A 71910-nucleotide genomic window follows, 5' to 3' on the forward strand; every position below is an offset into this window, starting at 1 on the left:
CTAAAGCAGTTTCTCAGATTTCCTCACACTACTGGAAGGCATTTACAAGTGACCCAGCTATTTTTCTTCATCTGGGCCCTATTTCCTGGAACTGTAATAGACAGCATCTGGTATTTCCACTGTATTCCTGCTGGTACCAGTCATACTGAGTTTGTTGCTAAAACCACTAGGAGTCTCCTTCCTTGAAGGCACATGTGGTCTGGGGATTCAAGTACCAAATGCAACACACTTTGCAGCCTTTGCCCAGCACTATGTTAAACTCAGGAGGATGTCTCACACCTAATTGTCCTCAACTAGGTCATGAATCCAGAAAACATCTACTTCTACTGCATTGATGACACTAAAGCCTTTGACTGTGTAGATCACAACAAACTGTGAAAAACTCTTCAAGAGAAAGGAATACCAGGCCACCTTACCTGCCTCCTGAGAAATCTGTATGCAGGTCAAGAAGGAACAGTTAGCACCGGACATGGAACAAAAGACTGGTTCCAAACTGGGGAAAGAGTACATCAAGACAGTATACTGCCAACCTGCTTATTTAACTTATATCCAGTGTACATCATGTGAAATGCTGGGCGGGATGAAGCACAAGCTGGAATCAAGATTGCCGGGAGACATATCAATAACCTCAGACATGCAGATGACACCACTCTTATGGCAAAAGCAAAGAGGAACTAAAGGAACACTTTCTCTAATGATTAAAGTGAAAGAGGAGAGTGAAAAAGCTGGTTTAAAACCTAAAACATTCAGAAAATGAAGATCATGGCATCTGGTCCCATCACTTCATGGAAAATAGATGGGGAAACAATGAAAAGAGAGACAGACTTTATTTTCTTGGGCTCCAAAATCACAGATGGTGGCTTCAGCCATGAAATTAAAAGACACTTGTTCCTTGGAAGAAAAGTTATGACAAACCTAGACAGCATATTAAAAAGCAGAGACATTACTTTACCGCCAAAGGTCCATCTAGTCAAAGCCATAGTTTTTCCAGTAGTCAGGTATGTATGTGAGTGTTGGACTATAAAGAAAGCTGAGCACCGAAGAATTGATGCTTTTGAACTGTGGTGTTGGAGAAGACCCTTGAGAGTCCTTTGGACTATAAGGAGATCCAACCAATCCATCCTAAAGAAAACTAGTCCTGATATTCATTGGAAGGACTGATGCTGAAGCTAAAACTCCAATACTTTGGCCACCTGATGTGAAGAACTGACTTATTAGTAAAGACCCTGATGCTGGAATGATTGAAGGCAGGAATAGAAGGGGATGACAGAGGATGAGATGATTGGATGTCATCACTGACTTGATGGACATGAGTTTGAACAAGCTCTGGGAGTTGGTGATGGGCAGGAAAGCTGGAATGCTGCAGTGCATGGGGTCACAAAGAGTTGGACATGACTAAGGGACTGAATTCAAATGACGTCATGACAGAAAGTGAGTCGGACACGACTGAAGCGACTTAGCAGCAGCATGACAGAAAAGAACATGCTGGCTGTCATATACAGAGCCATGTATCTGAACTCAAACTCTCCCTGATGCTCATAGCTCACAGTAACCAGGCAGTTTACCATAATACTCTTGGTGGATCTTTACTGACATGGCAATTGATCCAGATATTTCAGAGAATCCTTGCAAGGAATGATGAATGATCATTTTCATGCTCCATTTTATTCTACTGCATTGGCTGTTGAGTTCCATTTCAGTATGACTTCTAGCATTTAACAGGTAATAATTAAAGCCTTTTGACAGGTTGAAAATCTAGAGTTTGGATATAAATCCCTGATTTCCTTTTTTTTCTTTTTCTTTTTTTTTTAAATTTTATTTTATTTTTAAACTTTACATAATTGTATTAGTTTTGCCAAATATCAAAATGAATCTGCCACAGGTATACATGTGTTCCCCACCCTGAACCCTCATCCCTCCTCCCTCCCCATACCATCCCTCTGGGTCGTCCCAGTGCACTAGCCCCAAGCATCCAGTATTGTGCATCGAACCTGGACTGGCGACTTGTTTCATACATGATATTTTACATGTTTCAATGCCATTCTCCCAAATCTTCCCACCCTCTCCCTCTCCCACAGAGACCATAAGACTGTTCTATACATCAGTGTCTCTTTTGCTGTCTCGTACACAGGGTTATTGTTACCATCTTTCTAAATTCCATATATATGCGTTAGTATACTGTATTGGTGTTTTTCTTTCTGGCTTACTTCACTCTGTATAATAGGCTGCAGTTTCATCCACCTCATTAGAACTGATTCAAATGTATTCTTTTTAATGGCTGAGTAATACTCCATTGTGTATATGTACCACAGCTTTCTTATCCATTCATCTGCTGATAGACATCTAGGTTGCTTCCATGTCCTGGCTAGTATAAACTGTGCTGCGATGAACATTGGGGTACATGTGTCTCTTTCCCTTCTGGTTTCCTCAGTGTGTATGCCCAGCAGTGGGATTGCTGGATCATAAGGCAGTTCTATTTCCAGTTTTTTAAGGAATCTCCACACTGTTCTCCATAGTGGCTGTACTAGTTTGCATTCTCACCAACAGTGTAAGAGGGTTCCCTTTTCTCTACACCCTCTCCAGCATTTATTACTTGCAGAGGAAGGTAAACTTCCTGATTTCCTTTTATTGCTAGCTAACCTGCTCATTTTTTTTTTTTTTTTTTTTTGGCTCAGCATGACTATATTCTTACAAGCATGTAGACGTTAAAGCCATTTCTGTTCTGAATGGTTCAGTCAGTTCAGTTCAGTTCAGTCACTCAATCATGTCCGACTCTTTGCCATCCTGTGAATTGCAGCATGCCAGGCTGTCCTGTCCATCAAAACTCCTGGAGTTTACTCAACTCATGTACATCAAGTCGGTGATGCCATCCAACTATCTCATCCTCTGTCGTCTCCTTCTGCTCCTGCCCCTAATCCCTCCCAGCATCAGAGTCTTTTCCAATGAGTCAACTCTTCACATGAGGTGGCCAAAGTACTAGAGTTTCAGCTTTAGCATCATTCCTTCCAAAGAACATGCGGGACTGATCTCCTTCAGAATGGACTAGTTGGATCTCCTTGAAGTCCAGATCAGATCAGATCAGATCAGTCGCTCAGTCGTGTCCAACTCTTTGCGACCCCATGAATCGCAGCATGCCAGGCCTCCCTGTCCATCACCAACTCCCGGAGTTCACTGAGACTCAAGACCATCAAGTCAGCGATGCCATCCAGCCATCTCATCCTCTGTCGTCCCCTTCTCCTCCTGCCCCCAATCCTTCCCAGCATCAGAGTCTTTTCCAATGAGTCAACTCTTCGCATGAGGTGGCCAAAGTACTGGAGTTTCAGCTTTAGCATCATTCCTTCCAAAGAAATCCCAGGGCTGATCGCCTTCAGAATGGACTGCTTGGATCTCCTTGCAGTCCAAGGGACTCTCAAGAGTCTTCTCCAACACCACAGTTCAAAAGCATCAATTCTTCGGTGCTCGGCCTTCTTCACAGTCCAACTCTCACACCCATACATGACCACAGGAAAAACCATAGCCTTGACTAGATGAAACTTTGTTGGCAAAGTAATGTCTCTGCTTTTGAATATTCTATCTAGGTTGGTCATAACTTTCTTTCCAAGGAGTAAGCATCTTTTAATTTCATGGCTGCAGTCACCATCTGCAGTGATTTTGGAGCCCAGAAAAATAAAGTCTGACACTGTTTCCCCATCTATTTCCCATGAAGTGGTGGGACCGGATGCCATGATCTTCGTTTTCTGAATGTTGAGCTTTAAGCCAACTTTTTCACTCTCCACTTTCACTTTCATCAAGAGGCTTTTGAGTTCTTCTTCACTTTCTGCCATAAGGGTGGTGTCATCTCCATATCTGAGGTTATTGATATTTCTCCCAGCAATCTTGATTCCAGTTTTTGTTTCTTCCAGTCCAGCATTTCTCATGATGTACTCTGCATATAAGTTAAATAAACAGGGTGACAATATACAGCCTTGATGAACTCCTTTTCCTATTTGGAACCAGTCTGTTGTTCCATATCCAGTTCTAACTGTTGCTTCCTGACCTGCATACAAATTTCTCAAGAGGCAGATCAGGTGGTCTGGTATTCCCATCTCTTTCAGAATTTTCCACAGTTTATTGTGATCCACACAGTCAAAGGCTTTGGCATAGTCAATAAAGCAGACATAGATGTTTTTCTGGAACTCTCTTGCTTTTTTGATGATCCAGTGGATGTTGGCAATTTGATCTCTGGTTCCTCTGCCTTTTCTAAAACCAGCTTGAACATCAGGAAGTTCACAGTTCACATATTGCTGAAGCCTGGCTTGGAGAATTTTGAGCATTACTTTACTAGCGTGTGAGACGAGTGCAATTGTGCAGTAGTTTGAGCATTCTTTAGAATTGGCTTTCCTTGGGATTGGAATGAAAACTGAGCTTTTCCAGTCCTGTGGCCACTGCTGAGTTTTCCAAATTTGCTGGCATATTAAGTGCAGCACTTTCACAGCATCATCTTTCAGGATCTGAAATAGCTCAGCTGGAATTCCATCACCTCGACTAGCTTTGTTCGTAGTGATGCTTTCTAAGGCCCACTTGCAAGGGACTCTCAAGAGTCTTCTCCAAGACCACAGTTCAAAAGCATCAATTCTTCGGCACTCAGCTTTCTTCACAGTCCAACTCTCACATCCATACATGACCACTGGAAAAACCAAAGCCTTGACTAGATGGACATTTGTTGGCAAAGTAATGTCTCTGCTTTTTAATACACTATCTAGTTTGGTCATAACTTTACTTCCACGGAGTAAGTGTCTTTTGATTTCATGGCTGCAATCACCATCTGCAGTGATTTTGGAGCCCCCCAAAAATAAAGTCTGGCACTGTTTCCACTGTTTCCCCATATATTTCACATAAAGTGATGGGACCAGATGCCATGATCTTAGTTTTGTAAATGTTGAGCTTTAAGCCAACTTTTTCACTCTCCTCTTTCACTTTCATCAAGAGGCTTTTGAGTTCCTCTTCACTTTCTGCCATAAGGGTGGTGTCATCCGCATATCTGAGGTTATTGCTATTTCTCCCAGCAATCTTGATTCCAGCTTGTGCTTCTTCCAGCCCAGCGTTTCTCATGATGTACTCTGAATAGAAGTTAAATAAGCAGGGTGACAATATACAGCCTTGACCTATTCCTTTTCCTATTTGGAACCAGTCTGTTGTTCCATATCCAGTTCTAACTGTTGCTTCCTGACCTGCATATAGGTTCTCAAGAGGCAGATCAGGTGGTCTGGTATTCCCATCTCTTTCAGAATTTTCCAGTTTATTATGATCCACACAGTCAAAGGCTTTGGCATAGTCAATAAAGCAGAAATAGATATTTTTCTGGAACTCTCTTGCTTTTTCGATGATCCAGCGGATGTTGGCAATTTGATCTCTGGTTCCTCTGCCTTTTCTATAACCATCTTGAACATCTGGAAGTTCCCAGTTCATGTATTGTTGAAGCCTGGCTTGGAGAATTTGGAGCATTACTTTACTAGCATGTGAGATGAGTGCAATTGTGCGGTAGTTTGAGCATTCTTTGGCATTGCCTTTCTTTGGGATTGGAATGAAAACTGACCTTTTCCAGTCCTGTGGCCACTGCTGAGTTTTCCAAATTTGCTGGCATATTGAGTGCAGCACTCACAGCATCATCTTTCAGGATTTGAAATAGCTCCACTGGAATTCCATCACCTCCACTAGCTTTGTTCGTAGTGATGCTTTCTAAGGCCCACTTGATTTCACATTCCAGTATGTCTGGCTCTAGGTGAATGATCACACCATCATGATTATCTTGGTTGTCAAGATCTTTTCTGAGTGGTTGCTGCTAAGTCACTTCAGTCATGTCCGACTCTGTGTGACTCCATAGACGGCAGCCCACCAGGCTCCCTCCTCCCTGGGATTCTCCAGGCAAGAATGATGGAGTGGGTTGCCATTTCCTTCTGAATGGTTGAAAGTGAAGTGAAGTCACTCAGTCGTGTCTGACTCTTCACGACCCCATGGACTGCAGCCCACCAGGCTCCTCCATCCATGGGATTTTCCGGGAAAGAGTACTGGAGTGGGTTGCCATTGCCTTCTCCAGGGTAGACAGCTAGTCACCAGCAAAGTGGGCTTCAAACCCAGGCCTCAGATCTATCTGCCTTTGGAAACACTAGAGTGATTTTTAGAATTTATACTAACCCCATGTGCTCGTTTTACGGGTCACTCCCCACATACATATGCTGAGGGCCCCCCAGGATGAGAAATGCAGGCCAGCATTAGACCCTTTGGTGGCTTATAAGCATTTGTTTATAAGGAAGCAAAAAAGTTTGCTACTTACAATTCCAAAACAATATAATAATCTTCAGCATCAAAAAAGTCTTTAATCTTGATGATACAAAGATGATTTAGTTTCTCATATCTTGAAGTACTAAACCCCAAACTAATGTTATCAGGTGATAGACCTTTTGGGATATGCTTAGGGTGTGGGGATGGAGACCTCACAAAAGGAAATAATGCCCTTATAAAAGAGGTGGATATAAACTAGTCCCTCTCCTGCCCTGTGATGATACAAGGAGAACTCTGCAGTGTGAGACCTGAAGCAGGCTCTCACCACAACTGGACCATGCTGACTTCCAGTTCTCGGATATCCAGACTCGAGAACTAACTTGCAGCAATACATTTCTGGTGTTTGCAAACTACCCAGTCTGTGCTATTTTGTTGAAGAAGCTTGAACAATAAGATATAATATGTCCTGTTTTATCCTAAGAATACCTCCAGGAGTCTGTAAAATACCTGAAAGGAGAAATCAATTTCCTCAACCCCATTTCCTAGACATTTCGTCTGGGCTGAAACATTACTTGAGCTCAATCATATTCATGTAACATCAATTCACAAGGATGGTAATGATAGGAGAAATAATAATACCAACATCTGTTAATAGATATTATGTGATAACACGATAATTTAAATATTCTTCACAGTTCTACAAGGGAGGATATGATGAGCTAATGTGTGAGAAAATTTTTAAAGATCATTTGCAGAAATATTTTCTTCAAGTTTGCATTTTCAATATTTGGAAGGTGTGGTGAGTGGAAGACCCACTGTCCACTTTTAGTTCAGTGATTCTCAAGTACTTGCAAGGAGCTGCCTGATCACTCTTTTGTTGTCTCCCTCAGGTAATAAGGAAACACTTTGTCTACACTTGTAGATGTTTTCCTCATTGGCCTATGCCTTTGGGACTCAACCTGAATGCTTCCTTCAAATAGTCTATGATGCTCTGAACTCTGACTGACGTCTCTGTCATCTTCCCCAAGCTGAAACTATGATATCAGAGTTTGTCAGAGTGTGTGCAAGCAAGAACATTGGATTTCCCCTTGCACACCCACCCAGAGCTCCATTAAGACAAATAGTGCAAAAATGAAAAAATGGTCTTGTGCACTGAACTTATCTTCTCCTCTCTTAATCATCCAATTATTTCCCAAGTTCCTTGCCATGAGACTCCCATGAGGATAAATCCAGGCCGTGTAATGTGAGAAGTGCTATTACCCCATCTAGTCCTGATCCTTGGAAGCATCCCATGTGATCCACCAGACTTTTCTCTTTGCCTTCAAGGAGAATAGACTCAAGTGTGACAGACAAATTTGGAGTCACAGGTTGATGATGGAAAAAAATCTCAAAACAATGGCACCAATATTCTCAACTCACTCTTTGGAGGAGAGCAAACTAGAAGATTTACCTGATCAAGGCCTGCATTGTGCTCTTTGAAGACAGAAAGAAAAGTGTCCACTAGATTCAAATTCCTGAGACTTTGCTGTTTACATGTTAAAGAAGCTAAGCATTAGGTTAACTGACAAATACCTTTAACAACACACTCTCTTAAAAACTTTTCCATAAAAAAATAAATTTCATAGGTTGAAAATAGCAAATACACTCAAAACACATAAAAAATCTTTTAAATTATGTTATAAAATTATTTATTTAAGAAAAGAGATTGTGATTGGATGACTGGATACTGTTAGGGATGCCCTGTGGGTGAATCAGAGCGCGGTCCCCACCCAAGGACTGGGGTGCTATGCGCCCTTGGAGATGCTCTGGGACTTTCAGGGTATCGTTCAAGGAATTGGCCTTGAAGTAGGGGAGTAAGTATTGAACAGCTAAAAAGTAGGAATATTCAAAAACTTACAGCACTGTATTTTTATGCATTTCAATTTATATTTAATTACATTTGTCTCATTAAATATTTTAAATTTTTTATTTTTGAAATATTTTTAAAAATATTAAATATATATTAAAATATGTAAGTATTGAAATATTCATTTTATGAAAATATTTAAATGTTAGATAATATATTAAAATATGAGTATTAAAATGATTTAATATTTATTAGTATTTTATTAAATTCTTTTTAAGCTATGGTTTATTTATACTGAAACAAGAATTCATTTATTTATTAATTATTTTTTTAATTAATTTATTTTTTTATTATACAATATTGTATTGGTTTTGCCATACATCAACATGAATCTGCCACGGGTGTACATGTGTTCCCAATCCTGAACCCCCCTCCCACCTCCCTCCCCATACCATCCCTCTGGGTCCTCCCAGTGCACCAGCCCCAAGCTTCCTGTATCCTGCATTGAACCTGGACTGGCGATTCGTTTCTTATATGATATTATGCATGTTTCAATGCCATTCTCCCAAATCATCCCCCCTCCCTCTCCCACAGAGACCAAAAGTCTGTTCTATACATCTGTGTCTCTTTTGTTGTCTCGCATATGGGGTTATCGTTACCATCTTTCTAAATTCCATATATATGCCTTAGTATACAGTATTGGTGTTTTTCTTTCTGGCTTACTTCACTCTGTATAATTGGCTCCAGTTTCATCCACCTCATTAGAAATGATTCAAATGTATTCTTTTTAATGGCTGAGTAATACGCCATTGTGTATATGTACCACAGCTTTCTTATCCATTCATCTGCTGATGGACATCTAGGTTGCTTCCATGTACTGGCTATTATCAACAGTGCTGTGATGAACATTGGGGTACACGTGTCTCTTTCAATTCTGGTTTCCTCAGTGTGTATGCCCAGCAGTGGGATTGCTGGGTTGTATGGCAGTTATATTTCCAGTTTTTTAAGGAATCTCCACACTGTTCTCCATAGTGGCTGTACTAGTTTGCATTCCCATCAACAGTGTAAGAGGGTTCCCTTTTCTTCACATCCTCTCCAGCATTTATTGCTTGTAGACTTTTGGATCACAGCCATTCTGACTGGCATGAAATGGTACCCATTTTGGTTTTGCATTTCTCTGATAATGAGTGATGTTGAGCATCTTTTCATGTGTTTGTTAGCCAGCCATCTGTATGTCTTCTTTGGAGAAAAGTCTATTTAGTTCTTTGGCCCATTTTTTGATTGGGTCGTTTATTTTTCTGGAATTGAGCTGCAGGAGTTGCTTGTATATTTTTGAGATTAGTTGTTTGTCAGCTGCTTCATTTGCTATTATTTTCTCCCATTCTGAAGGCTGTCTTTTCACCTTGCTTATAGTTTATTTTGTTGTGCAGAAGCTTTTAATTTTAATTAGATCCCATTTGTTTATTTTTGCTTTTATTTCCAATATTCTGGGAGGTGGGTCATAGAGGATCCTGCTGTGATTCATGTCGGAGAGTGCTTTGCCTATGCTCTCCTCTAAGAGGTTTATAGTTTCTGGTCTGATGTTTAGATCTTTAATCCATTTTGAGGTTTTTTTTGTGTATGGTGTTAGAAAGTGTTCTAGTTTCATTCTTTTACAAGTGGTTGACCAGTTTTCCCAGCACCACTTGTTAAAGAGATTATCTTTTCTCCATTGTATATTCTTGCCTCCTTTGTCAAAGATAAGGTGTCCATAGGTGCGTGGGTTTATCTCTGGGCTTTCTATTTTGTTCCATTTAGCTATATTTCTGTCTTTGTACCAGTACCATACTGTCTTGATGACTGTGGCTTTGTAGTAGAGCCTGAAGTCAGGCAGGTTGATTCCTCCAGTTCCATTCTTCTTTCTCAAGATTGCTTTGGCTATTCAAGATTTTTTGTATTTCCATACAAATTGTGAAATTATTTGTTCTAGCTCTGTGAAAAATACCATTGGTAGCTTGATAGGGATTGCATTGAATCTATAGATTGCTTTGGGTAGTATACTCATTTTCACTATATTGATTCTTCTGATCCATGAACATGGTATATTTCTCCATCTATTAGTGTCCTCTTTGATTTCTTTCACCAGTGTTTTATGGTTTTCTATATATAGGTCTTTAGTTTCTTTAGGTAGATATATTCCTAAGTATTTTATTCTTTTCGTTGCAATGGTGAATGGAATTGTTTCCTTAATTTCTTTTTCTATTTTCTCATTATTAGTGTAAGGAATGCAAGGGATTTCTGTGTGTTGATTTTATATCTTGCAACTTTACTGTATTCATTGATTAGCTCTAGTAATTTTCTGGTGGAGTCTTTAGGGTCTTCTATGTAGAGGATCATGTCATCTGCAAACAGTGAGAGTTTTACTCCTTCTTTTTCAATTGGGATTCCTTTTATTTCTTTTTCTGCTCTGATTGCTGTGGCCAAAACTTCCAAAACTATGTTGAATAGTAGTGGTGAGAGTGGGTACCCTTGTCTTGTTCATGACTTTAAGGGAGATGCTTTCAATTTTTCACCATTGAGGATAGTGTTTGCTGTGGGTTTGTCATATATAGCTTTTATTATGTTGAGGTATGTTCCTTCTATTCCTGCTTTCTGGAGAGTTTTTTTTATCATAAATGGATGTTGAATTTTGTCAAAGGCTTTCTCTGCATCTATTGAGATAATCATATGGCTTTTATTTTTCAATTTGTTAATGTGACATATTACATTGATTGATTTGCAGATATTGAAGAATCCTTGCATCCCTGGGATAAAGCCCACTTGGTCATGGTGTATGATCTTTTTAATGTGTTGTTGGATTCTGATTGCTAGAATTTTGTTAAGGATTTTTGCATCTATGTTCATCAGTGATATTGGCCTGTAGTTTTCTTTTTTTGTGGCATCTTTGTCAGGTTTTGGTATTAGGGTGATGGTGGCCTCATAGAATGAGTTTGGAAGTTTACCTTCCTCTGCAATTTTCTGGAAGAGTTTGAGTAGGATAGGTGTCAGCTCTTGTCTAAAGTTTTGGTCGAATTCAGCTGTGAAGCCATCTGGACCTGGGCTTTTGTTTGCTGGAAGATTTCTGATTACGGTTTCAATTTGCATGCTTGTGATGCATCTGTTACGATTTTCTATTTCTTCCTGGTTCAGTTTTGGAAAGTTGTACTTTTCTAAGAATTTGTCCATTTCTTCCTCGTTGTCCATTTTATTGGCATATAGTTGCTGATAGTAGTCTCTTCTGATCCTTTGTATTTGTGTGTTGTCTGTTGTGATCTCTCCATTTCCATTTCTAATTTTATTGATTTGATTTTTCTCCCTTTGTTTCTTGATAAGTCTGGCTAATGGTTTGTCAATTTTATTTATCCTTTCAAAGAACCAGCTTTTGGTTTTGTTGATTTTTGCTATGGTCTCTTTTGTTTCTTTTGCATTTATTTCTGCCCTAATTTTTAAGATTTCTTTCCTTCTACTAACCCTGGGGTTCTTCATTTCTTACTTTTCTAGTTGCTTTAGGTGTAGAGTTAGGTTATTTATTTGACTTTTTTCTTGTTTCTTGAGGTATGCCTGTATTGCTATGAACTTTCCCCTTAGCACTGCTTTTACAGTGTCCCACAGGTTTTGGGTTGTTGTGTTTTCATTTTCATTGTTTCTATGCCTGTTTTGATTTCTTTTTTTATTTCTTCTGTGATTTGTTGGTTATTCAGCAGCATGTTGTTCAGCCTCCATATGTTGGCATTTTTAACAGTTTTTCTCCTGTAATTGAGATCTAATCTTACTGCGTTGTGGTCAGAAAAGATACTTGGAATGATTTCAGTTTTTTTGAATTTACCAAGGCTAGATTTATGGCCCAGGATGTGATCTATCCTGGAGAAGGTTCCATGTGCGCTTGAGAAAAAGGTGAACTTCATTGTTTTGGGGTGAAATGTCCTATAGATATCAATTAGGTCTAACTGGTCTATTGTATCATTTAAAGTTTGTGTTTCTTTTTTAATTTTCTGTTTAGTTGATCTATCCATAGGTGTGAGTGGGGTATTAAAGTCTCCCACTATTATTGTGTCATTGTTAATTTCCCCTTTCATACTTGTTAGCATTTGTCTTACATATTGTGGTGCTCCAATGTTGGGTGCATATATATTTATAATTGTTATATCTTCTTCTTGGATTGATCCTTTGATCATTATGTTGTGTCCTTCTTTGTCTCTTTTTACAGCCTTTGTTTTAAAGTCAATTTTATCTGATATGAGTATTGCTACTCCTGCTTTCTTTCGGTCCCTATTTGCATGGAAAATCTTTTTCCAGCCCTTCACTTTCAGTCTGTATGTGTCCCCTGTTTTGAGGTGGGTCTCTTGTAGACAACGTATATAGGGGTCTTGTTGTTGTATCCATTCAGCCAGTCTTTGTCTTTTGGTTGGGTCATTCAACCCATTTACATTTAAGGTAATTACTGATAAGTATGATCCCATTGCCATTTACTTTATTGTTTTGGGTTCAAGTTTATACACTGTTTTTGTGTCTCCTGTCTAGAAAATATCCTTTAGTATTTGTTGGAGAGCTGGTTTGATGGTGCTGAATTCTCTCAGCTTTTGCTTGTCTGTAAAGCTTTTGATTTCTCCTTCATATTTGAATGAGATCCTTGCTGGGTACAGTAATCTGGGCTGTAGGTTATTTTCTTTCATCACTTTAAGTATGTCTTGCCATTCCCTCCTGGCTTGAAGAGTTTCTATTGAAAGATCAGCTGTTATCCTTATTGGAATCCCCTTGTGTGTTATTTCTTGTTTTTCCCTTGCTGCTTTTAATATTTGTTCTTTGTGTTTGATCTTTGTTAATTTGATTAATATGTGTCTTGGGGTGTTTCGCCTTGGGTTTATCCTGTTTGGGACTCTCTGGGTTTCTTGGGCTTGGGTGATTATTTCCTTCCCCATTTTAGGGAAGTTTTCAACTATTATCTCCTTAAGTATTTTCTCATTGTCTTTCTTTTTGTCTTCTTCTTCTGGGACTCCTATGATTCAAATGCTGTGGCGTTTAATTTTGTCCTGGAGGTCTCTGAGCTTGTCCTCATTTCTTATAATTTGTTTTTCTCTTTTCCTTTCTGATTCATTTATTTCTACCATTCTATCTTCTATTTCACTAATCCTATCTTCTGCCTCCATTATTCTACTATTTGTTGCCTCCAGAGTGTTTTTGATCTCATTTATTGCATTATTCATTATATATTGACTCTTTTTTATTTCTTCTAGGTCCTTGTTAAACCTTTCTTGCATTTTCTCAGTCCTTGCCTCCAGGCTATTTATCTGTGATTCCATTTTTATTTCAAGATTTTGGATCATTTTCACTATCATTATTCGGAATTCTTTATCAGATAGACTCCCTATCTCTTCCTCTTTTGTTTGGTTTGGTGGGCATTTATCCTGTTCCTTTACCTGCTGGGTATTCCTCTGTCTCTTCATCTTGTTTATATTGCTGAGTTTGGGGTGGCCTTTCTGTATTCTGGCAGTTTGTAGAGTTCTCTTTATTATGGAGTTTCCTCACTGTGGGTGGGGTTGTATCGGTGACTTGTCAAGGTTTCTTGGTTAGGGAAGCTTGTGTCGGTGTTCTGGTGGGTGGAACTGGATTTCTTCTCTCTGGAGTGCAATGAAGTGTCTAGTAATGAGTTATGAGATGTCAATGGTTTTGGAGTAACTTTGGGCAGCCTGTATATTGAAGCTCAGGGCTGTGTTCCTGTGTTGCTAGAGAATTCGTGTGGTATGTCTTGCTCTGGAACTTATTGGCCCTTGGGTGGTGCTTGGTTTCAGTGTAGGTATGGAGGCGTTTGATGAGCTCCTATCGCTTAATGTTCCCTGGAGTCAGGTGTTCTATGATGTTCTCAGGATTTGGACTTAAGCCTCCTGTTTCTGGTTTTCAGTCTTATTTTTACAGTAGTCTCAATAATTTTTCTATACAGTACCATTGATAAAACATCTAGGTTAAAGATGAAAAGTTTCTCCACAGTGAGGGATACCCAGAGAGATTCACAGAGTTACATGGAGAAGAGAAGAGCGAGGAGGGAGTTAGAGGTGACCCGAATGAGATGAAGTGGAATCAAAAGAGGAGAGGGCAAGCTAGCCAGTAATCACTTCCTTATGTGCACTCCACAGTCTGGACCACTCAGAGATGTTTATGGAGTTATACAGAGAATAGAAGATGGAGGAAGGAGACAGAGGTGGCCAGGAGGATAAAAGAGGGGAATGAAAAGGAGAGAGACAGATCCAGCCAGTAATCAGTTCCCTAAGTGTCCTCCACCATCTGGAACACACAGAGATTCAGAGAGTTGGGTAGAGGAGAGAAGGGGGAGGGAGGAGACAGAGGCGACCTAGTGGAGAAAAAGGAGAGTCCAAAGCGGGAGAGAGCAGTCAAGCCAGTAATCTTGCTCCCAAGTAAAAATGAGTACTGAAGATTAGGTTCTTAAAGGTACAAAATTGATAACAAATACCAACAAGCAAAGATTAAAATTCTAGAGTAGAGATTGGATTTTCAAAAATACAATATTAAAGAAAAGAAGAAGAAGAAGAAAAACAAAGTCACAAAAGTTATTAAAATATACATATATATGAAGTTTGCTTTAAAAATAGTCTTTTTTTGAAAAGTAATAGTAGGTTATAAAAATGAAAATTAAAGGAGTAATAGAGGACTTACAAATTTTTTAAAAAGTTAAAAAAAGAAAGAAAAAAATAGAAAATAAAAAAGAAAAGAATGATCGTAAAAATATATCTAGGACTTTCTCTGGTGGTGTTGTGGGCAGTGTGGGGTCAGTTCATTTTCGGATAGTTCTTTGGTCCTGCTTATATTTCTCAAGACCTATAGGCCCCTTTCTATGTAGTTGGTACTAACTACAGGGTTTTAATCTATTGCACCTGTCACTTCCAAGGCGGTTCCCTCGGTTTTAGCTTCTGTTTGCTGGTCTTTTCAGTGTCTGATTTCCACCGTGACACAAGGGGGCGGTCGGTGGTGGACACTTTTTTAGGCTCACTTGTCCAGTCGCGTTGTGGGGAAGGAGGGACGCTGCAAACAAATAACACTGGCGTGTGCTCACAGTGTCTCAGCCACACTGGGCCTGCCCCCGCTCACGGCACTTGCACCCTCCCTGCCCACACAGCTCAGGCTCTAGGTTGCTCCACCGGGAACCGTCTGAGGCTGGCCCTGGGCTGCATGCACCTCCCAGGTCTAAGCCACTCAAGTTCAGGCACTCGGGTAGTCCTCAGAGGTGCAGACTCTGTTGGGCCTGCGTTTTGTGCCCTTCCTAGCTCCGAGCATGGTATTTGGCGAGTGCGGTCGCTGCGACTTATCGCCTCTCCCGTCCCTGCCGCTCAGTTTTCTGGGTGTACAACTGGTGCACCTTCTCAGGCAGATGACTGTCCAGAACCCCAAGAAGTCTTAGTTAGCAAAGAAGCCTGCTTGCAGTTTGGTAGATAACGTCTCTCTGGGGCTACCATTGCCCACTTCTGGCTATGGCTGCCTGTCACTGGAGGGGGATGGTCTGCAGCCGGCTAGTTCTGTTCTGCCCTTTGTTCTGTGCGCAGGCCTGGCGGTATCTTAGGGCTTTTTGCGTGGTAGCTATCCCACAGTCTGGTTTGCTAGCCCAAATTAGTTCACTCTGATTACCCTCGGGGGCATTCAGGCCCGATCCCTACTCTAAGCAATGCAGCCCACGTCTTCCTGCCCAGCCCCCGCTTGCTAGTGGCGGGTGCAGGTGTCTGCGCTGATTCTCCACTGGGGGAGTTACCGTTGGGCTACTAATCTGTGGGGTTTAATTATTTACTTACTTTTCTTCCCTATTATGTTGCCCTCTGTGCTTCCAAGGCTCGCCACAGACTCGGCAGTGAGAGTGTTTCCTGGTGTTTGGAAACTTCTCTCTTTTTAAGACTCCCGTCCCTGGACAGAGCTCTGTCCCTACCTCTTTTGTCTCTTTTTTTGTCTTTTATATTTTTCCTACCTCCTTTCCAAGATAATGGGCTGCTTTTCTGGGTGCCTGATGTCCTCTGCCAGCATTCAGAAGTTGTTTTGTGGATTTTACTCAGCGTTTAAATGTTCTTTTGATTAATTTGTGGGGGAGAAAGTGGTCTCCAGTCCTATTCCTCTGCCATCTTAGGACCACCCTCCTGAAACAAGAATTTAATATGATTTTACTTTACTGGCTTTAATGGAAGCCCACTCATTAATATATTCAAGCTCACTTCTATATTTGTTTGACAATTTCTTGTGACTGTGACAGTTAAATAATTTTTATTTATCCTGAGTTTCTGAAACACCACTGCCAGCACCCCACCTTGAGTGTAGTGTAGAAAAAAGAATTAGTGCAGATGTCCCTGGCCCAATGATTAAGACTGCACTTTCAATGCAGGAGGTGCAAATTTGATGCCTGGTCTGGGAATTAAGGTCCGCATATGCAGTGCTGTGCAGTCAAAAAGAAAAGAAGAAGATGGAAGAGAGAGAGGGGGAGAGGAACCAAAGGAAGAAGAGGCAGTGTCCTGTACAAAGCATTGAGGGCATTTACCACGTCTGATCTTTTCATTTTCTTTGGGAAGAATTTTATAGGTGAAATGAAAATTGCCCAGATTTCATTGGCAATGTGAAGCTTTTCTTTGTAAAACACATATGGTCTTGCAAATGAAAGGGCATTTCCTGTCTTTCTTGAAAATTTTGATGTTTTGTTCAGTGCGTGTATTTTGGTATTTTCATTTTTTAATATTGAGTCACAGTGTTATTTATCTTGATGGCTTAGACTTGGTGCCTTTTAACATTTCATACTCAAGAGAAGTCCTCGTGTCAAATAGAATGGGAAACAGTGTCTGACTTTATTTTTCTGGGCTTCAAAATCACTGCTGATGGTGATTGCAGCCATGAAATTAAAAGACACTTGCTCCTTGGAAGGAAATTTTTGACCAACCTAGACAGCATATTAAAAAGCAGAGACATTACTTTACCAACAAATGACTGTCTAGTCAAGGCTATGGTTTTTCCAGTAGTCATGTATGGGTGTGAGATTTGGACTATAAAAAAAGCTGAGCACAGAAAAATTGATGCCCTTGAACTGTGGTGTTGGAGAAGACTCTTGAGAGTCACTTGGACTACAAGGAGATCCAACCAGTCCATCCTAAAGGAGATCAGTCCTGGGTGTTCATTGGAAGGACTGATGTTGAAGCTGAAACTCCAAAACTGTGGCCTCCTGATGCGGAGAGCTGACTCATTGGAAAAGACCCTCATGCTGGCAAAAATTGAGGGCAGGAGGAGAAGGGGATGACCAGGATGAGATGGTTGGATGGCATCACCGACACAATGGACATGGGTTTGTGTGGACTCTGGGAGTTGGTGATGGACAGGGAGGCCTGCCGTGCTGGGGTTCATGGGGTCACAAAGAGTCGGACATGACAGAGCGACTGAACTGAATTGGTTATATTGATATGAAAGACTGTTATCATTAATTAAGTTTCACATTCTCAGCCTAATTTGCAAATTTTGTATTATTTGAAGTAAAGAATGTCCTCTGTGGCTACTAGAAGTCATCTTCATCTTTTAGAAGAGGAACTGAAAGTCTGGAATGGCTACACTCAGGAGCCCCGGATTGTGTGAGAATAGTGCTTCCTGCTGCTCCCAGGTCCTCCTCTTCATCAGCTCTGAGTACTGGCCCTCAGCTGCTCTGAGCACTTGCTGCCTCCTTCCTCCTCATCCTGACTCGATGTCCTCTTCCCTGCTCCCAGGAGGGCAGTCACCATTCGTGCCTGACTGTTCTGGAATGCACATCATCAAGCACATTGTCACATGCGTGTGCGGTCAGCACACTTTGGTGACAGAATAAAGAAACTCTGAATTAACCCATGTTCAGTATTATGCCACTGTTATCTGTAGACCATCAGAAAATGAGAACTATGGTCCAGAAAATCATTGTGGAAGAATTCAAACCTTATCTATCAGACCTTAAAGAGGAAATGCAGAGAGTTGTGGCTAGATTTATTTTGGTGCAATTTAAACTGTCAAAATAGACTATGTAGTCACACACCTCTGAGTTCTATTTTACTAAAGAAGAGAGTTAGATTGAGCTTCAGGTTTTTATTTCAAGCTGAGTTGACTCATATAGATGAATATCTCCTTTTGGATTGAGACTTTACCATGAGTATATTTCATTTCCAGTGTAATAACACAAAAGAAGTATCGAAGCTGTGACATTGTCTGATGCCCAGGATAGAAGGGAAAAGTTTCTTCCATGAAAACAAAATTGAGAAAAGTGCAGAAAATGACAATTCTGGCTTAGCTTCTGGTTCAAGATGGCAGAGTAGTAGGACATGCACTCATCTCCTGCAAGAGCACTGAATTCTCAAGGAGCTGTTGAAAACCATACAGAGGTGTTTGCACGCGCGATTGCTGTGACTTATCGCCTCCCCGTGCCTTCAGATTGGGAGAAAATAATAGCAAATGAAGCAACTGACAAACAAATAATCTCAAAAATATACAGGCAACTCCTACAGCTCAACTCCAGAAAAATAAATGACCCAATCAAAAAATGGGCCAAAGAACTAAATAGACATTTCTCCAAAGAAGACATACAGATGGCTAACAAACACATGAAAAGATGCTCAACATCACTCATTATCAGAGAAATGCAAATCAAAACCACTATGAGGTACCATTTCACGCCAGTCAGAATGGCTGCGATCCAAAAGTCTACAAGCAATAAATGCTGGAGAGGGTGTGGAGAAAAGGGAACCCTCTTACACTGTTGGTGGGAATGCAAACTAGTACAGCCACTATGGAGAACAGTGTGGAGATTCCTTAAAAAACTGGAAATAGACCTGCCTTATGAGCCAGCAATCCCACTGCTGGGCATACACACTGAGGAAACCAGAAGGGAAAGAGACACATGTACCCCAATGTTCATCACAGCACTGTTTATACTAGCCAGGACATGAAAGCAACCTAGATGTCCATCAGCAGATGAATGGATAAGAAAGCTGTGGTACATATACACAATGGAGTATTACTCAGCCATTAAAAAGAATACATTTGAATCAGTTCTAATGAGGTGGATGAAACTGCTGCCTATTATACAGAGTGAAGTAAGCCAGAAAGAAAAACACCAATACAGTATACTAACGCATATATATGGAATTTAGAAAGATGGTAACAATAACCCTGTGTACGAGACAGCAAAAGAGACACTGATGTATAGATCAGCCTTATGGACTCTGTGGGAGAGGGAGAGGGTGGGGAGATTTGGGAGAATGGCATTGAAACATGTAAAATATCATGTATGAAACGAGTTGCCAGTCCAGGTTCGATGCACGATACTGGATGCTTGAGGCTGGTGCACTGGGACGACCCAGAGGGAGGGTATGGGGAGGGAGAAGGGAGAAGGGTTCAGGATGGGGAACACAGGTATACCTGTGGCAGATTCATTTCGATATTTGGCAAAACTAGTACAGTTATGTAAAGTTTAAAAATAAAATAAAATTAAAAAAAAACAACCATCCAGAGGAGGACTCTGGAGCCCACCCAGAAAAGATACCCCATGTCCAAAGACAAAAAAGGAATTATAATGAGATGGTAGGAGGTACTCAAGCACAATAAAAATAAACTCCATACCTGCCCATTGGGAAACCAACAAACTGGAAAACAATACAACCAAAAACGTTCTCTCACTGTTGTGAAGGATCTAAGACTCACGTCAGGCTTCCAGGTCTGTGAATCCAGCAAAGGGCCTGGGAATCCCCGGGATATCTGACTCTAAAGGCCAGAGATATTTGATTACAAGTCTTCCACAGGACTGTGTGGCAAAGAGACTCCATTCTCAAAGGGGACAAACAAAATCTTGTGAGCACAAAGACCCAGGGGAACTGAGCAGCAGTGACCCCATAGGAGACTGAACCAGACCTACCTGCTAAAGGTGGAGTCTCCCGTGGAGGTGGGTCAGCAGGGGCTTGCCGTGGGGGCAAGGGCACTAGCTGCAGCAATCCTGGAAGGTGCCCCTTGGCATGAGTCCCCTGGGGGTTTCAGAAAATCACACTTCATTCATTAATAATGTTTCTCACTTCTTTAGTATGAGAAAGGTAACAATTGGTTTTGGAACTCTTTGTTGGGTTTTGGTCTTTCAGTAGCAATGCAGAGGCTCCTGGAGGTGATCTTGCCAGCAAGTATGGACAAGGGACTTTACTGAAAAGAGAACTAGGATCCAACCTGGGACAGCGTAGGACTGGAGGGCAGAAGTCCATTTCACAGGGCCTGCTCTTTCCTTCCTGCCTCTACTTGTGTTTGACTTTCTGCATTGATATGAGATCTGTATTGTTTCCCTATTATTCGTCTTTTTTACATCAAAGCATTTTCTACAAATTCATCTTTCTCAAAGAGTTTTATACGAACTCATAGGAGTGCTTTTTAGAGATATGACACCCAGAAATTGGAATTCTTTTCAGTATATGGCAAAGGAAAGTTCTCACACTCAAAGCACTATGAAACCAGCACTGAAGTGGAAGAGAAAATACCTTTAATACACCATGCAGCTAGAAACCAGCACAGAACAGAGCTCCTGTGTTGGAGGCAGTGAAGTTACTGTGTAAGGGAGTGAATTGCTCAGTAAGGCAGTACTGAGGAGAAGGTGGGAGGCAGAGAAATAGGAGTCAGGAGCAGCCAGTCAACAACGTATGGCATCAACTTTCCAGCAGGAGATGACTGCTTCCCTCAGATATGTCTATCAACCATTCTTTAATGAGTGGGTATAAATTACTTATGCCTAGACATCAAGACTAACCATTTTCTATAATTCATAATTTCCTTTCTACCTTTTTTTCTTTTTGGCACCCTCCACAGCTCATAGGATCTTAGTTCCTCAACCAAGCCTCCCTGGAGGGAAAACTCAGAGTCCTAGAAACTGCGCCACCAGAAAGCTTGAAGAATTCCACCTTTTGGCAGACATTTGCTAGAAAGTGATAGAACTGTTCCACAGTATAAAATGAACAATTACTGTTTTGTGATAGGTAAATATAGACAAAATAAGGATTTAGATTTTCAAAGTAAAAAATCCTCAAGAAGTTTACCTTGATAAGTATTTAATAAATAAAACAAATTACAATTTTAATCAAAGAGAAAAGGGAATATATTTTCTAAATTTTAATACAATGTAAGCATACATATCTTTTATATGAAAATATAAAATATTGAGATAAAATAATACATTAAATAAATAAAATATAAATAAATAACATCAAAGCAGTCATTGCTTATAGACTGATACCCTTGCAGCTGGGTACTTATATATCTACTTGCTTACTAATGCTGTATTTCTATGCATTGGCCTAACTAATTCAACAACTTTCGTGGCTAAAGCAGAAATCAGAGTCTTCCGAAATGACTACACTTGAGTGTGCAAGGATGATGTGGCATCTTAGTCTGTGAGAGTCATGTCAAGGTGAGTTCTGGTCTCCATCCGTCATTCTTAACCTTTCTTGCAAGTTGGTTAATGAAGACAAAGATCTCATGATTTCCAGTCTGACTATTTCCCAGGCGCAGTCATTGTTTTCCTTCTCTTTCAGGTAGACATGGATGCCCTGGAAGTACCTCTTCACAGCCAGTGTGGGGCCCATCCTTCCCAGAACAGAGTCTTCCTCTCCCATCACCTGCCCCAGGCAGGCGTCCAGGTCGTCCAGCTGCTGATGGAGTCCAGTGCGGAGCTGCTCCAGGAGGGTGGTGTCCCAGGCAGCAGAGGAGTGCTCTGTGTGGAAGAGGTTGAAGGTCTGCTGGAGCATCTCGTGGAGCACAGAGATGGCCTGGGCCTCCTGGAGCTGGCCGCCCTCCACCATCTCCTGGGGGAAAGCAAAGTCTTTTCTGTCTTGCAGACAGAAGCGAGGGGAGAGTCTCCTCATTTGGCCCAGGAGCCTGAGGTTCTTCCTGCCAACCAGCACGTGATTCTGAGACAGGTCACAGCCCAGGGATCCTCCCGGGCCGTAGCTGACCAGCACCAGGGCCATCAGTAGAGAGAGCACGAAGGCCATGGGGAAGATGAGGCTGCTGCTGGCCTGGCTGAAGCGGCGTCTGGTGGAACCTTGAGCTAGGTTCTCTGATGCCATGCTTTCTAAGCAAGGCCATTAAATAGGGAACACAGTAATTTTCATTTTCTAATCATTTCTATACACTTTTACTTCCTATTTTGGTTTTCTGTTATGTATTCTGAATATGGTCAAAGAAATTGTCATCAATTTAAACTATTAATTTTACCTTTTCCCAGTAACTTCAGACATGCTTATCCAAATGGATATTTATCATCAAATGAGAAGGTCTTTGTCTTATGTTAGAATTTAAGTACATTTGTAATTACACACATATTACTCCCTGTCTCTCATGCATAAATGTTCCTCTCCTCTTTTCCAGGAACACATTTGTAGCCCTCATGTTAGGCTCCATTTTCCCCTCTCACTTTACCTAGGAAGCCAGGCTCCCTCAGCCCTATGGTTTCTGTATTTATTTAGGGATTTACCAGATCACTGTGGCAGTTGAGCTCTTTGAAACAAGATGGTTTTTCTTTAGAGTTTGATTTAGAGAAGAGGCTGATTATTATCAGTCCATGAGCTTACCCCACGTTTTTCTTCCTTCTAGAACATGTTCCTGCAGGTCCATGTGGCTGTGTTTTAGGGAACCACAAGGTCATGGCCATTACAGACATCACCCTTTCTTTCCACCATTTTCTTGCTGGAGGTCTGTCATCCTCCACTGACTGGGCCAATACCCCCACCAGAATCCTGGTTCTTCTCAGGGAACATGGGTGAGGAGACTCTAAATCCAGGATAATTGTATTTTCCAGCAGCACCTCACTCAGAAGAAAGAGATCACATGGAGCCACCCCCTCTTCTCTGAGTGACAGAGTGCCTTCCTCACCTGCTGGACTCCCTCCCTGAGGACAGGCTCACCATATCCTGTGGCCTCAAAATCTCCTTTCTGTGGAGGGCTTGTTTATTTGTTGGGAAAATAAATTCTCTTCCTGAACCCCATCCTCTCCCCTGGAGTGTTTCTCTGAAGGACCCTAGTTCTCCATGGTGACCTCCGCTTGTCCTGACCCTTTTCCCCAGGTGTCCAAAACATCAGCAGTGCTCAGATGCTGAGAGCAAAAGTGTGTTTGTGTAAGTTGGTGAAGGAATTTCCAACTGCAGTCATTTTGCTTTTAGTAGATAAATAATATCTACTTTACCAAGTATAGTTTTTATTATTCAACTCTTTTACTTAAACTTGTTCAACTCTTGTTCTGCTCAGAGTTTCTGAGCTGGAGGAAGGAGATTCAGTGCTGGTGTTTTCTCTTGTTGGAAGCTTATATCACAGAATCTAGTGAGTTACAGTTATTTGTTCAGGCAGTTGATTCCACCTGGCATCTCTGTTCCTCTGTCTCTGTCTCCTCTGAGAAAGCAGGTCAGTGAGACCCAGCATGCTAGATCAGGAGAAATAGCCTTCTTTCCTTGAGTGTAATTTTTCATTTAAACTTTTTATATTCACTTAGTGACTTATTGGACAAGATTGGTGTCACTGCTCCTTGTCTGGCTGTAATTCATGATGAGGTGAGAACAAGAAAGGGAAGAAAAGAAAGCCTGAGGAGCTGCATCACTTTCAAGAGGTTAGATTTTTTTTTCTCTTTGAAATTTCGCTAGAAAGTAAAATTCCACAGTTGTTTTGTGGGCAAGTAGAAAACAAGGGTAAGTCTCAATGTCATGCATATGAAAGAAAGGAAGTGGCTTTCCCTGACACAGTGATGTATTCTGGGTTAGCAAACTTCAGTGCAGCATAGCTGGGGCCTAGGCTGTGGCAGAGGGGAAGGATCAGATAGATCAATATGAACAACAGAAAGGCTGGGACATGGCTGTTTCAGACAGAAGCTCAACGAAGGCCAGGTCCTGAGACCGTGGACTGCCCTCAGCTTTGTAAGACCAGCCACCTGATTTTTCTTTCCTTTAATCCATCTGTGGTGTGTGTAAGGGGAGAAGGAAGAAGTCACACACACCAGCTCATCGGAGACAGGTAATCAGAACTCCAGTTGCTAGAACACTAACCCTCTCTCACAGGGTCAAGGAGACCAGCCTTGCTGTGCATCTGTGAAAAATGCACCTGGGCAATGAGAAGTTGCTTTGAAAAAACTAGAATGAAAGGGAATGAAATGATTCCAGTGATTCTGATCTTCATCTGGGTAATAATAATTATGATATTAAAAGTGATAACTGAATTTTATTGATTGTAACCCTAATTTCCCTAATATCCCACCTTGTGATATGATCACATTGATGGGTTGGGTTTCTTTGGTTTTTTAAATAATTTTAAATGCATTTATTTTATGCATTTATTTGGCTGTGCCAGGTCTTGGTTGTGGCATGCTGGCTTTTCCATATTCCTTGCCTCAGATAGGATCTTTACTTGTGGCATGGGAAATCTTGGTTGTGGCCTGTAGGATCTAGTTCCCTGACCAGGAACAAAACATCAAAATTCTAGGAGAGTGGACAATTTTCCAAGAATCTCTTCCTCAGCAAAGAACTTCAAGTGCTGTAGGATTTCTCTCCATTATTTACAAGGCCCTGCTCAAAAGGGAGGAAAGTTGGGCTCCTGGGCTCTTCACAGTCCTGTGGGCATTCCCTCTCCTAGAATGAACACTTAGGGATTCAACAAGCAGACCCTTGCCTGTGTTAAGGAACTTGCACTCAAAGCTTCTCTTGGTTGGACTGAGGGTGGAGTAAAGAGGTTACTACTGGTTATATTGATATGAAAGACTGCTATCATTCACTAAGTTCCACATTCTCAGCCTAATTTGCAAACTTTGAATTGTCTTGATGTTTTAGAAGATGAAATGAACATCTGGTGTTGGCTACACTCAGGAGCCCCTGATTGTGTGAGAGTAGCTTCCTGCTGCTCCCAGTCCCTTCTCTTCATCAGCTCTGAGTACCAGCCCTCAGCTGCTCTGAGCACGTGCTGCCTCCTTCCTCCTCGTCCTTCCTCCAAAGTCTTCTCCCCTGCTCCCAGGAGAGCAGCCATCATCCCCTCCTGACATTCCTGGAATCCAAATCACCAAGCACATTGTCACATATGTGTATGTGGTCAGCACACTTTAATGAGAGAATGAAGAGAATGCTACAAATTAACCCATGTTAGTTAATATGCCACTATTATCTCTAGACCACCAGAAAACAGGAGCTATAGTCCTGTAAATAACTGAAGAATTCAAACCTTATGTATTAGACCATTAAAAAGGAAATGCAGAGAGATGTGGCAATTTAAAAATTGGTGCAGTTTAAAAACTGTCACAAGAGACTATGGAGTCACACCTCTAAATTCTCTTTTAGACTAAAGAAGAGAGATTGAAGAATGCTGTTGGTAGCTTGATAGGGATTGCATTGAATCTATAGATTGCTTTGGGTAGTATACTCATTTTCACTCTATTGATTCTTCCAATCCATGAACATGGTATATTTCTCCATCTGTTAGTGTCCTCTTTGATTTCTTTCACCAGTGTTTTATAGTTTTCTATATATAGGTCTTTATTTTTTTTTTTAATTTTATTTTTAAACTTAACATAACTGTATTAGATTTGCCAAATATCAAAATGAATCTGCCACAGGTACACATGTGTTCCCCATAGGTCTTTAGATTCTTTAGGTAGATATATTCCTAAGTATTTTATTCTTTCCGTTGCAATGGTGAATGGAATTGTTTCCTTAATTTCTCTTTCTGTTTTCTCATTATTAGTGTATAGGAATGCAAGGGATTTCTGTGTGTTGATTTTATATCCTGCAACTTTACTATAGTCATTGATTAGTTCTAGTAATTTTCTGGTGGAGTCTTTAGGGTTTTCTATGTAGAGGATCATGTCATCTGCAAACAGTGAGAGCTTTACTTCTTCTTTTCCAATTTGGATTCCTTTTATTTCTTTTTCTGTTCTGATTGCTGTGGCCAAAACTTCCAAAACTATGTTGAATAGTAATGGTGAAAGTGGGCACCCTTGTCTTGTTCCTGACTTTAGAGGAAATGCTTTCAATTTTTCACCATTGAGGATAATGTTTGCTGTGAGTTTGTCATATATAGCTTTTATTACGTTGAGGTATGTTCCTTCTATTCCTGCTTTCTGGAGAGTTTTGATCATAAATGGATGTTGAATTTTGTCAAAGGCTTTCTCTGCATCTACTGAGATAATCATATGGTTTTTATTTTTCAATTTGTTAATGTGGTGTATTACATTGATTGATTTGCGGATATTGAAGAATCCTTGCATCCCTGGGATAAAGCCCACTTGGTCATGGTGTATGATCTTTTTAATGTGTTGTTGGATTCTGATTGCTAGAATTTTGTTAAGGATTTTTGCATCTATGTTCATCAGTGATATTGGCCTGTAGTTTTCTTTTTTTGTGGGATCTTTGTCAGGTTTTGGTATTAGGGTGATGGTGGCCTCATAGAATGAGTTTGGAAGTTTACCATCCTCTGCAATTTTCTGGAAGAGTTTGAGCAGGATAGGTGTTAGCTCTTCTCTAAATTTTTGGTCGAATTCAGCTGTGAAGCTGTCTGGACCTGGGCTTTTGTTTGCTGGAAGATTTTTTATTACAGTTTCAATTTCCGTGTTTGTGATGGGTCTATTAAGATTTTCTATTTCTTCCTGGTCGAGTTTTGGAAAGTTGTACTTTTCTAAGAATTTGTCCATTTCTTCCTCGTTGTCCATTTTATTGGCATATAATTGTTGATAGTAGTCTCTTATGATCCTTTGTATTTCTGTGTTGTCTGTTGTAATCTCTCCATTTTCATTTCTAATTTTATTGATTTGATTTTTCTCCCTTTGTTTCTTGATGAGTCTGGCTAATGGTTTGTCAATTTTATTTATCCTTTCAAAGAACCAGCTTTTGGTTTTGTTGATTTTTGCTATGGTCTCTTTTGTTTCTTTTGCATAATTTCACAATTTGTATGGAAAAACAAAAAACCTCGAATAGCCAAAGCGATCTTGAGAAAGAAGAATGGAACTGGAGGAATCAACCTACCTGACTTCAGGCTCTACTACAAAGCCACAGTCATCAAGACAGTATGGTACTGGCACAAAGACAGAAATATAGATCAATGGAACAAAATAGAAAGCCCAGAGATAAATCCACGCACATATGGACACCTTATCTTTGACAAAGGAGGCAAGAATATACAATGGATTAAAGACAATCTCTTTAACAAGTGGTGCTGGGAACTCTGGTCAACCACTTGTAAAAGAATGAAAGTAGAACACTTTCTAACACCATACACAAAAATAAACTCAAAATGGATTAAAGATCTAAACGTAAGACCAGAAACTATAAAACTCCTAGAAGAGAACATAGGCAAAACACTCTCTGACATACATCACAGCAGGATCCTCTATGATCCACCTCCCAGAATATTGGAAATAAAAGCAAAAATAAACAAATGGGACCTAATTAAAATTAAAAGCTTCTGCACATCAAAGGAAACTATTAGCAAGGTGAAAAGACAGCCTTCAGAATGGGATAATAGATAATAGCAATAATAGCAAATGAAGCAACTGACAAACAACTAATCTCGAGAATATACAAGCGACTCCTACAGCTCAACTCCAGAAAAATAAATGACCCAATCAAAAAATGGGCCAAAGAACTAAATAGACATTTCTCCAAAGAAGACATACAGATGGCTAACAAACACATGAAAAGATGCTCAACATCACTCATTATCAGAGAAATGCAAATCAAAACCACTATGAGGTATCATTTCACACCAGTAAGAATGGCTGCGATCCAAAAGTCTACAAGTAATAAATGCTGGAGAGGGTGTGGAGAAAAGGGAACCCTCTTACACTGTTGGTGGGAATGCAAACTAGTACAGCCACTATGGAGAACAGTGTGGAGATTCCTTAAAAAACTGGAAATAGACCTGCCTTATGATCCAGCAATCCCACTGCTGGGCATACACACTGAGGAAACCAGAAGGGAAAGAGACACGAGTACCCCAATGTTCATCGCAGCACTGTTTATAATAGCCAGGACATGGAAGCAACCTAGATGCCCATCAGCAGATGAATGGATAAGAAAGCTGTGGTACATATACACAATGGAGTATTATTCAGCCATTAAAAAGAATACATTTGAATCAGTTCTAATGAGGTGGATGAAACTGGAGCCTATTATACAGAGTGAAGTAAGCCAGAAAGAAAAACACCAATACAGTATACTAATGCATATATATGGAATTTAGAAAGATGGTAACAATAACCCTGTGTACGAGACAGCAAAAGAGACACTGATGTATAGAACAGTCTTATGGACTCTGTGGGAGAGGGAGAGGGTGGGAAGATTTGGGAGAATGGCATTGAAACATGTAAAATATCATGTATGAAATGAGTTGCCAGTCCAGGTTCGATGCACAATACTGGATGCTTGGGGCTGGTGCACTGGGACGACCCAGAGGGATGGAATGGGGAGGGAGGAGGGATGAGGGTTCAGGATGGGGAACACATGTATACATGTGGTGGATTCATTTTGATATTTGGCAAAACTAATACAGTTATGTAAAGTTTAAAAATAAAATTAAATTAAAATTAAAAAAAAAAAAAAAAAAGGAAGAGAGATTGAGCCTCAGGTTTTTCTTTCAAGCTGAGTTGACTCATATAGATGAATATCTCCTTTTGGATTGGGACTTTTCCTTGAGCATATTTCATTTCAGTGTAATAACACAAAGGAAGCATCGAAGCTGTGACATTCTCTGATGCTCAGAATAGAAGGGAAAAGTTTTTCAGTGGAGACAAAATTGAGAAAAGTGCAGAAAGTGACAATTCTGACCTATTTAAAGATCTTATTTGTGGGAAGGGGCTGGGAACAGTTTGATAAAGGCTGGTACAGCCCAACATCTGCAGCATCACCAAGCTCACCAGATGCCAACCCCTTTGCTGATGACACAGAGCGTGATGTTTTCCAGCCCTGGAGAATGGTGATCATCACCATTGACACCCTCTGAGAGACCAGGAATCCCCCCAAATCAGCACTTCAGTGAAATTGAGTGCCACGGCTCCAGCTCAACAAGATGCTCAAATCTGCCTTTCCTGCACCCCAGTGACTGAGAGGCCACCACAGAACTCCCTGTAACAGAGCAACTGGCCTTGCTCACCCAGCAGACCTGTCCAGGTCCAGAGCCTTGAACTCCAGTGCCACATCTACTGGGAGAACTGGGGAGTCCCTGTAGGCAGGAGCCTCCAGGTGAGCTAGGTGCTTCTGGGGCCCAGGAAGCATGTGGGGTCCCAGGAGCAGTGAGGAACCTTTGTTTTGGGGCCAGACTGCCCAGGGGAGCTTTGCAGTGGTTTCACTGAGAACTTAATTTGTGCACCTGCCCCTGCTTCCATCCTCCTCTTCCTGGGAAGAGATTTTAGCCAGAGCGGTTTACACTGGTGCCCGTTTATGCTGCAACTGATGGCTGGAAATCTGAGCATGTTGTGGTATGTTTTCAGATTCCGGGTTGTTTCTGGGGAGAAAGACTAATTTGGGGAAAGGGGAAAGGCATCTACATTCTGGACAGTAATCTAGATATTGGGACCATCCAGTGGGAAGACTTGAGGACAAGACTGACTTACAGGAGCCCCTGGGGAAAGGGAAAATGATTTTACTTAATATAAATGGTTAATTTCTCCTGCAACGTTCTAGTAGTTGGAAATATTTTAAAATGTACAAAGAAGTCTAAAACTCACACCAAGTCTAAATATTCCTTATGCCAAAACAAAACTTTAAGTTCCTGGCTTCATTGGAAGCAAAATCATCTGTAAAGTTTTAAAAATTACTTCTTTGTTCATCTCAGTTCAATTGAGGGAAAGCCATATTTGAGAAACAATGACCCAGTAGCTACCTTAAATAATTAGTATCAATTTTCAAAGTCTTTTTTTCTTCTCATTTCCTTTATCTAAGGATCTTACTTTAAGCTTTCAAAATTATACATAGTTTTGCATTGGAGAGTTTTATTAACTTTTTTAAAAGGTCATTTCGTATAGATAAGTTACTTTAAAATTCATAATCAAGATGTTTTTTATTTCAGCATTATGTAGATTTTCACATAATATACCATTTCCTACCTAATAAGCATCTTATATGCCAAATGCACTGATTACATGTTGATTTGATGGCCACTAAATATCTCGGTGTGCTTGGTACAGTCATGTGATTATTTTATTTGCTAGTAAAATTTCAAAATGTGTAGATATGCTTTGTACAATCATAGAACAGATTAACATTCTAATTTGCAGAGGTAGAATTTTTGCATTAAAAATTGAGTTGAGACAGTCACAGATACGGCCTAATCATCTTTAGGGTAGACATGAAATAACGGCGAAAGCTTAATACACACCTGTCACAGTAACAACTCTCACAGCTGTTTACTGTGTCCCTGATGCTTTATATAATCTACTCATTTAAGATAATTTTGTAAGTTGTTATATTAATATCATATAGAGTACAGAACATAAGATGGTATATTGAATGGAATACAGTAGTCTCATTATCCCTATTTTGATTTTAATTGGAGAATAATTGCTTTACAATGTTGTGCTGGTTTCTGCTGTACAACAACGTAAACCAGCTATAAGTACACATATATCCACTCTCATATCCTTATTTTTAAGCTGAGAAAACTGTAGCATAGGACAGAAAAATCAACTGGACGAAATGATTCAGGAACTTGAGGGAAAACTAAAGAGATGCCCAGATAACAAAGATACTGGTCACCTGAGAAGACAAGAGTAACCCACAAAAAATAAAAACAAAAAAATGTAGCAAGATTGTCATTTTCAAACAGTTTAACTGGTAAAACTCTTTTAAGCTTATCATTATTATTATTATCATTGTTACATTTACACTTTTATTGACAACTCTGAGGACCAGTAGTATCCTACCATTGTGCAGGATGCTGGGTGGGAATAAGAAATGGAGACTTGCTCCTGCTCTGGGGAGTCAATTCCTCCCCATTTAAAGGACTCTCAGTTAGAAGGTTCTGATGGAGGATGTGTGTGGGGGAGGGGTGTTTAAAATGAAAAGAAGGACTTTGATCTTGAAAAGTACAGATTATAGAAAATTCTTAAAATAATAAAAGTTGAAATATGCTGAATGAAATGTATAAATTGGTGGGATCTTTGTTGATCAATTTTTATAAATGATCCCACGTGTTACTGTGGGAAACTGGATATACCTCAATAACAATGTTTTCTGTGCAGCAGATTGACATATTGATTTTTAAAATCTTTCTTAGAAAATCATACTATTTGAAGACAGACAACATACCTATTTCCAGCAATTAACCCCCTGTTCAAATCTCAGCCACACGTACGTCCATGGTGGTGAATAAAAGATATGGTGGGTGTGCATGAGATAGTTCAGCATATTTCAACTGGTGAAATATCAAAGTTTTGGCTTAGCTTCTGGTTCAAGATGGCAGAGTAAAAGGACATGCACTTATCTCCTCACGAAAGAGCAACGAAATCGCAACTAGCTGTTGAACAGCCATCCAGAGGAGGACTCTGGAGCCCACCAAAAAGGGATGTCACATGTCCAAACACAAAGAAGAAACTACAACGAGATGCAGGAGGCTCTCAAACACAATAAAAATAAATCCCATCCCTGCCAGATGGGAAACCAACAAACTGGAAAACAATAATACCAGAAAAGTTCTCCCACTGGTGTGAAGGTTCTGAGCCTCATGTCATGCTTGCAAGCCTGCAAAGGGACTGGGAATCCCCAGACAATCTGACTCTGAAGGCCAGTGGGATTTGATTACAGGACTTCCACAGGACTGTGGGAGAGACTCTTCTTGCAGGAGACAAACAAAATCTTGCATGCACCAAGACCCAGGGGAAGGGAGCAGTGACCCCACAGGAGACTGAACCAGACCTGCCTCCTAAGGTTGGAGTCTCCTATGGAAGTGTGGGTCAGCAGTGGCTTCCCGTGGGGACAAGGGTACTAGCAGCAGCAATACTGGAAGGTGGCCCATGGTGTGAGTCTCCTTGGAGGTTGCCGAAAATCAAGCACTTCATTCATTAATCATGTTTCTCACTTCTTTAGTATGAGAAGAGGTAAAACTGGCTTCTGAACCATTTGTTGGGTTTTGTTCTTTCAGTAGCAAAACAGAGGCTCCAGGAGGTGACATTGCCAGCAAGTATGGACAAGGGATTTTATGGAAAGGGGAACTAGGATCCAACCTGGGACAGCCCAGAACTGGAGATCAGAACCACACACTTCACAGCCCCCGCTCTTTCCTTCCTGCCTCTGCTTGTGTTTGATTATCTGTACTGATATGCGATCTCTATTCTTTCCCTAGTATCATATTTATGCTAGATCAAGCATTTTCTACCAATTCATCTTACTCAAAGAGTTTTTTATGAGCTCATAGGAATGCTTTTAGAAGTATGAAACCCAGAAATTGGAATGCTCTTCACCATACAGCAAAGGAACGTTCTCACACTGACAGCACTATGGAACTAGCACCCAAGTGGAAAAGGAAATACCTTTGTCAGGGGCCAGCACCTTTCCATGCTGCCCTCCAGTCGCTGTCTCAGAGCAGCTGTCCTGTCTCCTCCCTGAGGGCAGACACTCCGTGATTCTCACTGTCCTGATGATTTCTGCCAGGAGCTCTTGATACCTCTTGTGTGATATAGATTCATTGAATCCAAACAGTAATTGTATGAAAACCACTCTTATTGTCCCCATATTAAAAATGAGGAAACTGACCTGTTGTGTTTGTGAACTTCTTCAGGGTCATACTGTTGGTAAATAGCAGAATTGGGAATCAGAGGTTTTGCAATTTCTAGAACTCTCCTTTCACTTAGACTCTCTTCCTGTGGCTTCTACTCTGACTACACCATGCAGCTAGAAGAAATCAGCACAGAACAGAGCTCCTGTGTTGGAGGCAGTGAAGGTATTGTGGAAGGGACTGAATTGCTCAGTAAGGCAGTGCTGAGGAGAAGGTGGGAGGCAGAGTAATAGGAGTCAGGAGCAGCCAGACAACACCATATGGTATCATCTTTCCTGCAGGAGGTGACTGCTTCCCTCAGATATGTATATCAACCATTCTTTAATGAGTGGGTATAAATTAGTTATGCCTATGACATCAAGACTAACCATTTTCTACAATTTCATAATTTCCTTTCTACCTTTTTTCTTTTTGGCACCCTCCACAGCTTATAGGTTCTTAGTTCCTCAACTAAGGCTCCCTGGAGGAAAAACTCAGAGTCCTAACAACTGCACCCACAGACGTTTCTCAGAATTCCACCTTTTGAAAGACACTTGTTAGAAAGTGATAGAACTGTTTCAAAGTAAAGTGAACAAATACTATTTTGTCATAGGTATTTGTAGACAAAATAAGGATTTAGGTTTTCAAAATAAAAACTCAAGAAATTTATCTTGATAACTATTTAATAAATAAACCACATAACAATTTTAATTGAATAGGGAAATATATTTTCTAAATTTTAATACAATGTAAACATACACATCTCAATATGAAAATATAAATATGATGAGATAAAATATTCCATTAACTAAATAAATAAAGAATAAATAAATAACATCAGGGCAGTCATTGCTTATGGACTGATACCCCTGCACTTGATTACTTTTATATCTACTTGCTTATTACTATGGACATGTATCGGCTGAGTTAATTCAACAAATCTGGGGGCTAAAGCAGAATTCAGAGTCTTCTGAAATGACCCCAGGTGAGTATACAAGGATGATGTGGCATCTTAGTCAGTGAGGGTCATATCAAGGTGAGTTCAGGTCTCCATCCATCATTCTTAACCTTTCTTGCAAGTTGGTTGATGAAAAGAAGGATCTCATGATTTCCACTCTGATGATTTCCCAGGCACAGTCGCTGTATTCCTTCTCTTTCAGGTAGACATGGATGCCCTGGAAGTACCTCTTCACGGCCAGTGTGGGTCCTGTCCTTCCCAGGGCAGAGTCTTCCTCTCCTCTCACTGGGCCCAGGCAGGCATCCAGGTCGTCCAACTGCTGATGGAGTCCAGTGTGGAGCTGCTCCAGGAGGGTGGTGTCCCAGGCAGCAGAGGAGTGCTCTGTGTGGAAGAGGTTGAAGGTCTGCTGGAGCATCTCGTGGAGCACAGAGATGGCCTGGGCCTCCTGGAGCTGGCCACCCTCCACCATCTCCTGGGGGAAAGCAAAGTCTTTTCTGTCCTGCACACAGAAGTGAGGGGAGAGCCTGCTCATTTGGCCCAGAAGCCTGAGGTTCTTTCTTCCAACCAGCATGTGGTTCTGAGACAGGTCACAGCCCAGGGATCCTCCCGGGCCGTAGCTGACCAGCACCAGGGCCATCAGTAGAGAGAGCACGAAGGCCATGGGGAAGATGAGGCTGCTGCTGGCCTGGCTGAGACAGCGTCTGGTGGAACCTTGAGGTAGGTTCTCTGATGCCATGCTTTCTAAGCAAGGCCATTAAATAGGGAACATGATAGTTTTCATTTTCTAGTCATTTCTCTACACTTTTACTTCCTTTTTTGGTTTTCTGTTACGTATTCTCAACACAGTCAAAGAAATTTTCTTCCTTCTAGACTATTAATTGTGCCTTTTCCTAGTGATTTCAGATGTGCCCATCCAAATGGATATTTTTCAATCAAATGACAAAGGTCTTTGTCTTAAGTCAGACTTGATGCACATGTGTAATCACACATGTTATCGCCCTTTATCTCTCATGCATAAGTGTTGCTCTCCTCTCATCCATGAACACATTTTTGGCTTGCTCTTAGGCTCCATTTTTCCCTCTTTGATTCCATAGGAAGCCAGGCTCTGTCTGCTCTATGGTTTCCATATTTATAAAGGATTTACCAGATCACCCTGGGAGTTAAGCTCTTGGAAACAAATGATGAGTTTTCTTTAGTGTTTGATTCATAGAAGAGGCTGATTATTATCAGTCCTTGAACTCCTCCCACATTTCTCTTCCTTTTAGAAACATTCCTGTAGATCCCTGCCCATCAGGGAACCATGAGGGCAGGACCATTACAGAACTCAGCCTTTCTTTCCACCATTTTCTTACTGGAGACCTGTCATCCTCCACAGACTGGGCCAATACCCCCACCAGAATCATGTTTTTTCTCAGAGAACATCGGTGAGGAGACTCTACATCCAGGATAATTGTATTTTCCCAGCAGCACTTCACTCACAAGGGAGAGATCAGATGGAGCCACCCCCTGTCCTCTGGAGTGACTGAGTCCCCTTGTTCACCTGCTGGACTCCCTCCCTGAGGACAGGCTCACCACATCCTGTGGACTCGAAAATCTCCTTTCTGTGGAGGGCTTATTGATTTGTTGGGAAAATAAATTGTCTCCCCGAAACCCCAACCTCTCCCCTGGAGTTTTTGTGTGAAGGACCCTAGTTCTCAGTGGTGACCTCTTCTTCTCCTGACCCGTTTCCCCAGGTGTCTAAAGTGTCAGCAGTGCTCAGATGCTGAGAGCAAAAGTGTGTTTGTGCAAGTTGTTGTTGGAGTTTCCAACTGCAATTATTTTACTTTCAGTAGATAAATAATATTTACTTTGCCAAGTATAGGTTTTATTATTCAACTCTTTTACTTAAACTCTTCAACACTTGTTCTGCTCAGAGTTTCTGAGCTGGAGGAAGGAGATTCAGTGATGGTATTGTCTCTTACTGGAAGCTTATGTCACAGAATCTAAGGAGTTTCAGTCATTGATTCAGGCAGTTGATTCTACTGGGCATCTCTGTTCCTCTGTTTCTGTCTCCTCTGAGATTGCAGGGCAGTGAGACCTGGGTACTAGACCAGGAGAAATAGCCTTCTTTCCTTTACTTGAGTGTAATTTTTCATTTAAACTTTTATATATACTTAGTGACTTTTTTGGAGAAGGCAATGGCACCCCACTCCAGTACTCTTGCCTGGAAAATCCCATGGACGGAGGAGCCTGGTAGGCTGCAGTCCATGGGGTCGCTAAGAGTCGGACACCACTGAGCGACTTCACTTTCACTTTTCACTTTCATGCATTGGAGAAGGAAATGGCAACCCACTCCAGTGTTCTTGCCTGGAGAATCCCAGGGACAGGGGAGCCTGGTAGGCTGTCATCTCTGGGGTCGCACAGAGTCAGACATGACTGAAGCGACTTAGCAGCAGCAGTGACTTATTTATTGGACAATGTTGGTATTCCTGCCTCTCCTCTGGTTCTATTTCATGATGAGGTGAGAACAAGAAAGGGAAGTAAAGAGAGCCAGAGAGGCTGCATCTCTTTCAGTTTCAAGATGTTAGATTTGTTTTTTGTTTCTCTTTGCAACTTTCCTAGAAAGTAAAATTCCACAGTTGTTTTGTGGGCAAGAAGAAAACAAGGGTAAGTCTCAATGTCCTGAGTATGAAAGAAGGGAAGTGGTTTTCCCCTGACGTAATGATGTATTATTCTGAGTTAGCAAACTGCAGTGCAGCACAGCTGGGGAGTGGCTGTGGCAGAGGGGAAGGATGAGGCCAGTATGAACAACACAAAGACTGGGACAGGGCTGCTTCTTACAGAAGCTCAATGAAGGCCAAGTCCTGGGTCCGTTGACTGCCTTCAGCTTTGTAAGACCAGCTAGCTGATTTTCCTTTCCTTTAATCCACATGTGATCAGTATAAGCAGAGACGGAAGAGAGACGGGCAATGAGAACCCCAGTTGCTAGAACACAAACCCTTTCTGGCAGGGTTTAGGAGACCAGCGTTGCCTAGCATCTGTGTAGTTGATAAATCCACTTGGGTAATGAGAAGATGCTTTGAAAAAACTAGAATGACAGGAATGAAATGATTCCAAAAGATCCTGATCTTAATCTGGGTAATAGTAAAATTATGATATTAAAAGTAATAGCTGAATTTTATTGATTGCTAACCCTAATGATCTCCCTAATATTCCAGTTTATGATATGATCACATTGATGGGTTGGGTTTCTACAGGTTTTTTAAGAATTTTAAAAATATTTAAATTTTTTTTATTTAAATACTTAAATATTTAAATACTCTGTGGAATATGTCTGGTGAAAGTGTTAGTCACTCAGTTGAGTCCGACTCTCTGACCGCATGAACTGTAGCCTGTCAGGCTCCTCTGCCCATGGAATTCTCCAAGCAAGAATACTGGAGTAGGTTACCATTTCCTTCTCCAGGGGATCTTCCCGACTCACAGTTTGAACCTTGGTCTCCTGCACCCATCAATGTGATCATATCATAAACTGGAATATTAGGGACATCATTAGGGTTAGCAATCAATAAAATTCAGCTATTACTTTTAATATCATAATTTTACTGTTACCCAGATTAAGATCAGGATCTTTTGGAATCATTTCATTCCCTGTCATAAATAAATAAAAAATATTTATTTATTTTATGTGCTTATTTAACCTTAGCTGAAGCATACTGGATCTTGGATCTTCCTTGCTTCATGCAGGATCTTTACTTGGGCCATGGGAAATCTTGCTTGCCACATGCAGGATCTAGTTCCCTGACCAGAGATCCAACTCAGGCTCCCTGCTATGGGAGCATGGAGTCCTGGCCACTGGACCATCAGGGAGTCTCGAGGGGTAGGGTTTCAATATATGAATTTGGGGAACACACACACATTCAGTCTGTAACATGGTAATAAGAAGATAACAAGGTATTGTGTTTATGGCAAGGATTCATTAGGATCTATTTCATTCTTGGTATTTATTTGAGGAAAAAGAACACATTCCCTGATGCTACCCTCACTTTTTATGGCACATCCATCCTGAATTGTTTACTTATTAAATGTTATAAATGTTATAGTGTGAACCTAATTACCAAGGACCTACCAGGCTTCCCTGGTGGCTCAGATGGTAAAGAATCCACCTGCAATGCAGGAGACCAAGGTTCAAACCATGAGTCGGGAAGATCCCCTGGAGAAGGAAATGGTAACCTACTCCAGTATTCTTGCTTGGAGAATTCCATGGGCAGAGGAGCCTGACAGGCTACAGTTCATGGGGTCACAAAGAGTCGGACTCGACTGAGCGACTAACACTTTCACCAGACAAATTCCACAGACTATCAGTGTTCATCAAATGACAGTGACAACAGCGACAAATTCCTTAGCCTCTGAAGGGACTCACGTAATCCTTCCAACATAGTGAAACTGAGTTAATGTTCTCCTTTCCAAGAGCCCCCTGCTAAGACTTTATTTGAATGAAATAATCTAATAATGAATTTGTAAATCCAGATTTCAAAACCTGTCAGATTCCAAACTCCCTGTCCACAGCATAAACACCTGAGCACACTGCATGTACTGAACTCCCGCTTATTTCCCTCTTTTACTTCTAACACAAGATGTCCCTTTGTTGTTTCATACCTCGATGTTACAAATCTCTTATTTCCATTAACGTCTGCCTCCAAATTCTCGAGAAGCTGAGCAATTTACAAAGTATCCTGATTATTTTGTATAAGAAGCAAAATGAAATTATCAAGTGGTAGTTATTACTGAGAGTCTAACTGTGCTTGACAAAATTAATAATTCTAATAATTACAAAATAATCGTATTTAACTGTCCAAGATGATTCATAGATTATAAAGTGATGTTTACCATAAAATTGAGATACATGATGGACAAGATCCTTGAGAGTTATGACCCCTGCTCAGATTGGTTTAGAAACATTTCAGTGAATCCTCTGTAGAAAACCCCAAGCTGATGGTAATTGTGGATATAGGTAAAGCATACTTAATGCTACCAAATTACATGAATATGGGAAATGACTGGAAGAATAGAAGAAGACTTATGCTAACGGGTGAATTGTGAGGGATGGAGCAGAATATCCCCATGGCCATCAGCAGGGAAACAAGAGTCCAGAAATTCAGCCCTTCCCCTGGGCCTCAGTGAAACAGCTCAGGTCCTGCACTAAGCTAAGCAGCCCTCCAAGCTCCTTTCGCTGCATCCTGGAAGAAGCACAAGCTGGAATCAAGATTGTGGGGAGAAATATCAATAACCTCAGATATGCAGATGACACCATCCTTATGGCAGAAAGTGAAGATGAACTAGAAAGCCTCTTGATGAAAGTGAAAGAGCAGAGTGGAAAAGTTGGCTTAAAGCTCAACATTCAGAAAACTAAGATCACAGCATCTGGTCCCATCACTTCATGGCAAATAGATGAAACAGTGTCAGACTTTATTTTTGGGGGCTCCAAAATCACTGCAGATGGTGACTGCAGCCATGAAGTTAAAAGATGCTTGATCCTTGGAAGAAAAGCTATGACCAACCTACATATCATATTGAAAAGCAGAGACATCACTTGGCCAACAAAGGTCCATCTAGTCAAGGCTATGGTTTTTCCAGTGGTCATATATGGATGTGAGAGTTGGACTGTCAAGAAAGCTGAGCGCCGAAGAATTGATGCTTTTGAACTGTGGTGCTGGAGAAGACTCCTGAGAGTCCCTTGGACTGCAAGGAGATCCAACCAGTCCATTCTAAAGGAGATCAGCCCTGGGTGTTCTTCGGAAGGAATGATGCTAAAGCTGAAACTCCAGTACTTTGGCCACCTCATGCGTAGAGTTAACTCATTGAAAAAGACTTTGATGCTGGGAGGGATTGGGAGCAGGAGGAAAAGGGGACGACAGAGGATGACATGGCTGGATGGCATCACCGACTCGATGGACGTGAGTTTAAGTGAACTCCGGGAGTTGGTGATGGACAGGGAGGCCTAGTGTGCTGTGATTCATGGGGTCCCAAAGAGTAGGACACGACTGAGCCACTGAACTGAACTGAACGGCCGGGAGGGGGCGCCCGATCTCTCAGTAACTGACAAACCGGCGCCGCAAACCCAGCTGGACCCTCCTCCAGGTACAGAGCGGCCAACTCGGGCTGCGGATCCACGAGGAGAACTCGGGGGTCGCCCTCTGCAGGAGCCGCAACCCGGGCGAGGCGCCGCTGGGGCCCACGGAGCGCGTGGGGCCGCGCGAGCGGAAAGGAAACTTCATTTTCGGGCCGGACTGCCCAGGGGAGCTTTGCCGCCGCTTCTCTCAGAGCCTTTGATTTCTGCACCAGCCCTTGTATCCACCCTCCCCTTCCTGGGAGATTTTACCCAGAGCTTTTTTCCCCGGTGCCCATTTACGCTGCGATTGATGGCTGGAAATCCAATGGCAACCCACTCCAGTACTCTTGCCTGGAAAATCCCATGGACGGAGGGGCCTGGTAGGCTGCAGTCCATGGGGTTGATAAGAGTCAGACACAGCTGAGCGACTTCACTTTCACTTTCCACTTTCATGCATTGGAGAAGGAAATGGCAACCCACTCCAGTGTTCTTGCCTGGAGAATCCCATGGATGGAGAAGCCTGGTAGGCTGCAGTCCATGGGGTGGCACAGAGTCGGACACGACTGAAGCGACTTAGCAGCAGCAGCAACAGCACACACTTGTAGCAGTCTCTCCTCAAAGGCACTGATTTCTGAGAAGGACCGACCCTAGGAGGTGACACTGCCGGCACTTAGGGACTGAAGTCTCCACGGAAAACACCTGGGAGCAAACCCAGGACGGCCCAGGGCTGGAGAGCAGAGCCTCACCCTGCATGGCCCTTGCTCTTTTCTTCCTGCCTCTGCTTTGCTGCTGAAAGACTGAAACCCAACAGTTTGTTGAGAAGGTAAGTTTAGAAATGTCTTCTATAAGTAGTAGAGTTGTACTCATACTAAAGTAGCAAGAAACATTATTAATGAGTAATGTGTGTGATTTTCTGCATTCATATGAGATCTCTATGATTTCCCTATTATTCATTTTTATAGTAGATCAAAGCATTTTCTACTAATTCTTCTGTCTCAAAGAATTTCTGTGACTTCCTAAGAATACTTCTAGAAGTCTGAAACACAGAAACTGGAATTGTCTTCAGCATTGAGCACAGGAGAGTTCACACACTGAATATACTGTGAAACTAGCATCCTAGTTAAATATTTTTACCAAAGACCTAGCATCTTTCCAGTGTTACCTTCCAGTCACTGCCTCAGGCCAGCTGTCCTGCCTGTTCCCCATGCTACTCTGGGACTCTCACTGTCCTGATTATTTGACCAAGCACACTTTTATGCTTCTTGTAATATGGACTCATTGATCCAAATGGCATTCCTATGAAAAACTACTGTTATTTTCCCCAGATTTGAGAAGAAGATCAAGATAGAATGTGTGCCTGCATGCATGCTAAGTTGGTTCACTCATGTCCAACTCCTATGACCCATGGACTGTAGCCCACCAGGCTCCTCTGTCCATGGGATTTTCAAGAAAGACCACTGGAGTGGGCTGCCATTTCCTTCTCCTTAGTGTTTGTGATATTTTTCAGGGTCACACTGCTGTTAAATAGCAGAGCAGCAATTCAAAGGTATTGAAGCTTCTAGAACTCTCCTTTCACTAGTGCCCTCTTCCAGTGATTTCCACTCAGAGAAACTTTGAAGCTAGAAACCATCACAGAACAGAGCTCCTGTGTTAGAGGCAGTGAAGATATAGTGTAAGGGAGTGAATTGTGCAGTAAAGCAGGACTGAGAAGAAGGTGGGAGGAAGAGTAACAGGTGTCAGGATCAGCCACTCAGCACCACATGTTCACAGCTTCCCTGGAGGAGGAGAGTCCTCCCCCCACATACTGACACCAACCATTCTTTGCTGATTGGGTATAAACTAGTTTTACTTGTGAATTGGTTATAAACTAATTATATTTGTGAATTGAGGGCTAATCATTTACCACCGTTTCAGAGACTCCTTTCTACCTTTTTTGCTGGGGGGGGGGGGTGGAGAGGGCTGCACTCCACAGCTTGCAGGATCTTAGTTCCCTGACCAGGTATCCACTGAGCTTCTCATACTGGAAGCATGGAGTCCTATCCACTGGACTGCCAGGGAATTCCAGGAATTCTACCTTTCGACAATCATTTCTGATTGTCAAAAATCACGTGATATGACTATTCTGTAGTATTAATGGACAAATACTATTCCACGATAGGTTTATGTAGATAAAATAAGTATTTAGTTCTTCATAATGAAAAAACAAATTTACTTTCATAAAAATTTAATAAAACAAATTAGAAGATTAAGGAAATGAACATATTTTCTAAATTTTATTACAATACAGAAAAATATTTTTACATGAAAATATGAATATGAGATAAAAGAAAATAAATACATAAATAAACATAAATAACATCACGGCAGTCATCCCTTATGGACTGATCCCCGTGCAGTTGAATACTTTTTATATCTACTTGCTTATTGCTACTGAGAAAGTCCTATTGATTGAATTCAGGAAACATTGTGGCTAAAGCAGAAATCAGAGTCCTCTGAAATGACCTCAGGGGAGCGTGCAAGGGTGATGTGGTGTCTTAGTCAGTGAGAGTCATGTCAAGGTGAGTTCAAGTCTGCGTCCATCATTCTTAACCTTTCTTGCAAGCTGGTTGATGAAGAGAAGGATCTCATGATTTCCACTATGACGATTTCCCAGGCACAGTCGCTGTATCCCTTCTCTTTCAGGTAGACATGGATGCCCTGGAAGTACCTCTTCATGGCCAGTGTGGGGCCCGTCCTTCCCAGGGCAGAGTCTTCCTCTCCTGTCACCTGCCCCAGGCAGGCGTCCAGGTCGTCGAGCTGCTGATGGAGTCCAATGCGGAGCTGCTCCAGGAGGGTGGTGTCCCAGGCAGCAGAGGAGCGCTCTGTGTGGAAGAGGTTGAAGGTCTGCTGGAGCATCTCGTGGAGCACAGAGGTGGCCTGGGCCTCCTGGAGCTGGCCGCCCTCTACCATCTCCTGGGGGAAAGCGAAGTCTTTTCTGTCCTGTAGACAGAAGCGAGGGGAGAGTCTCCTCATTTGGCCCAGGAGCCTGAGGTTCTGCCTGCCAACCAGCACGTGGTTCTGAGACAGGTCACAGCCCAGGGATCCTCCCGGGCCGTAGCTGACCAGCACCAGGGCCATCAGTAGAGAGAGCATGAAGGCCATGGGGAAGATAAGGCTGCTGCTGGCCTGGCTGAAGCAGCGTCTGATGGAACCTTGAGGTAGATTCTCTGATGCCACTCTTTCTAAGCAAGGCCATTAAATAGGGAACATGGTAATTTTCATTTTCTAATTGTTTTAATACACTTTCACTTCCTTTTTTGATTTTCATTTATGTATTCACAATATGATCAAAGAAAATGTCATCAGTTTAAAGTATTAATTTTACTAAATTTACTTAAGTATGTCCCAATAACTTCAAATGTACCCATCCAATTGGATATTTGTCACTCAAATGAGAACGTTTTTATTATTCAAGACTTTTACTTAAACTGTTAAACACTTTTCTGCTCAGAGTTTCTGAGCTGGAGGGAGGCGATTCAGTGATGGTGTTGTCTCTCATTGGAAGTTTATATCACAGATTCTAGTGAGTTTCAGTCATTCATTCAGGCCGTTGATTCCACTGGGTATGTCTGTTCCTCTATCTCTTTCTCCCTCTGAGAACGAAGGACTGTGAGAACCAGGCTACTCGTTCAGGGAGAAATAGGCTTCTTTCCTTCACTTGAGTATAATTTTTCACTTAGTTTCTACATTCTTTTAGTGACTTGTTGACCAGAATTGGTCTTGCTGCTCCTGCTCTAGTTCTAATTCACCTTGAAGTAAGAACAATAAAGCGAAGTGAAGAAAGGCAGAGGGGCTGTAGCTCTATCATATTTAAGACTTTAGATTTTTGTTGTTGTTGTTGTTTCCCTTTGCCACTTTCCTAGAAAGTAAAACTCCACAGTTGTTTTGTGGGCAAAAAGAAAACTAATCTAAGTCTGAATGTCTGAATATGAATGAAGGGAAGTTGTTTTCCCCGACACAATGATGTCTTCTGAGTTAGCAAACCTCAGTGCAGCACAGCTGGGGATGAGGCTGTGGCAGAGGAGAAGCATGAGGCCAGTATGAACAACAGAAAGGCTGGGCCATGGCTGCTTCTGACAGAAGCTCACGAAAGTCAAGTCCTGGGTCAAGTGATTGTCCTTTGCTTTGCAAGATCAACTACCTCATTTTTCCTTCAATTAATGCATGTAGGATTAGTTTCAGGAGAGAAGGAAGAAGTCAAACCCATCACCTAACAAGAGATGGACAACTAGAATGCCAATTGCTGGAATACTAACCCTCTCTGGAATACTAACCAGCCTTGCTGAACATCTGTCTAGGTAATAAATCCACTCAGGCAAAGAGAAGATGCTTTGAAAAAAACTAGAATGAAATAGATTTAAATGATTGCAAAACATCCTGAACTTAGTCTGGATAATAGTAATTATGATATTAAAAATAATAGCTGAATTTTATTGCCTGCTACTAATGGAGCGTTCAAGCTGGTTTTAGAAAAGGCAGAGGAACCAGAGATCAAATTCACAACATCTGCTGGATCATCGAAAAAGCAAGAGTTCCAGAAAAACATCTATTTCTGCTTTATTGACTATGCCAAAGCCTTTGACTGTGTGGATCAGAATAAACTGTGGAAAATTCTGAAAGAGATGGGAATACCAGACCACCTGACCTGCCTCTTGAGAAACCTATATGCAGGTCAGCAAGCAACAGTTAGAACTGGACATGGAACAACAGACTGGTTCCAAATAGGAAAAGGAGTCCATCAAGGCTGTATATTGTCACCCTGCTTATTTAACTTCTATGCAGAGTACATCATGAGAAACACTGGGCTGGAAGAAGCACAAACTGGAATCAAGATTGCTGGGAGAAATATCAATAACCTCAGATATGCAGATGACACCACACTTATGGCAGAAAGTGAAGAGGAACTAAAAAGCCTCTTAATGAAAGTGAAAGAGCAGAGTGAAAAAGTTGGCTTAAAGCTCAATATTCAGAAAACGAAGATCATGGCATCTGGTCCCATCATTTCATGGGAAATAGATGTGGAAACAGTGGAAACAGTGTCAGACTTTATTTTTCTGGGCTCCAAAATCACTAAAGATGGTGACTGCAGCCATGAAATTAAAAGATGCTTACTCCTTGGAAGGAAAGTTATGACAACCTAGACAGCATATTCAAAAGCAGAGACACTACTTTGCCAACAAAGATCCATCTAGTCAAGGCTATGGTTTTTCCAGTGGTCATGTATGGATGTGAGAGTTGGACTGTGAAGAAAGCTGAGCACCAAAGAATTGATGCTTTTGAACTGTGGTGTTGGAGAAGACTCTTGAGAATCCCATGGACTGCAAGGAGATCCAACCAGTCCATTCTAAAGGAGATCAGCCCTGGGTGTTCATTGGAAGGAATGATGCTAAAGCTGAAACTCCAGTACTTTGGCCACCTCATTCGAAGAGTTGACTCATTGGAAAAGACCCTGATGCTGGGAGGGATTGGGGGCAAGAGGAGAAGGGGACAACAGAGGATGAGATGGCTAAATGGCATCACCGAGTCGATGGACGTGGGTTTGGGTGAACTCTGGGAGTTGGTGATGGACAGGGAGGCCTGGGATGCTGCAGTTCATGGGGTCAGAAGGAGTCGGACACAACTGATGACTGAACTGAGCTGAACTGAATGGACTAGTCATTTTCAAGCTGTTTATAATTTTAACTGAATCCTCTCATTAACTCTTAGGTTCCTACTTACTTATACTCCTGGAGATATAAATTTAGACAAATGAACTATTCCAATCATAGCAAAGATTCAGGAGCAAACCTTGGGGGCTTTGATTTGTCTGAATGATCCAATTAAAAAAAAAAAAGGAAGGCTGCAAATGGACATGACATTAAGGAACCAATGAAATAAGTGAGGAGGAGAATGAGTTGACAAAGACCCCTTAATCCATTTCAGATGCCAAAGGGTCACTATCTATTTTTTTGTAGGGCCGCAGTGTGTGATCTGCAGTCTGCAAAATTGAGATCTAATCATAAATAGTCAAAATCACTATTAAGTAGTTAGAAGGGAGTAGATTGTTCTGCCAGCTAAAAGAAAAGCAGGAGTTTGCTCATTGTCTAGTGGTTAGGATCCAGCACTTTCACTGCTGTGACCTAATTTCAATCCCTGGTTGGGAAGTCCGATCACACAAGCCTCGCAGAAGTCTAAGCTTTTATGAGTGGTTTCTTCATGAAATATAGTAAAATGATTTTATTGACCCTATGAGAGGTAAGCCCTAGTTTCTATGTATTTTAATCTTTTGCCCTTTCTTGTGAGCTTAAGAACAAAAAAAGCATCCAACAGTTTCTTGCCACATGAGTTCTGATGTTTCTCCTTCAGGATGACAATGAAAACATCTTTCCACATCAGGTTCTGCAGAATGAAGTCTCTACCCACTGCAGTCCCTGACCTCCAACACGCCCCGATAGGAGTTCAGGGTTAAGATCAGGAACGAAGCACTCTGTGCTCTGGGAAAACTGACACAACAGGCCTTCGGATAGTTAAATAATTTCCATAGAAAATGGATAAACCCAATTTTACAACTTCTCATGGGTAGAAAAGATCTAAAATCTTTCAGAGAGACATCTGTTCCTCCTGATTCTCAGCCACTTTCTCCCAAGATGTGAGTTTATCTGCACGTCACCCCTTCACCACAATCGCATGCATTCTGACCTCCTCTACATCCATGGAGCAGTTCCGCAGAGCTGAGGGGAGGCTGTCCTCTGGCCTGTAGTCTTCAGCAAGTTCTCCCAATAAAATGAATTCTCAGGAGTCATGTTTTGGGTTTTGGTTTTTTTTTTTTTTTTGGTTGACAAGGACCCCTTCCAGGAGACCTCCTCAGGTAACCTGCTGTTCTCATTCTCAAGGAAGACACCTGTGTTTCTCACCTCCAGTCCAGCTAGGTCATCCTGGTGTCTACTGACAGAGTCCAGTGAAGAACCACTACTCTATTTCCCAACTTCTGGTCAAGATGTGGGTGTTGAGGAGGCCTGTGTGTGACCAAGATGGAAGCACACGTGTGCTTCCTAGACAGAAGCAGTGAACATTTTTCTCCTTGGCAGGGTGAAGCTGGCTTGAATTGTGAAGTAAACCTCAAAGCCTTGTATAGTTATCTTTATAAAAAATTTCTTGCTCAACCTATTAAACATCATTAAGTAATACTATAGAATTGACATGAAAAGGTTATTTAGAAATTAATTTGTTAATGAAATGATATTTCTAGCAGTAATATCAGAATGTTTTTTACTTTTTTAGGACCCTTATCCTCAGGAAGGTTTCCAAACCTCTCAGTGTACTTTACATGTTCCCTGAGGGGCCTCCATGGTGGCTCAGTGGTGAGGAGCCCACCTGCCAATAGGACCACATGTGGTCCTAGAGGATGCGCATGCTGCAGAACAGCTGAGCCGTGTGCCGCAACTATTGCCCTGTGCGCTAGACCCCGGGACCCCCACTACCAAAGCCAAGCGCACCGAAGCCTGTGCTCCCCAACAAGAGAAGCTCCCACAGTGAGAAGCCTGTGTACCACAAGTAAAGAGGACCCACCTTTGCCACAACTAGAGAAAAGTCTGTGCGGCAATGAAGAAACAGCACAGTGAAAAATGAATAAATAAATAAAATTATTTCAAAAGTCCCTCCAACTTTACATATAGTTACTGAGTGCTGTATGTCCCAACTGGAAAGAAGAGAAAGATGACTGATCCATCAATGTCCTGAAGATTGCCTACATTAAATACATGAATTTCCACAAAGATCTTTGTTACTTTGAGAAATTGTATTCTTCCAATGTCCACGTTTCTAACATATGTCCTACAAGGAAAGCTCTGTCTCACTGTTGCTAAATGTATTAAAATCCCTGCCTGTGCCCCTTCTATTCAATCTTGTTTGATCTTTTTTGTCTCTCAAAGATGCAAACACACCATGATGGAATTTAAGAACTTCCTTGGATTGCATTGTCCCCAGGCACCTCTTGCCCTGCTGTGTGATAACTTGCTGGGTCCTAAGGAAGAAACAAGTCTGCAGCTGTGACGGGAGTGACCATCGCCCCTTCCAGGACTCCGCAGGCTGCTGTGGTATGAACGTCACCTGTGCTGGGGACAGAGCTGGTGGCCAGGCATTCGTGCTCTGTCTCTGTGCTCTCAGCATTCGCTTCAGTCTTCTCAGTCTCTGAACAGGAATGTTGTGGAGAAGCACTTGCCTCAGTGTAGTTCATCTGTGTTGTTCTGTGTCCTGAGAACCTGCTGCTGCTCCACAAACACTTTAAATATCTCTGTTCTCCTTCCAAGTTCTCAAGCTGCTGCTGACTTTCAACTCCAAGTTTCCAGTGCTTTGGGGTTTTCTCAAATGAGATTCCTGAACCAGGTGAGTTCCTCCTAGTGCAACCATCACGTGGAATAGCCTAGGTAGACATTCAGAGGAGAAGGCAATGGCCACCCACTCCAGTACTCTTGCCTGGAAAATCCCACGGACAGAGGAGCCTGGTAGGCTGCAGTCCATGGGGTCACAAAGAGCCGGACACGGTGGAGCAACTTCACTTTCACTTTTCACTTTCATGCATTGGAGAAGGAAATGGCAACCCACTCCAGTGTTCTTGCCTGGAGAACCCCGGGATGGCAGAGCCTGGGGGGCTGCCGTCTATGGGGTTGCACACAGTTGGACACGACTGAAGTGACTTCGCAGCACCAGACACTCAGAGGAACCCCTGGTGTCTCCACCATTGTTCACTGTGGGGCGGGGTTCCCTCTATTTACTGTGTTTCTCTGGGAGGCTGGACAGTCTGGACCTGCAGTGTTTGGCAGGCAGAGCAGGTGAAGTCTTAGGAGAGTATCTGACAGATCTAGAACTTTCACTCAGGTTCTGCTTTTAGTTGGTGGTTTGCAGGCGTAAGGGGAAATTGACAACCAGAAACCGTAATGAAGAAGGACACAGCTGTATGAATGGAGAGGACACTTTCATGCATAGTGAATGAGGAGCAAAATGAGGATTTCTACACTGGGAGGAAGTGAATGACTGTGATATTTGAGTGTAAGGATAAGATATTCACCTAACCTCTCGCCACCTGAATACCACATCTTCAAGCATACCTACAATTTTTTCTAGGGAAAAAAATTCCACAACCAACAAGAGGCAGAAAATCCTTCCCAGGAATACATCAAATCCTGAAGCATGGATTTTTTTTTTTTTTTTTGATCGTTGTTTTTAGGTTACTTTTTTTGAAAAAAAAATCAGAGTTACAAAAAGCATTGGAGTGGTTATGACTTCAAGGTCCTCAGAGCAACAAACAACATAGCTAGAGCTAGAGTATTTTTACTCTAAAGAGGGCTCAAGGAATTGTAAAACGCATTTTTTAATCAAGCTGCCATTCAGGCTTGGTGTTTCTGTTTTAATGAAAAACAAAGTAAGTCTTTTACAGTAAGAATTTAATAAAGGAAGAAAAATCATAAACTGACTAAATACAAAATACACATTTTCCCATAAGTACACATACATAATATTTTATCAACAGAATAATTTAAATATTTATAAATAGTTAAATAAATTCTAAATTAAATAAATAAATGTCCAGGTAGTTAAATATGTAGATAGAAGAGCTTCGGTATCTGTGAGGAACCAGTGCCTATACAGTAGAACATGATGTTGCTTAATATTCCAGAAAACATTTTACAAATTGATTCAGTTCAGTGCAGGATGACAGCAGAAATGACATGGCAGCGCAGGAGGAAGTGTGGTCTGTTGGTCCATGAGAATCATTTCCATGTTGAACCAGGTGTGTGTCAGTCCTTTCTCCTGAATCTCTCCTCCAAGTTTGTTGAGGAAGAGAAGGCTCTCATGACTTCTGCTCTGACAACCTCCCAGGCACAAGAGCTGTGTCTCTTCTCTTGCAGATAGACAGTGAGTCTGTGGAAGTATTTCCTCACAGCCAGGCTGGAGTCCTCCTTGAGCAGGGGAGCCCCTCGCAGCCCCTCCTCCTGCCTCAGACAGGCTTGCAGGTCAGTGAGCTGCTGATCCAGTGCAGCGCGAAGCTTGTCCAGGAGGCTCTGGTCCCACGTGGCGGCCGAGCCCTCTGTGCTGAAAAGCTGGAAGGTGTTCTGGGTCACCTCGTGGAGCACAGAGATGGCCTGAGCCTTCTGCAACTGGCTGCCACCCAGCGCCTCCTGGGGGAATGCGAAGTCATTTCTGTCCTGCAGGCAGGAGGAAGGGGAGACCCTCCTCAGTTGTCGCAGGAGCGTCAGGACCCTCCTGTTGGCCAGGCTGTGGGTGTGAGGCAGGTGGCAGCCCAGAGAGCAGATGGCGTTGCAGCTGAGCAGCAGCAGGGCCAGGAGGAAGGACCAGGCTAGGGCCATCGGGGACCTTGCAGATGCTTGTGGCCTGGGGCGGTGGGTGACTCTGAACCTGCTTTCTGGGTTCTCTGAAGACCTTCTGTCAGGCCTGTGTCTTAAATAAGAGCCCATGGTTTCCATTTTCTGAAAGTTCCCTCTTACTTTCTACTTTTGTTTTTGCTTTTTGATTTGCACTCTCCAGTGGGTTAGGGCAGCACTTCTCAATCATTTTTTTTTTCATGTTGCCCTTCTTTCTTCTGCCCACAGAGCCTTTTTAGATATTTTTTCTTAATTGCCCTGCACTGTGAAATTTTGACAACACAGATACACTGTGTATGTATTTATGTACTCTATGAATATCTTTTCTCTGTTCATAAAAAAAGGAGGTGTAAATCTTACTCTGTATTCAGTGTAGTTTAGAATTACATAAAATTTTAATCTATAATTTAAATGTAAAGCTGCTGAATTTTATTTTTTCTTTATAAACTCAGTTTTCAGAGTGACTTTTAATGTCATATGTTTACTTTTATAAGTAGGTATGTACAATTTCAATTACTTATTGAAATAAAATTTACATAAATACTTTTAATAATACCAAGATATAGACATACTTAAATGTCATCAAAGCTGCTCAAATCATTGAATAACTTTAAAATAGTTCTTTATTATCATTGAATTTTCTTCATGTCAGAAAATAATTTTTAGTTTTACTGCCTGCTAGATATTCATCTGGATATTATCAACATTTTTTCTCTTTAATACTTTGACATGTTGAACCACCTTTGTAGAATTTTGAAAGAAAAGATAATATTTTTTGTATTTTATTTACAAATAAATTTTCCATTTTTATTTAATTTCTGGAGCCCAAATCACACTGACCTTCAAACGTAAGCAACATGCATGAGACAGACAATGGTTTCTCAGAAGTACAGAAAGGGCAACTCTCACAATATGACTTTGAGATCAAGCAAATGATGGAAAGTCCTCCAGTTACCTTAGGTTGTACCATCTAGTCACCTTAGGTTGTACCACTGATCTTGTATACAATTTGATTATATTCCATAAACTCAATCTCAATGCTTCTCTTATGTATGATACACAAGAAAGGCCAAAGACAGAAATAAATACTAAGGGGTTAGATTTTCTTGTATCAGGTTGAGCTTTGACGTGTAATAACTAATCATTGTAATGACAAGATTTGTTCATATTCCAGAAAACTAATGTCTGCATGCCTGGAAGTAGCATTATCCCCAGTGAGAAAGCATGATTTAGGAATCACCATCCATGTGAATCTTTCTCTCTGTTCCTTTGCATTAAATTTCAGATTTCCCAAATGACTTTCAAGTTCCAATCCAAGTCTATTGTTTTCAAATAAAAGGAAACCATCTTTGTAATTAATTCAGAATGGGATAAATATTGATTATTCCATGGGAAGATTTAACTTTTGGCTCTGCTCCGGAATTCTTTTGATTTTGCAGTGGATTTTATGTTGTCTTGTCCCCTTATGTTCCAAACTTCAAATAAGAGATATGTGACCATCTTTGGCAAATCAGCTCTGTAGTGACTGAACTCTGTTTTCTTCTCTGTGGTATCCTCTGTACCAGGCCCAGTGTAATCGCTCAACAAGTTGTTTTGTGGTTATTTATTTACTTATTCACTTCTGGATGCACTGGGTCTTCACTGCTTGCCTGGACTTTCGTCAGTTGTGGCCAGTGGGGATCGCTCTTCCTCGCAGTACCCGGTTTACTTGCTGTGCGGTCCTCCTCAGGCTCTAGCGTGCAGGCTTCAGGAGTTGCAGCGTGTGGGCTCTAGAGCAGGGTCTCAGTAACAGGGGAACACTGTCTTAGTTGTTCCGTGGCAGGTGGACACTTCCTGGACCAGAGATTGAATCTGTCTCTCCTGAAGAAAGATTCTTCTTCACTGCACCTCAGGGAAGTCCTCAACAAGTAATTGTAGCTAAAGCAATTTCTCAGATTTCCTCCTACTACTGGAAGGCATTTACAAGTGACCCAGCTATTTTTCTTCATCTGGGCCCTATTTCCTGGAACTATAATAGAAGCATCTGGTATTTCCACTCTATTCCTGCTGGTACCAGTCATACTGAGCTTGTTGCTAAAACCACTAGGAGTCTCCTTCCTTAAAGGCACATGTGGTCTGGGGATTCAAGTAGCAAGTGCAACACGCTTTTCAGCCTTTGCCCAGCACTATGTTAAACTCAGGAGGATGCCTCACCCCTAATTGTCCTCAACTAGGTCATGATTCCAGAAAACATCTACTTCTACTGCATTGACTGCGCTAAAGCCTTTGACCTTGTGAATCACAACAAACTGTGGAATACGCTTCAAGAGAGAAGAATACCAGACCACCTTACCTGCCTCCTGAGAAATCTGTATGCAGGTCAAGAAGCAACAGTTAGAACTGGACATGTAACAATGGACTGGTTCCAAAGTGGGAAAAGAGTACACCAAGACTGTATACTGTCACCCTGCTTATTTAACTTATATCCAGAGTACATCATGTGAGATGCCACGCTGGATGAAGCAGAAACTGGAATCAAGATTGCCAGGAGAAATACCAATAACCTCAGATATGCAGATGACACCACCCTTAAGGCAAAAAGGGAAGAGGAGCTAAAGAGCCTCTTGATGAAAGTGAAAGAGGAGAGTGAAAAAGCTGGCTGAAAACTTAAAACATTCAAAAAATTAAGAACATGGCTTCCTGTACCATTGCTTCATGGCAAATAGATGGGGAAACAAAGGAGAGAGTGACAGACTTTATTTTCTTGGGCTCCAAAATCACTGCAGATGGTAACTGCAGACATGAAATTAAAAGACACTTGCTCTTTGGAGGAAAAGCTATGGCCAATCTAGACAGCATATTAAAAAGCAGAGCTGTTACTTGGACCTAAAGGTCTGTATGGTCAAAGCTATGGTTTTTCTAGTAGTCATGTATGGATGTGAGAGCTGGACCAGAAAGCTGAGTGCCAAAGAATTGATGCTTTTGAACTGTGGCATTGGAGAAGACTCTTGAGAGTCCCTTGGATTGCAAGGAGAACAAACCACTCCATCCTGAAGGAAATTAGTTCTGAATATGCACTGGAAGGACTGATGCTAAAATTCCAATTCTTTGGCCACCTGATGCGAAGAACTGATTCATTGGAAAAGACCCTGATGCTGGAAATGATTGCAGGCAGGAGCAGAAGGGGACAACAGAGGATAAGATGGTTGGATGGCATCACTGACTCGATGGACATGAGTTTAAGCAAGCTCCAGGAGTTGGTCATGGACAGGGAAGCCTGGTGTGCTGCAGTTCAGGGGTCATAAAGGGTCACCAATGACTGAACGATTAAACAACTGAGGTCATGACAGAAAAGAACATGCTGGATGTCATACACAAAGCCATGTATCTGAACTCAAACTCTCCCTGATGCTCATAGCTCACAGCAATGAGCAGGCAGTTTACCACAATACTCTTTGGTGGATCTTTACGGACATGGCAATTACTACTACATTGACCTGAGATACTTCAGAGACTCCTCACAAGGAATGATGAATGATCATTTCGATTTTATTCCATTGCATGGCTGGTGAGCTTCATTTTAGTTTGGTTTCCAGTTTTTGACATGTAATAATTAAAGCCTTACAACAGGTTGAAAATCTAGAGTTTGGATCTGAATCCCTGGTCTCCTTATTTTGCCTACTAACCTGCTCATTCTTTTTTGCTCAGTGTGTGTGACTATTTTCTTCCTTCTACATGCCAAGCATGTAGACTTTAAAGACCTTTATGTTCTGAATGTTTAGGACCCCACCAAAGTCATATCATGAGGTCGTAAACCCCAAAGTAATGATATCAGGTGACAGACCTTTTGGGAAGTGATTAGGGTGTGAGGATGGAGGCCTCACAGAAGGAAATAGTGCCCTTATAAAAGAGGTGGATAAAAACTAGTCCCTCTCCTGCCCTGTGATGATATGAGAGAACTCTGCAGTGTAAGACCTGAAGCAGGCTCTGACCACGACTGGACCAAGCTGACACACAGTTCTTGGATATCCAGACTCGAGAACTAACTTTGAGTAATACATTTCTGGTCTTTGCAAACTACCCAGTCTATGCTATTCTGTTGAAGAAGCTTGAATCATAAGATATTACATGCCCTGTTTTATCCTCAGAATACCTCCAGAGTCTGTAAAATTTCTGAAGGGAGAGAAATTATCTTACTGAACACCATTTCCTAGACGTCTAGTCTGGGCTGTAACATTTCTTGAGCTCAATCAATATTCAAGTAACATCAGTTCACAAGGATGGTAATGATAGGAGAAACAATAAACCCAATATCTATGAGATATATATGATGTGAGAACACAATGATTTAGAGATTCTTCATGTTTCTACAAGGGAAGATATGATGAAATATTGTGTGAGATACTTTTTAAAGATCATTTGCAGAAATATTTTCTTCAAGTTTGCATTTTCAATATTTGGAAGGTATGGTGAGTGGAGGACTCAGTGTCCACTTTTCGTTCAGTGATTCTCAAGTATTTGCAAGGGGCTGCCTGATCACTCTTTCCTTGTCTCCCTCAGGCAGTAAGGAAACACTTTGTCTACACTTGTAGATGTTTTCCTCATTGGCCTATGCCTTTGAGAGTCAACCTGAATGCTTCTTTCAAATAGTCTATGATGCTGTGAACTCTGAGTGACAGCTCTGTCGTCTTCCCCAAGCTGAAACTGTGAAATAAGAGTTTAAATCAGACTGTGTGCAAGCAAGAACATTGGTTTTCCCCTTGCACACCCACCCAGAGCTCCATTAGGACAAATAGTGCAAAAATGAAAAAATGGTCTTGTGCACTGAACTTGTCTCCTTCTGTCTTAATCATCCAGTTATTTCCAAATTTCCTTGCAGTGAGACTCCCATGAGGATAAGTCCGGGCCGGGTAATGTGAGCAGAAGTGCTGTTACCCCCATGTAGTCCTGGCCCTTGGAAACACCCCATGTGATCCACTAATCTTTTCCCTTTGCCTTCAAGGAGAATAGACTCAAGTACTACAGACAAAATTGAAGTCATGTGTTAATGATGGAAAAATTCAAAACAAAGGGACCCATTTCCCTGACTCACTTTTTGGAGAAGAGCAAACTATAAGATTCACTTGATCAAGAAGGCCTGTATTGTGCTCTTCAAAGAAGGAAAGAACGGTTTCCATTAGAATCAAATTCCTGACACTTTTCTGTTTACCTCTTACAGAGGCTAAACATTAGGTTAACTGACAAATACCTTTAACAACATACTCTCCTAAAAACTTCCATAAAAAAGTAAACTTCAGATGTTGAAAATAGTAAATACCCCCAAATACATAAAGATCTTTTACATTATGTTATAAAATTGTTTATTTTAGAAAAGAGACTTTGTTTTTCTGTCTAAATGTTTTTTGTAAAACTACGATTTTTATTTCAGATATTTTTCAGCTTGTAAGCAAACGGAAGTCCAGATCACTTTGGAGAATTAAGAAAACAACAATCTGATTGAGTAGAAAGTTGTCACATGTATAATTTTCATTGTATCTGTTGACTTTTCTTGAGGATTCTTACATGAGGGAAAGGCACTTTTCAGTTTCCACTCTGACAACCTCCCAGGCAAAGGGGCCATATTCCTTTTCCTTCAGGTAGAGATGGATTCTTTGGAAATACTTCCGGACAGCAATTCCCAAATCGGGACAACCCAGAGTCACTTCTTCCAGCTGTTCCAGGCTCTGACCCAGGCTGGAGTAGTTTGTCGAGGAGGGTGCTGTTCCAAGTAGCACAGCTACTCCCCGTGGTGAAGAGGTCGAAGATCTGCTGGAGCGCCTGTTGGTGATAACAGGTGCCTTGAGTCATCTGGATTGGGCTGATATTCTCTCTTCTCCAAGGAAACTTGAAGTCGTGTCTGTGGTCTAGGCATGACTGAGAGGGGATTGTTTTCATCTGTCTCAAATGTATGAAGATTTCTTTGTTGTCAAGAGGACAAACAGGGATGGAGCAGAGCATCACTCCTGCCACTAGCAAATAGATCTTGGCCATAGGGAGTTTCCACAGTTTATTGGAAAACTGTTTATTTATAAACTATGGAAAATTCTGAAAGAGATGGGAATACCAGACCACCTGACCTGCCTCTTGAGAAACCTATATGCAGGTCAGGAAGCAACAGTTAGAACTAGACATGGAACAACAGATTGGTTCCATACAGGAAAAGGAGTACATCAAGGCTGTATATTGTCACCCTGCTTATTTAACTTATATGCAGAGTACATCAGGAGAAATGCTGTGCTGGAGGAAGCACAAGCTGGAATCAAGGTTGCTGGGAGAAATATCAGTAACCTCAGATATGCAGATGACACTGCCCTTATGGCAGAAAGTGAAGAACTAAGAGCCTCTTGATGAAAGTGAAAGAGGAGAGTGGAAAAGTTGGCTTAAAGCTCAACATTCAGAAAACTAAGATTATGGCATCCGGTCCCATCACTTTATGGCAAATAGATGGGGAAACAGTGCAAACAGTGTCAGACTTTGTTTTTTGGGGCTCCAAAATCACTGCAGATGGTGATTGCAGCCGTGAAATTAAAAGATGCTTACTCCTTGGAAGGAAAGTTATGACCAACCTAGACAGCATATTAAAAAGCAGAGACATTTCTTTGCCAACAAAGGTCTGTCTAGTCAAGGCTATCGTTTTCCCGGTAGTCATGTAAGGATGTGAGAATTGGACTATAAAGTTGAGCACCGAAGAATCGATACTTTTGAACTATGGTGTTGGAGAAGACTCTTGAGAGTCCCTGGACAGCAAGGAGATCCAACCAGTTCATCCTAAAGGAGGTCATTCCTGGTTATTCATTGGAAGGACTGATTTTGAAGCGAAACTCCAATAGTTTGGCCACCTGATGGGAAAAGCTGACTCATTTGAAAAAAACCCTTGTGCTGGGAAAGATTGAGGGCAGGAAGAGAAGGGGATGACAGAGGATGAGATGATTGTATGGCATTACTGACTCAATGGACATGAGTTTGGGTAGGCTCCGGGAGTTGGTGATGGACAGGGAGGCCTGGCATGCTGCGTGCGGTTCATGGGGTCGCAAAGAGTGGGACAGAACTGATACAGAGTTTCCGTGATTCACTGGTAGGCCAACAGGGCGCGCGCGGACACCACTAATCAATGAGCAAAAGGTTTCTTCTCCCGGTCCTGGGAGAGCGCTTCTCTATGAGGCCGCAAGAGGGCGGAGGATGTCTTCTTATCGATTTTATTAGGGAGTTTGTCAGTTCTGAGAGGTCGTTTCAGCGGGTTTGGCAGCCAGAGAAGAAAGGCGTCGCTGCTCAGAGACCAAGTTGGTGCTCCTTTAATAGTGCACTAAGAAATCGCTAAGAGTCGGAGACGACTGAGCGACTTCACTTTCACTTTTCACTTTCATGCATTGAAGAAGGAAATGGCAACCCACTCCAGTGTTCTTGCCTGGAGAATCCCAGGGACGGGGAGCCTGGTGGGCTGTCGTCTATGGGGTCGCAGAGTCGGATACGACTGAAGCGACTTAGCAGCAGCAACAGCAGCAAGAAATCTTCAATCCGAGCCCTCGCCAGAGACATTTTGTGTAATGGCAAGCCTGGAACCTTGCATTTCTGGGCGTAATGAATGTTGTGCATTCTTTTCGCACAGAAACTAGAGTGAGGCCATTTTTACAAAGAAAGGCGTTTACTGAGGCGTTTGAAGCGGAGAATTAGAGCGTGTTGGGGCCGATTTTACAGATTCGGGCTCTTTTCTGGCGCGATGAAGGGACAGGTCAGGGAATGGGGAGCTTGGCGGAGGCGATGGGACGACTGGACAGTGTTGGGGACGCCCTGGGGGCGAGTCCAAATGCGGTCCCCACCGGGGCCGAGGACGGGGGAGCTGTGCGCCCCTGGAGATGCTCTGGGACTTTTAGGGTGTCATTCAAGAAACTGGCCTTGAAGTGGGGGAGTAAGTATTGAAAACCTGAACAGTAGGAATATTCAAAACGAACAGGAATGTATACCTTTAAATTTATACTTAATTATATTTGTCTCATTAAATATTTTAAAACTTTTATTTTTGCAATATTTTTATGAAAACATTTTAAATATTAGATATATGATGTTAAATGTATGAGTATTAAAACATTTATTTTAATTAAAATATTTTAAATATTAGGTATATGTTATTAGGTATGAATATTAAAATATGTATTAATATTTATTCGTATTTTATTTTTTTATTTTTTTTTTTTTAATTTTATTTTATTTTTAAACTTTACATAACTGTATTAGATTTGCCAAATATCAAAATGAATCCGCCACAGGTTTACATGTGTTCCCCATCCTGAACCCTCCTCCCTCCTCCCTCCCCATTCCATCCCTCTGGGTCGTCCCAGTGCACCAGCCCCAAGCATCCAGTATCGTGCATCAAACCTGGACTGGCAACTCATTTCATACATGATATTTTACAAGTTTCAAATTCTTTTTAAGCTATGGTTTATTCATACTGAAACAAGAATTTACTATGATTTTACTTTCCTGGCTTTAATGGAAGCAAACTCAATATATTCAAGATCACTTCTATATTTGACAATTTCTTGTGACTCTGTGACAGTCTTAAATAATTTTTATTTAACCCGAGTTTCTGAAACACCACTGCCAGCACCCCACCTTGAGTGTAGTGTAGAAAAGAGAATTAGTGCAGATGTCCCTGGTCCAATGAGCAAGACTGAGCTTTCAAGGTAAGAGGTGCAAATCTGACGCCTGGTCTGGGAACTAAGATCCCACATGCAGTGCTGTGCAGTCAAAAAGAAAGGAAAGAAGGATGGAAGAGAGAGAGGAAGAGAGGAACCAAAGGAAGAAGAGGCAGTGTCCTGTACAAAGCATTGAGGACATTTACAGGTCTGATCTTTTCATTTCCTTTGGGAAGAATTTTATAGGTGAAATGAAAATCGCCCAGATTTCATTGACAATGTGAAGCCTTTCTTTGTAAAACACATATGGTCTTGCAAATGAAAGGGCATTTCTTATCTTTCTTGAAAATTTTGATGTTTTGTTCAGCATGTATATTTTGGCACTTTCGTTTTTTAATACTGAATTACAATATTATTTATCTTGCTGTCTTAGACTTGGTGCCTTTTTACATATCACATTTAAGAGAAGTCCTTTCTTACTTTGCCCCAGTACTAACCCAAGAAATAGCTTTAGAAGTACTGTTGCCATCTTCCCTGGATGAAAGTATAGGAATGTCCCATTTCTTGTCATTCTTTCCTGTTTCATTGTATAACCAATTTCCGGGTCTCTGTAACCATTAAAAAAGTCTTTGTCTTAAAATAATATCACCAAAGGTGTTCTGAGACTAACTGAGCATGATGTAAGGAACTGTTTCAGTTCAATTCAGTCAGTCGCTCAGTCGTGTCCGACTCTTTTCGACCCCATGAACGGAGCACGCCAGGCCGCCCTGTTCGTCACCAACTCACAGAGTTTACCCAAACTCATGTCCATTGAGTCGGTGATGCCATCCAACCAAGGGACTGTTTACCTCATTTATACTCTTCACAGAGCAGCCATTATTTTGTCAGACAATTTTTGAAAATGCTGGTTCTCTGCAAAAGGATTCAAGGGCTGTAAGATTTCTTTCCATAATGTTCCAGGACTGCCGTAAGCCTGGAATCTTGGGATCTGCTCCTTCAGAGACTTGTTGGCTGCCCCCTATCCTAGACTTTGCTTTTGGGGGACCTCAAAACACAGAATTTTAACCATTTTCATTCTCTCCATATCTTTTTTTTTAATATGTCTCTTTTTTTTTTCTATTAAGAAAAAATATTCCCTTTAGACTGCCTTCATCTGATTTCCTCTTCAGCTACCCCTCACCTTTTGGTAACTACAAATCTGGTTTCTTTTTCTCCCAGTGTGATTTTGAAGTATAACATAATCTGTGTCTTAAAAAGTAGCATCAGAGGTGGTCTAACTGAAACTAACTGAGGTTGAGGAATGGGATGACTTATCTCATTTATTAACAGAGTTGCTACTGCTGCTAAGTCACTTCAGTCGTGTCCAACTCTGTGCGACCCCATGGATAGCAGCCCACCAGGCTCCCCTGGGGATTCTCCAGGCAAGAACACTGGAGTGGATTGCCATTTCCTTCTCCAATGCATGAAAGGGAAAAGTGAAAGTGAAGTTGCTCAGTTGTATTGGACTCTTAGCGACCCCATGGACTGCAGCCCACCAGGCTCCTCCACCCAAGAGATTTTCCAGGTAAGAGTACTGGAGTGGGGTGCCATTGCCTTCTCCATATTAACAGAGCAGTTGTGCTTCATTAGACAACTTTCCTAGAATCTTTCTCTGCAAAGAACTTCAAATGCTGTGGGATTTCTCTCCACAATGTACCAGGCACTGATCAAAAGGGAGGAAACTTGGGCTCCTGGGCTCCTTCAGAGTCCTGCAGGCAGTCCCTCTCCTAGAATTAACACTTGGGGCCTCAAAATGCAGACCCTTGACAGTGTTAAGGGACTTTCAGGCAAAGCTTCTCTTCATTAGACTGAGGGTGGAGTAAACAGGTGATTCTTGGTTATATTGATATAAAGACTGCTATCATTCACTAATTTCCGCGTGCTCAGCCTGTAATTTGCAAACTTTATATTATTTGGACTATACGATGTCCTCTGTGATGGTACTAAAGTTGTCTTCATCTTTCAGGAGAGGAAGTGAAAGTCTGGTGTCGGCTACGCTCAGGACCTCAGATAGTGTGAGAGCAGAGCTTCCTGATGCTCCCAGTCCCTCCTCCGTCAGCTCTGAGTACTGGCCCTCAGCTGCTCTGAGCTCCTGTTGCCTCCTTCCTCCTCATCCTCCCTCCAGTGTCCTCTCTGCTGCTCCCAGGAGGCAGACACCATCCCCTCGTGACTCTCCTGGAATCCACATCTCCAGGCACACTGTCCCATGTGTGTGTGGTCAGCACACTTTGGTACAGAATGAAGAGAATTGTATGAATTAACCCATGTTCAGTATTATGCCACTATTATCGTAGACCATCAGAAAATGAGAGCTATGGTCCTGTAAATAATTGTGGAAGAAAAAAAAACCTTATGTATTAGACCTTAAAAAGAAAATGCAGAGAGTTGTGGCTAGATTTATTTTGGTTCAATTTAAAAACTGTCAAAATAGACTATGGAGTCACACCTCTAAGTTCGCTTTTAGACTAAAGAAGAGAGTTAGACTGAGCTTCAGGTTTTTATTTCAAGCTGAGTTGACTCATATAGATGAATATCTCCTTTTGGATTGAGACTTTTCCATGAACAAAATTTCATTTCCAGTGTAATAACACAAAAGAAGCATCGAAGCTGTGACATTCTCTGATGCCCAGAATAGATGGGAAGTTTTTCAGTGGAAACAAAATTGAGAAAAGTGCAGAAAGTGACAATTCTGACCTATTTACAGATCTTGCTTGCAGGAAGGTGCTGAGAACAGCTGGATAAAGCCTGGCACAGCCTGACATCTGCAGCATCACCAAGCCCACCAGATGCCAACCCCTTCCCTGATGACATGGAGGGTGGTGTTCTCCAGCCCTGGAGAATGGTGATCATCACCATTGCCACCCTCTGAGAGACCAGGAATCCCCCAAACTCAGCACTTCAGTGAAACTGAAGGCTACAGCTCAACAAGGTGCTCTAAGCTGCCTTCCCTGAGCCCCAGCGACCAGGAGGGCACCACAGAATCCGTGTAACAGAGCAACTGGCCTTGCTCGCCCAGCACACCTGTCTCCAGGTCCAGCGCCTTGAACTCCAGCTCCAAGTCCACGGGGAGAACCGGGGAGTCCCTGTACGCAGGAGCCTCCAGCTGAGCTAGGTGCTGCTGGGGCCCAGGGAGTGTATGGGGCCCCAGGAGCAGTGACAAACCTTCCTTTTCGGGCCAGACTGCCCAGGGGAGCCTTTCATTGGCTTTGCTCAGAGGCTTTGATTTCTGCACCTGCCCTTGCATACATCCTCACCTTCCTGGGTGGAGATTTTAGCCAGAGCAGTTTACACTGGTGCTTGTTTATGCTGTGATTGATGGCTGGAAATCTGAGCATATTGTGGTATGTTTTCAGATTCCAGGTTGTTTTTGGGGAAAAAGACTAATTCGGAGAAAGGGGAAAGGCATCTACATTCTGGACAGTAATCTAGATATTGGGACCATGCATTGGAAAGACTTGAGGACAAGACAGTCTTACAGGAGCCCCTGGGGAAAGGGGAAATGATTTTATTTAATATAAGTGGTAATTTCTCCTGCAACGTTCAAGTAGTTGAAAAATATTTTTAAATGTATAGATAAATCTTAAACTCACACCAAGTTTAAATCTTTTTCTTATGCCAAAACAAGACTTTAAGTTCCTGGCTTCAGTGGAAGCAAAATGATCTGTAATGTTTTCAAAATTACTTCTTTGTTCATCTCAGTTCAATTGAGCGAAAGCCATATTTGACAAACGTATGACCCAGTAACTACCTTAAGTAATTAATCTCAATTTTAAAAATCTTTTTTTCTTCTCTTTTCTTTTAACTAAAGATCTTATGTCAAGCTTTCAAATTTGTACATAGTTTTGCATTGGAGAGTTTTATTAACTTTTTTAAAATATGGTTTCATATAGGTAAGTTGCTTTAAAATTCATAATCAAGATGTCTTTTATTTCCGCATAATGTAGGTTTACACTTAATATACCATTTGCTACTTAATAAGCATCTTATATGCCAAATGAACTGATTGCCTGTTGATCTGCTGCCTGCTAAATATCTCATTGTGCTTGGTACAGTTATGAGATTATTTTATTTGTCAGTAAAATTTCAAGATGTGTAGATATGCTTTGTATAATACTAGAAAAGATTAACCTATTCTAATTTGCAGATGTAGAATTTTTGCATTAAAAATTAGAGTTGAGTAAGGCGCAGATATGGCATAATCATCTTTAGGATAGACATGAAATAATGGCGAAAACTTTGTATACACCTATCACAGTAACAACTCTCACAGCTGTTTAATGTGTCCCTGATGCTTTATATAATCTACTCAATTAAGACAATTTTCTAAGCTGTTGTATTAACATCATATAGTGTACATAACATGAGATGGTATATTGAATGGACTACAGTATTCCTGTTATCCCTATTTTGTTTTTAATTGGAGAAAAATTGCTTTACAGTGTTGTGCTGGTTTCTGCTGTACAACAATGTAAATCAACTATAAATACACGTATATCCACTCCCATTTCCCTCTTTTAAAGCCGAGAAAACTGTAGCATAGGACAGAAAAATTGACTGGACTAAATGATGCAGGAAATTGAGGGAGAACTAAAGAGATGCCCAGATAACAAATATACTGGTCACCTGAGAAGACAAGAGAAACTCACAAAGAATGTAACAAGATTGTCATTTTCAAACAGTTTAACTGGTAAAACTCTTTTAAGCTTATCATTATTATTATCATTATTACACTTACACTTTTATTGACAACTCTGAGGACCAGTAGTATCCTACCATTGTGCAGGATTCTGGGTAGGAATAAGAAATGGAGACTTGCTCCTGCTGTGGGGAGTCACTTCCTCCCCATTTAAGGGACTCTCAGTTAGAAGGTCCTGATGGAGGATGTGTGTAGGGGAAGGGTGTTTAAAATGAAAAGAAAGACTTTGATCTTGGAAACTACAGACTATAAGAAATTCTTAAAATAATAAAGGTTGAAATATGGTAAATGTATAAATTGGTGGGATCTTTGTTGATCAATTTTTATAAATGAACCCTGACTTGTTACTGCAGGAACTTGGATATGCCTCAATAACATTATTTTCTGTAAGGCACATTGACATTTGATTTTTAAGATCTTTCTTAGAAAATCATACTATTTGAAGACAGGCAACATACCTATTTCCAGTAATTAACCCTCTGTTCAAATCTCAGCCAAAGTACATCCATGGCAGTGAATAAAAGATATGGTGAGTGTGCATGAGATACTTCAGCCTATTTCAGATGGTTAAATATCAAAGTTTTGGCTTAGCCTCTGGTTCAAAACAGCAGAATAGAAGGGCATGCACTCATCTCGTCCTGCGAAAGCACTGAAATCACAACTAGCTGTTGAAAACCATCCACAGGAGGACTCTGGAGCCCACCCAAAAAAGATACCCCACGTCTAAAGCCAAAGAAGAAACTGCAACGAGGCGAAGGAGGCGCTCAATCACAATAAAAATAAACCCCATACCTGCCAGATGGGAAACCGAGAAACTGAAAAACAGTAATACCAAAAAATTTCTCCCACTGTTGTGAATGTTCTGAGCCTTATGTCAGGCTTCCAAGCCTACAGATCTGACAAAGGGACTGGGTATCCCCAAGGAATCTGACTCTGAAGGCCAGTGGGATTTAATTACAGGACTTCCACAGGACTGTTGGAAAAAGACTCCATTCTCAAAGGGGACAAACAAAATCTTGAGTGCACCATGACCCAGTGGAAAGGAGCAGTGACCCCACAGGGTACCAAACCAGACCTACCTACTAAAGGTGGAGTCTCCTGTGGAGGTGGGTCAGCAGGGGCTTGCCGTGGGGACAAGGGCACTAGCAGCAGCAATCCTGGAAGGTGGCCCTTGGCGTGAGTCCCCTTGGAGGTTGCAGAAAATCAAACACTTCATTCATTAATAATGTTTCTTACTTTTAGAGTACAAGAAGGGCAAAAATTGGCTTCTGAACTCTTTTTGGGTTTTGGTCTTTCAGTAGCAATGCAGAGGCTCCATGAGGTGACATTACCAGCAAGGATGGACAAGGGACTTTATGGAAAAGAGAACTAGGATCCAACCCGAAACAGCCCAGGACTGGAGAGCAGAACCACACACTTCATAGCCCCTGCTCTTTGCTTCCTGCCTCTGAGTGTATTTGATTATCTGCACTGATATGAGATGTCTATTATTTCCCTATTATTCATGTTTGTCTTAGATCAAAGCATTTTCTACTAATCTTGTTTTCTCAAAGAGTTTCTTCCGAACTCATAGGAATGCTTTTAGAAGTATGAAATCCAGAAATTGGAATGCTTTTCAGCATACAGAAGGGAACATTCTCACACTGAGAGCACTATGGAACTAGCACCCAAGTTGAAAAGAAAATACCTTTGTTAGGGGCCAGCACCTTTCCATGATGCCCTCCAGTCACTGTCTCAGGGCAGCTGTCCTGTCTCCTCCCTGAGGGCAGCCACTCTGATTCTCACGGTCCTGATGATTTCTGCCAGGAGCGCTTGATGCCTCTTATGTGATATGGATTCATTGAATCCAAACAGTAATTGTATGAAAACTACACTTATGTCCCCATATTAAAGATGAGGAAACTGCCCTGCAGAGCCGTTCTCCTGAGTTCCCTTATCCTCCTGCTCTTGTGTGCTGTTAACACATGGCCGTTCCATCTCTGCTTCCTTTGTGCCATTCCCTCCCTTTTAAGACTGAGGTCATAACTCAATTTTAGGTCCTTTTCTCATTCTATACTCTCATCCTATTTGATGAGTTCTTCTGTTACGCCTTACACTTTATGAAATTGCCTTCTCCAATATCCATTGAACATTTGCACTGAAATGTCTACTATAAGTAGTTACCTTTTATTTTTACATCCTCTCACAGCTTGATCCACCTTCTACTGGGGGAATTCCATTTTCTCCCTTTCATTGTAGCATTCAAGCTAACTGATAGTCATTTCTATTTTAAAAATAGTTAACATTTTATTATAAATTAACTCATTATTGTTTTTTAGGTTCAGTTCAGTTGCTCAGTTGTGTCCGACTCTTTGCACCTTATGAGCTGCAGAATTCCAGTCCTCCCTGTCCATCACCAACTCCTGGAGTGGACTCAAACTCACATCCATTGAGTTGGTGATGCCATCCAGCCATCTCATCCTCTGTGATCCCCTTCTCCTCCTGCCCCCAATCCCTTCCAGCATCAGAGTCTTTTCCAATGAGTCAACTCTTCACACGAAGTGGCCTAAGTACTGGAGTTTCAGCTTTAGCATCATTCCTTCCAAAGAACACCCAGGACCAATCTCCTTTAGAATGGACTGGCTGGATCTCCTTGCAGTCCAAGGGACTCTCAAGAGTCTTCTGCAACACCACAGTTCAAAAGCATCAATTCTTCGGTGCTCAGCTTTCTTCACAGTCCAACTCTCACATCCATACATGACCACTGGAAATACCATAGCCTTGACTAGACGGGCCTTTGTTGGCAAAGTAATATCTCTTCCTTTGAATATGCTATCTAGGTTGGTCATAACTTTCCTTCCAAGGAGTAAGCTTCTTTTAATTTCATGGCTGAAATCACCATCTGCAGTGATTTTGGAGCCCAAAAAAATAAAGTCTGACACTGTTTCCACTGTTTCCCATCTATTTCCCATGAAGTGATGGGAACAGATGCCATGATCTTAGTTTTCTGAATGTTGAGCTTTGAGCCAACTTCTTCACTCTCCTCTTTCACTTTCATCAAGAGGCTCTTTAGTTCCTCTTCACTTTCTGCCATAAGAGTGGTGTTATCTGCATATCTGAGGTTACTGATATTTCTCCCAACAGTCTTGATTCCAGCTTGTGTTTCTTCCAGCCCAGCTTTCTCATGATGTACTCTGCATATAAGTTAAATAAGCAGGGTGACAATATACAGCCTTGACGAACTCCTTTTCCTATTTGGAACCAGTCTGTTGTTCCATGTCCACTTCTAACTGTTGCTTCCTGACCTGCATACAGGTTTCTCAAGAGGCAGATCAGGTATTCTGGTATTCCCATCTCTCTCAGAATTTTCCACAGTTTATTGTGATCCACACAGTCAAGGTTTTGGCATAGTCAATAAAGCAGAAATATACGTTTTTCTGGAACTCTCTTGCTTTTTCGATAATCCAGCAGATGTTGGCAATTTGATCTCTGGTTCCTCTGCCTTTTCTAAAACCAGCTTGAACATCTGGAAGTTCACGGTCCATGTATTGCTGAAGCATGGCTTGGAGAATTTTGAGCATTACTTTACTAGTGTGTGAGATGAGTGCAATTGTGCAGTAGTTTCAGCATTCTTTGGCATTGCCTTTCTTTGGGATTGGAATGAAAACTGACCTTTTCCAGTCCTGTGGCCACTGCTGAGTTTTCCAAATTTGCTGGCATATTGAGTGCGGCACTTTCACAGCATCATCTTTCAGGATTTGAAATAGCTCAACTGGAATTCCATCACCTCCACTAGCTTTGTTCGTAGTGATGCTTTCTAAGGCCCACTTGACTTCACATTCCATTAAATGTGAATGTTACTTTCCATTCAAAAAATCAAAGTTACAAAAATGATTGGATTAATTATCTTCACATCTACGTCCTGAGAGCAACACACCACTGGGCTAGAGAAAGTATATTTTTACTTGTAATGTGCAAATCATATAGATGGGGGAAGGAATTGTAAAATGCACTCTTTAATCAAGTTGCGTATTCAGTCTTAATGTGTCTTTTTTAAAGAAAAACAAAGGAAGTTTTTTATAGTAACGGTTAATGATATACATATAAACATATACAAAATATATTTTCCCTTAAGTATGCATACATAATTTTATGAACAAAATAATTTAATTCTTTATATATAAATAAATAAATATTAATTAGATAAATGTCCAAATAGATAAATAAGTAGACGGATCAGCTTGATTATCTGTGATGGAGTAGTGCCTGTAGAGTAGATCATGATGTCGCTTAATATACCTGAAATCATTTTACAAATTGATTCAGTTCAGTGCAGGATGACAGCAGAAATGAGCCTTCCACATGGCAGCGCAGGAAGAAGTGTGGTCTGTTAGTCCATGAGAATCATTTCCATGTTGAACCAGGTGTGTGTCAGTCCTTTCTCCTGAATCTCTCCTGCAAGTTTGTTGAGGAAGAGAAGGCTCTCATGACTTCTGCTCTGACAACCTCCCAGGCACAAGGGCTGTGTCTCTTCTCTTGCAGATAGACAGTGAGTCTGTGGAAGTATTTCCTCACAGCCAGGCTGGAGTCCTCCTTGAGCAGGGGAGCCCCTCGCAGCCCCTCCTCCTGCCTCAGACAGGCTTGCAGGTCAGTGAGCTGCTGATCCAGTGCCGTGCGGAGCTTGTCCAGGAGGCTCTGGTCCCACGTGGCGGCCGAGCCCTCTGTGCTGAAGAGCTGGAAGGTGTGCTGGGTCACCTCGTGGAGCACAGAGATGGCTTCAGCCTTCTGCAACTGGCTGACACCCAGCTCCTCCTGGGGGAATGCGAAGTCATTTCTGTCCTGCAGGCAGGAGGAAGGGGAGACCATCCTCAGTTGTCGCAGGAGCATCAGGACCTTCCTGTTGGCCAGGCTGTGGGTGTGAGGCAGGTGGCAGCCCAGAGAGCAGATGGCGTTGCAGCTGAGCAGCAGCAGGGCCAGAAGTAAGGACCAGGCTGGGGCCATCAGATTTTGTGGATGCTTCTGGCCTGGGGAGGTGGGTGATTCTGTGAACCTGCTCTCTTTGTTCTCTGAAGACCTTCCTTCAGGCCTGTGTCTTAAATAAGAGCCCTTGGTTTCCATTTTCTGAAAGTTCCGTCTTCTGTTTTTGCTTTCAATTTGCACTCTCCAAATGGGTTACCACAGTGTTTTGCAAACATTTTTTTCATTATTGCCTTCCCTCCCCTATTGACAAAGTCTTCTGAGATTTTTTTTTTTCCAATTACTCCCACCATGAAATTTTGACAATACATTTATGCTGTGGCTCCATCTTTGTACTCCATGCATATCTTTTTACATAGAAAAAGAAAGTACAAGGCTTCCTTGTTGTATTCACCCTAGGGTTAACAATGCCATAAAATGAAGGGTGTACAGTAAATGTAAAAGCTGCTAAGTTTTATTTAACTTTATGAATAAATTTGAAGGATGACTTTTGATGGAGGATATTTACTTATATAAATAGTAATTTACCAAATTACATATTCATATGAAATTCATATAAACATATATAATACCACAGTATGCTGCTGCTGCTGCTAAGTCACTTCAGTCGTGTCTGACTCTGTGCGACCCCAGAGATGGCAGCCCACCAGGTTCCCCGTCCCTGGGATTCTCCAGGCAAGAACACTGGAGTGGGTTGCCATTTCCTTCTCCGATAATACCACAGTATAGATAGACTTAAAAATCTTTCAAAACTCAAAATCATTGAAAAACTTAGGCTATTTTCTTCATATTTATTTTGAAGTGCTTTTAACTTTGTTTCATTTCAGAAATAAATTTTTAATTCCCTGTCTGCTGAATATTCATCTCAATTTTATAACATTTCTTTCTGTTTAGCTCTTGACATACTTATGGATATTCTTAACAATTTTGATAGGAATAAATAAAATAAAATAATAATAAATAAATAATAATAAAATAATAAATAAAATGTAAATAAATAAAATAATAAATAAAAATAATAAAATAATAAAATACCATGATACCAATCCAATGGAAGAGAGCAAAGAGGAACTAAAGAGTCTCTTGATGAGGGTGAAAGAGGAGACTGAAAAAGCTTGCATAACACTCGACATTTAAAAACCTAAGCTTCTGACATCTATGGCAAATAGATGGGGAAAGAGTGGAAACAGTGACAGATTTTCTTTTCTTGGTCTCCAAAATCACTGTGGACATTGACTGCAGCTACAAAATTAAAAGACACTTGCTCCTTGGGAGAAAAGCTATGACAGAACTAGACAGCACGTTAAGAAGTATAAACATCACTTTGACATCAAATGTCTGTATAGTCAAAGCTATGGTGTTTCCAATAGTCTTGTTTGGATGTGAGAGGTGGACCATAAAGAAGGCTGAGTGCAGGAGAATCAATGCTTTCAAATTATGGTGCTGGAGAAGACTCTTGAGAGTCCCTTGGATAGCAAGGAGATCAAACCAGTCAAGAAATCAACCCTGAAAATCATTGGAAGGATTGCTAATGAAGCTGAAACTCCAATAAATAAGTAAACGTTAGTTGCTCAGTCGTATCTCATCTTTGTGACCCCATGGACCATAGCCAGCCAGTTGCTCTTCTGTCCATGGAATTCTCTAGGCAAGAATACTGGAGTAGGTTGACATTCCCTTTTCCAACGATCTTCCTGACCCAGGGATCAAACCTGAGTCTCCCACACTTGCAGGTACATTCTTTACCATCTGAGCTACCAGGGAAGTGCTGTACTTTGGCCATCTGATGTACAGGGCCAACTCATTGGAAAAGACCCTGATGCTGAGGAAGATTGGGGGCCAGAGGAGAAGGGGGCAATAGAGGAGGAAATGGTTGGATGGCATTACCAACTCAGTGGTTATGAATTTGAGCAAACTCCAGCAGATAGTGAAGGACAGGGAATCCTGGCATGCTGCTGTCCATGGGGTCGCAAAGAGTCAGACAGGATTGAGCACAGGATTTAGCAACTCAAAAATAGCAATAAAATATCTTTCCCTTGAGCCCTGGACAGTGCGCTTCTCCAGGCAGCTGTAGGAGGGCCAAAGAGCTCTTTGTCTCAAGTTCCTTTGGGATGCCCACTTTGGAGAGTTTGCAGTTCTGGGCTCTACAGACCATCAAGGCACAGCATCCTCAGTGAGTCTTTTGATACTGATTTACTATTGGGGGAAAAAACTTTTTGTTTTCACAGTGCTGAGAGCTGAAGAGGGAGCCTTGTAGCCCTGCCAGCGATGGTGTTCTCTGGTTGGGAGCTCGGAACCTTTTATTTTCCAAGCCTTCCCTAGAGTTTTGTGCTTTATTTTCCAGGAAGCATTCCATTTACTGAGGGGCGAGATGTCAGCGAATTGGGGGCGAATTTTAGATTCGGGTCCCTTCTGGCACCATCCAGCAACAGCTCAGAGACAGGGAACCTGGTGGTGGTGATGGGACCTCTGGAAGGTGTCCAGGATGTCCTGGGGGTGAGTCAGAGCACGGCCACCACCAGGGCCAAGGACCAGGGAGCTGTTATTTCCTGCCTTAAGAATATTTATCCCTGTACAGATTCAATTAAAAAGAATATTTCCTGGCCTATTCATGGATAATAAGAAAAAAAATTGGAACATGAAACCAACAGATTTCTTATCGAACAAGTTGGCGGGAAAACTCAGGAATTAAGAGGAAATATTTTAATTCTCAAGATACTGAAATTTACTGACTTTCACCAAAACATGAAGTTAAGCAAATTGGTTAATTTCACTGCCCCCTTTCTGACTGGTTATTGATTAAAGGAATGGTTCATGCAAATATTAGGATCAAGCCATGGATAGGGAACAATTGGCTAAACTGTTAAATGATTTTTTAAATATCCAAGTGTTTTTCAAAATATATTAAAATAAAAATTATTTTAGGTATATTTTTCCCATTATCCCTTGGGAAGAACCAGAAGGCAGAGCATTCTCCCCTGTTGCCTCATTTATCTTGCTGTTTCCTTTCTTTTATCAGTACTCTTAATGTCCTTTAGATGGGCCAGCATTCCTCTCTCTGATTCAGACTCTATGGTTTTTACTTGTGAGTGCAGATTATCAGTTTTCTTTCTGAAGAAGGGGGTTGAGAACAATTACATGCAACAATTTCTTCTCTGTCATGTATGCTTTGAACATGAAATATTTACATACAACCTCAACTAGTGGACTGCAGGCGCTAAATGTACCATGCCCTGGGTCTTGGTTCAGGCTGTTCTAACAAGGTCCC

General features: G+C 41.6%; 5 protein-coding genes across 5 annotated transcripts; all 5 read right to left on the reverse strand.

Annotated features, from left to right (window-relative positions):
• Positions 1-21549: 21549 nt before the first annotated feature.
• Positions 21550-22137, reverse strand: LOC129651501 (interferon omega-1-like). The gene has a single exon (XM_055580196.1). It carries the CDS (start codon positions 22135-22137, stop codon positions 21550-21552), a length of 588 nt encoding a protein of 195 aa, XP_055436171.1.
• Positions 22138-33888: 11751 nt separating this feature from the next.
• Positions 33889-34476, reverse strand: LOC129651502 (interferon omega-1-like). Its single transcript, XM_055580197.1, has one exon. The coding sequence runs from the start codon at positions 34474-34476 to the stop codon at positions 33889-33891; it is 588 nt and encodes a 195-aa protein (XP_055436172.1).
• Positions 34477-42456: 7980 nt separating this feature from the next.
• LOC129651503 (interferon omega-1-like) lies at positions 42457-43044 on the reverse strand. Its single transcript, XM_055580198.1, has one exon. The coding sequence runs from the start codon at positions 43042-43044 to the stop codon at positions 42457-42459; it is 588 nt and encodes a 195-aa protein (XP_055436173.1).
• Positions 43045-49718: 6674 nt separating this feature from the next.
• Positions 49719-50288, reverse strand: LOC129649928 (interferon alpha-H-like). Its single transcript, XM_055577921.1, has one exon. The coding sequence runs from the start codon at positions 50286-50288 to the stop codon at positions 49719-49721; it is 570 nt and encodes a 189-aa protein (XP_055433896.1).
• Positions 50289-68099: 17811 nt separating this feature from the next.
• Positions 68100-68669, reverse strand: LOC129649929 (interferon alpha-1-like). The gene has a single exon (XM_055577922.1). The coding sequence runs from the start codon at positions 68667-68669 to the stop codon at positions 68100-68102; it is 570 nt and encodes a 189-aa protein (XP_055433897.1).
• Positions 68670-71910: the final 3241 nt, after the last annotated feature.

This window comes from Bubalus kerabau, chromosome 4 (assembly GCF_029407905.1).
Source record: "Bubalus kerabau isolate K-KA32 ecotype Philippines breed swamp buffalo chromosome 4, PCC_UOA_SB_1v2, whole genome shotgun sequence".
NCBI lineage: Eukaryota > Metazoa > Chordata > Mammalia > Artiodactyla > Bovidae > Bubalus > Bubalus kerabau.

Coding starts and splice junctions, on each gene's coding strand:
- LOC129651501 (XM_055580196.1), bottom strand. CDS start 22,137: ATGGCCTTCGTGCTCTCTCTACTGATGGCCCTGGTGCTGGTCAGCTAC.
- LOC129651502 (XM_055580197.1), bottom strand. CDS start 34,476: ATGGCCTTCGTGCTCTCTCTACTGATGGCCCTGGTGCTGGTCAGCTAC.
- LOC129651503 (XM_055580198.1), bottom strand. CDS start 43,044: ATGGCCTTCATGCTCTCTCTACTGATGGCCCTGGTGCTGGTCAGCTAC.
- LOC129649928 (XM_055577921.1), bottom strand. CDS start 50,288: ATGGCCCTAGCCTGGTCCTTCCTCCTGGCCCTGCTGCTGCTCAGCTGC.
- LOC129649929 (XM_055577922.1), bottom strand. CDS start 68,669: ATGGCCCCAGCCTGGTCCTTACTTCTGGCCCTGCTGCTGCTCAGCTGC.